This window comes from Quercus robur, chromosome 10 (assembly GCF_932294415.1).
Source record: "Quercus robur chromosome 10, dhQueRobu3.1, whole genome shotgun sequence".
Taxonomy (NCBI): Eukaryota; Viridiplantae; Streptophyta; class Magnoliopsida; order Fagales; family Fagaceae; genus Quercus; species Quercus robur.
This window is the reverse complement of record NC_065543.1, coordinates 28,037,544-28,109,632: the sequence shown is the minus strand read 5'-3', so window position 1 is coordinate 28,109,632 and position 72,089 is coordinate 28,037,544. Positions and strand designations below refer to the sequence as shown.

The window sequence follows — 72,089 nt, the reverse complement described above, 5'->3', positions numbered from 1 at the left end:
TATAGGATATACAAGGCCAACTATGAATGCTACCATTTACTTGGCAGCCATCTTCAAAAAGTCCATTCACACACTGCATAGTAACAGGTTGGGATTTTTGAGAGAGTTTGGGTCTTAGGGTTTCTTTCTCCTTTTTTTTCTAAGCTGAATGCCTTAAAACTCAACTAGGAGGTAAAATTCTTATTACTTTACTAGGACTTGAGCTATGAATTTCTGTTTTACCAAGGAGACGCTTTTTCTCTCTTTCTTAGAAATTGGGTCATTCAAATTAACTAATGTGTTAGTGTTTTTTTTTTTTTTTTTTTTTTTTTTTTTTTTTTTTTTTTAACAGGATATAGTGTTAATTTTCGTAATAGAGTTATCATTTGAAGAAAAATAGAAACTGAGTTGGTTAATGACTTAGCTCATAATGTTCAAAATAAAATTAAGCAATTAATCTATAACTTTTAATACTTGGTTTTGGTTTGGTTCATTTCGTTTACGAGCCTATCTCAATCACTATAAAGGAGAAGCAAATGCATGTGCTTCAACTATGACGCCATGAAGGATTGGGAACGGATTGCTCCACAAATTTAGGATATACTCATAACTGCTAAATAGTAAGGCTGTTAAAAAATTCATTTCAGTCTTGATTTTTTCCACCCTTGGTTTTCGTGCACAAATTCACAAATTAAGCCTGAAAAATCTATTTAAAAAAACACATTATTAACTCCAAGATCAAGGAAATTATAAGGATTGAATTTACCAATTTCATGAATTGGGAGCCAAATTACCCTCTTTGACAAAACTTTAACAAATAGTCAAACAAGACCAAAAATTTATCTAACACTGAATTCCATTTTATCACACACTCAAATACATCTCCTGCTACAAATTGACCAAGTTTGGCAAGGTTTGACCATAGTTGAACAAAAATTCAATTGTTTGAGAGAGACAAATTCAAGTTCTTACGAAAGAGAATCAAATCCCCTTTAAAATGATTGATCATGGACCTATTTCAGATTTAAAACAAGCTAGATATTGCGAAAACATTGTAAAACTAGCCAAACAAATTGTCATTTTATATGGCCAAAAATTTAAAAACCTTGATCATGATTAAACGACGGCAAATTGGTACAAATGAAAATAGAATAATGGAAAAGATATGTCAATTAAGAAATATCTGATAAACATGATGTCCATTAAAATGGAATGATGAAGGAGAATGATATGACTAACCCAAACTAGTCTATTGAAAACCCCAACACTTTTTTTTTTTTTTTTAACGTAAAACTAATTAGTTGTTGTTGTTATTGCAGACTCTGATTTCAGTACATGCGTGTAAGGGAACTCTATTTAGCTAGCAAGCATAAGAAGAAGATTAATATTTACAGTATAATAATGAAGTTGTAATTCAAAGTATAATATTGGAGTTCTAATTCAGTTTTGTATTTTGATAGAACCCTACCAAGTTTAACAACAACCAACTTGTGGCATCCAGTAAATTCAATTAATTAAGTGATTTATAGGAATATAGGATCGAACTCCAACTTTTTTTTTTAAAAAAGCATTAAAACTATTAATGCTTTAAAAAAAATTGATAATTATAATATGAGGGAAAAGAATTGAATCATTATTGTCTTCATTAAAAAAAAAAACCAAGTATCAATTAAGTTACAAAACTCTTGACAAATTCATTAATAGATTAATAGGTTAGAGTGGTAAAAAAAAAAAAATCATAAGTAGAAGGAAGTATAAGCTTAAATCTTATTAGGTATATAAAATTATGTTCGAGCTAACATAAATAGGTTAAAATGGTGATAGGTTCATATCTCATTAATAATTATAAAATATAATAGTAACAGTAATAATAATAAAAATAACAGTATTCCAATGGAATAGCCTCGTTTGCAAGCAATGTAACTCAATTTTGGCAAGTCTTAACGACAAAGAGAGAGCCACCTACTCTCAGTCTCTCACATGGTGAGTTGATCTAAAGTCAACAAGCCAATGAAGACATCTTCCCCCATATATGCTAGAGTGGACATCTTTCCAAACTACTGCATCATGAAGAAATTAAGCACTTTAAGGCATTCCTCCAAGAAAGTGCAATTTGTATTATTTCTGTTGCAGTTGAAGCGAAGGATTCTATGTATGGAGGAGGATGAAAAGTGAAGGTGCATGTGGGGAACGTAGTCTGGCTCGAGGCCACTATATAATAAACTGACTGATCATGAGTTTGAGAGAGTTTCTCGGACCAGGCTTCATTCCCCTCACTACCTTCTCTATCTCTACCATATTATTCTATGAATGATTTTGTCTTCATATAAGATTCAATTTCAGGTAAAACTCTCTCTCTCTCTCTCTCTCTCTCTCTCTCTCTCTCTCTCTCTCTCTCTCACACACATTTGAGGCCCTATGGGAGTGAGATAATTAGAACTTATGAATCTAGTTTCTATTTGGGAAAATAAGCTTTATGGTGCAACTGATTACCCTTTTTCGTTCTATAGCTCTGCTTGAAATGACATAATCTCGCAAGTAAGGATAAATGCCAATAATCTCCTCACAAAAAATTCTTGCTTCCTCGCTCTATTTGAAGAGAGCCTCATGCCTAGGTGTGTGCCAAGAACTACTTTTATATTTTGTATTCCTTATCTCATATATTTGGCTGGATACAAACCCTCCATACCACTTTTTGTTTTTTCATTTATATTACACCAATTACAACTTGTCACTTGTTTGATTCTTTTCTTTTCATTTTAAACTTTGGTTAGAAAAAAAACATGACAAGTTATGATTAATGGAATATAAAGTAGAACACAAAAAGTTGTACAAATAATTTGTGCATTCCTATACAAAGGTCGTCCTTACCTTTGAGGTCATCATTTTATTGGGCTCAAGCATAGATCACTACTCAGTCTAGTTTTCCACTTACAAAGTTCATCTATATATAGAGAATCAGCATATGAGGATCATGGACGAATCCACCATTTATTGGTTGTCCCACACATGAACGATGGGTGATCACATCATAATATATATGTTGTATCGTCATATATAAAATAACCCTACTTGGTGACTAGTGTTACTTCACAAAAAACAAAATTGTTCAAGTAGGGAAAAACTAGTGTTTGGGTAAGGTTGTAACTCTTGGTGTTGATCTATTTGTTCATAAATAGATTTGTCTATTCCTAAGGGGTGCAAGTTTGTCTATAAAGACCAGGACATTTATTTAAGACACAATTTTTATTCTCTCTTCATAACAAGTTTGAATGTGATCAGCACCCTAACAGGATTTGCATTCACCTTAAATACCAATACATCCCACATGGGAAGATAAGAACGACTCTTAGAAGAACATGGAGTAAGTTTTTTCGAAAAATAGTTTGTGTGTTTGTCCATTGTTTAGTGAGAGTTGTGTATTTAGGCTTTGGGATTATGACTTTCTGTGTGTGTGTATTTGACTGGCATTGCCCATCGACATAGGCTAGAGTTGGTTGAACCATGTTAAACATTTTTTTTTCTTGGTTGTATGAGTATGATCATTCCGCTAACCTTAAAACCACTGCAAATAAAAATATTATCAGTTGAACTGTCAATTTGAAAACATTAATACATGGCTTAGCCCATTCAATTTCTCATAATAATATTCAAAGTTATCGAGTAGTAGTTTGATAAGAGTGATTAGTTAAACTCTTCCTATAAATTTAAACATTTTAAATTACAAATAAAAGAAAACCCTTAAAATTCACACATTTTAAAGAAGATGGTTACTTGTATCTGATTATCTTAGTATTTCATTAGAATTGATGATATGTGAAGATGTGTAATCTAAAGTTTAATTTGTCAAAAATTGTATCCTAGAAAAAGTTAGTAAATGCCACATTAATAAGAATAACATCAACTTTAGATTCAAGACACTCATATCAACACAAGTCGAAGGTAATAATCTAGTTTTAAGTTAATCCAAAGCTTGCTTATGGTGTGTTTCTCCAAAGAAGCTATTAACCATTAAATAACTTGAATGGTTATCCCAGATATTTGTGATAACTGCTGTTATAAAGAAGACTGGCCAACTCCAGATGGACAACAGTTGTATCAGTTTCATAATTCTACTGTCATCCACAACATACATCCTTTTGGATAGCTTCATTTATCAGTCTCTACTAAAGCCTAAAAAGTTTTTATTTTTTGATCAGAAAGCCTAAAAAGTTATTAATACTATAAAAAACAAAAAAGTTTGAGTCTAGCTTGAAGAAGTTTAAATGATTCTGATGAGATTTTCGAATTATGCTACTCTTAGGAGTAAAAGAATAGACAATTATGTTCTATGAGATTTATAAAACGAAAATAATCCTTCTTTGAACTTTATATAATATTGATATCCTATAACTCTTATGATTGACTATGGGATCATAAAAAATACTCCATTTTGAAAGAGTTCTGAGACTCTTAGAGAGAAATTCTAGAAGAAGAAAGAATAGAGAAACTGATTTTCATTATATGAAATAGATTACATCAGATGCCTAATATATAGGGTCAGTAACCATAACAGATTTGTAACTAACCATAACAGATTTGGAACTAACTATTCTAACAGAATACATACACGTGGACTGTATTACAGCTAATCTTATACTTAACCTTGTGGTGCTAAACTACATACAGTATTACAATAGTATTGCTAAACTACAGGTCGTTTGTGCTCTGTTTTATATCTCTGTTGACAGAGTCACCATCATCCTTTACATCCCCCCTCAAACGAAGGGGAGGAGTCCCTATGAGTTTGTAGGACAAAGCATGAAACCGAGGAGATGGCAATCCTTTAGTGAATAAATCAGCCAGCTGATCCAAGGTAGAGATGTACTTGAGAACCATATCCCTATTCAACACCTTTTCTCGAACAAAATGATAATCAACCTCTATATGTTTGGTGCGAGCATGAAAGATAGGATTTGAGGCCAAGGCAAGAGCTGAAACGTTATCACACCATAAAATAGGAGGATGATGCAAATAAACCCCTAAGTCCTTGAGAAGCATACGCAACCAATATAACTCAGCTGTTGTATGAGCAAGAGACCTGTACTCAGCTTCAGTGGAAGACCGAGACACAACAGTTTGCTTCTTAGCTGACCAAGTGATGGGAGAATTGCCTAAGAAGACAACCATACCCGTAATGGACCTCCTATCAATAGGATCACCTGCCCAATCAGCATCACAATAAGCTGAAAGGGTGAGAGAACCAGGCCTAAAGTAAATCCCTTTGTGCAAAGTACCCATCAAGTATCTCAATATCCGTTTAGCAGCAACAAGATGAAGTTGAGAAGGCTTGCTCATGAATTGACAGACCTTCTGGACAGCATAGCACAAGTCAGGCCTAGTGAATGTCAAGTATTGTAGAGCACCAACAAGACTCCTATAGGCTGTTGGATCAGAGAGAAGAGGACTAACAGCAAGAGTAGAAGACTGAGAAGAAGCACACGGATTAGAACAAGGCTTACAATCCATCATATGAAATCTAGACAGCAAATCTTTGGCATATTTGGATTGATGTACAAAAATACCATCACCAGTATATTCAATCTGCAGCCCCAAGAAGTAGTGCAAAGGACCTAAATCCTTGAGAGCAAATGAAACCCCAAGCTGAGTAATAATATCAGCAACAAGCACCTTATCACTGCCAGTAATGATGATGTCATCTACATACAAAAGCAAGTAAACAACCTGCTGTGAATGGATGAGAATGAACAAGTTACTGTCTGCACAAGAAGCATGAAAACCCAAATGGAAGAGCTGAGTTGTAAAGCTGTCAAACCAAGCTCTAGGGGCCTGCTTCAGACCATAGATTGCTTTGTGCAAGAGACAAACATGATGAGGCTTGGAGATATCCTTGTAATTAGGGGGCTGACTCATATAAACCTCCTCTTGCAACACCCCATGAAGAAAAGCATTAGAGACATCTAATTGCCTTAGAGACCAACCAAATTGAACAGCCAAGGCAAGTATAATCCTCACAGTTGTAGGCTTAACCACTGGACTAAAAGTTTCTGCATAATCTAGACCATATTGTTGTAAGTAACCCTTAGCAACAAGCCTAGCCTTGAACCTAGCAATAGAACCATCACTATTCCTCTTAACTTTGTACACCCACTTACACCCCACAACATTTTTATCAGGTGGTAAAGCAACCAAGGACCATGTATGCTGCTGTTGCAAACTAGTAAACTCAGAGTCCATAGCTTTAACCCAATGAGGATACTTAGAAGCAATAGAATAGGAAGGGGGCTCAGTGCAACTGTAATCAGTCTGAACAGCAAACACCTTAGGCTTAGAAATACCATTTTTGGACCTGGTAAGCATAGGATGGGCATTTGTATGCACAGGGACAAGTGTAGGGACAGAAATAGGAAGACTAGGAGCAGTAGGGGAAACAGGTAGACTAGACTCAAGAGAAACAGCAGAGGAAGACAAAGGTAATACAGAAACTGGACAAGGATTTGGAGATGGAATAGAAGACGAAGACTCAGAACAAGAAGTAGACTCAGCTAAAACAGAAGCAGCAGAAGAAATGGGACTGGACTGAGTAATACTCAAAGAAGAAAGTGGAATGAAAGAAAACCACACATCAGAGGAAAAAGAAGTAGGTGAAGAGGCAGGGGAATCAGCACTAGAGGTAGGAAAACTAGGAAAAACAGATTCATCAAAGACACAATGACAGGAAATGTAAATTTTACTAGTGATAACATCCAAGCAGATATAACCTTTGTACTGAGGAGGATAACCAAGAAAAATACATTGCTTAGATTTAGGATCAAACTTATGAGAGGCATAGGGTCTCAACAAAGGGTAACATGCACAACCAAAGGTTCTTAAAGCATGAAGAGAAGGTGTGTGACCAAACAATTTTTCCCAAGGAGAGACAAATTGCAAAACAGGAGTTGGAAGTCTATTAATTAGGTACACAGCAGTACTAAATGCATAAGACCAATAGGAAGTAGATAGATTGGAATGGTGAAGCATGGATAAAGCACTTTCCACAATGTGTCTGTGCTTCCTCTCAGCAACACCATTCTGTTGAGGAGAGTAAGGACAGGAAAATTGATGGAGAATACCATGTTCTAAGCAAAAGGATTTAAATTTGGCATTAACAAACTCACCCCCACCATCTGATCTTAGTGTTTTGATTTTGGCAGAAAATTGAGTCTCAACCAATGAATAGAAATGTAGGAAAACTTGAAACACATCAGACTTCCTTTCCAACAAGAAAAGCCAAGTGAAACGAGTAAAATCATCAACAAAAATCACATAAAATCTATGATTAAGAACAGAAGTCACAGGGGCAGGACCCCATACATCAGAATGCACTAATTGAAAAGGATAGTCAGTATTTGATACATGAGTAGGAAAAGGAGTCTTGTGCATTTTAGCACTTATACAAGAAGTACACTTAGAACAAATGTCACTAACACAGGACACTTTGACTGAAGGAAAAGAAGACATAGCAGAATTTAAAACCTTAGCACATGGGTGACCAAGTCTATTATGCCAGAGTAAAGACTGTGGAGATTGTGCAGCAAAACCACTAGAAGTTGAATGAGAAGGAGATGAGGAAGGCAGAGTGGAAGAGGGTATAGGATAAACTCCATCCTTACTCAGCCCTCTGTAAAGAACCTTCCCCGTAGGTAAATCCTGAATTGAGAACTGATATGCATCAAAATAACAAAATGCATTATTTTGAAGACATAGTTTGTGAACAGATAGTAAGTTGGAAGCAATTCTAGGAACTCTAAGAATATTATGTAAGTAGAAATTATGAGAGGAAGTGATGAGCTTACCATTGCCAATGTGTGTTACTGGTAAATCTTGCCCATTGCCAACTGTTACAGACTCACCAGTTGCAGGTTGCTGAGCAAGGGAAAGTTGAGATAGATCTGGTGTGATGTGATCAGAGGCACCAGTGTCAGTCAACCAATTTTGATTCTGAGTAGCACCTGAAGTAGCAGCCATTGATCTTGCAGCCATGGAAGCAAGCTTAGCTGGAGCATGCCTACCTTGATAAGCAAAATTCATTCTGTGATAACAGTCCAAAGCAGAATGGCCATTCTTGCCACAAATCTGACAAGCAACTTTCTGACCTTGAAAAGAAGACTTGTTCTGTGTAAATAATTGAGATTCCACTGGATTATTAGTGTTCTGAAATTGACCACTACCACTACCAGGAAACTGAAACTGATTGTGATAGAATTGACCACCACCAGAAAAGTGATTTCCACCACCTCTTCCATTTCCACGGCCTCTGTTATTCCCAACCTTGCCTCTTCCTCTTGCAAAGTTTTGATTAAATTGATTGACTGCCATAGCAAATGATGCAGAATCTCTAAAAACCGAATGATTAGACCTTTTCTTAATTGACCTCTCTTCAGCATTTAAGAGTGTATTCAACTCTTCAATAGTGAGAACATCATTTCTGGTTCTGATTGCAGAACAAAATGCATCATACTCTGGAGGTAGAGCTTCAAGAGCTAGATGAATTAACTCTTCCTCATCAACACAGACTGCTACAGCTCCAAGTTTATCTCTAACCTCCTTGATTCTTTGAAAGAAAGAATCCATTGACTCTGAACCCTTCTTGATACTCATTAGCTCATCCCTCAAACTGAGCACATGAGATCGTGATACTGATGCAAACCTTTTCTCAAGCACCTTCCAGACACCTCTTCCAGACTTTTGACCCACAGTAAGAGCCAAAACTGACGGAGAAAGAGTTGAATTAAGAAAGGTGAACAAAGCTTGCTCACGACTCCTCCATTGGAAGTACTCTGGATTAGCCACAGTTGTAAAATTACCTGAGCTATCCTTGAGAAATGGATCCGGAGCTTGATCATCATCATTGATGAAATTGATCATTGAATATGCTACCAAGATCACTTCAATCTGATGTCTCCACACCATGTAGTTGTTGTAATCAAGCTTCACAGTAGCCATACTTGCCATATTTGACAGTAGCAGCAACGAAGGATTGACACCATGAGTGATCGAAGAACTTGTGGTTGATCCTGTTGTTGCAGAGGATGAAGACGATGAAGAATTTGCAGAAGACGCCATTGTTGGCTCTGATACCATGAAAGAGTTCTGAGACTCTTAGAGAGAAATTCTAGAAGAAGAAAGAATAGAGAAACTGATTTTCATTATATGAAATAGATTACATCAGATGCCCAATATATAGGGTCAGTAACCATAACAGATTTGTAACTAACCATAACAGATTTGGAACTAACTATTCTAACAGAATACATACACGTGGACTGTATTACAGCTAATCTTATACTTAACCTTGTGGTGCTAAACTACATACAGTATTACAATAGTATTGCTAAACTACAGGTCGTTTGTGCTCTGTTTTATATCTCTGTTGACAGAGTCACCATCATCCTTTACACATTTGTCCCACTTTTTTTGTCTTGTTTGAAAAGTCAAACTTTTTAAGGAAATATTATTTATTGTCTTGTCTATCTTTTAAAAATGTATAAGTTTCCAAAACTACCCTTAAAAAAATTTATCAAAAAATTGAATTAGTAAATTAATAGGGGTATAATAGAAACATTAGTAAAGTAATGACTTTTATTTTTAGAAACAGGACAATATTTTGGGACATCTCAAAATGAAATAGAGGACAAAAAAAGTGAGTAGGAGGGAATATCAAATATCGAATTTCCAATTTAATTTCTCAAAAAATAAAAAAGAATTTCCAATTTCCGTGCTTAATATCCACATTAATTACAAGCGTTGTATTGATCAAACTCAAAATGCTTACTCGGCCGCAAAAAGGTTCTAGAAAATCAAATAAAAAGAAAAATCTTGGCGTGGTTCCTTGTAAGTAATTATAGTTTATAGACACATCACAAGTTTGTATTCATGAAAATTAATTAGAGACACATTTGAAAAAAAAAAAAAAAAAATTCTCTCTTTTGTTTGCCTTTTGATTTGGTCCAAAGGCTTTGCACGTAAATGGATTTGAAACATGCTTGTGTTGTTTCATTACATATGGTGACACTTTCTGGTAAAAATAATAAAATTAAAATGCAAAAAAGAGATTATATATATATATATATATATATCTTGTTGCACACTTGTCAATACAAACAATATATATAAAACATGATTTCAAAGGAGTGTGCAATGATAAGTGTGTACTAATCATTTATCCAATTGCATGCCTTAATTATGTGAGAATATATGGTTATGGTGGGAAGTTAAATTTTTTCTACTTTTCATTTAAAAAAAAAATTGAATTAATGGGTATTTTATTTTCAAAATACTATATGCTTAAGATATGTTTAAGGGTATGGTAGATTTAAAAAAAAAAAAAAAGGGGGCTATAAAAGCGAAAATATAATACGAAAAGTCTGAGCTTAAAGTGAAAATATAATATGATATTATCTATATATATATATATATATATATATAAAACCGAAGCCTTTGCTGGCACCACAATTTTCCACGTCAGCATAAAAAATAAAAAATAAATAAAAATTATAACTCCTCAAAACCCTAGCAACCTTACCCCTCTTTCAAGTTAAGAAATATAAAGCCACGGTTTCTGCAAACTCTCTCTTTCTCCAGACGTAGGAAGCCCTAAAGCATTCAAGATCTACAAAACCCTAGCAACCTTACCCCTCTCTCAAGTTAAGAAATATAAAGCCACGGTTTTTACAAACTCTCTCTCTCCAGACGTAGGAAGCCCTAAAGCATTCAAGATCTACAATGCACGGTATAGATTTTAGCTTATAAAGTTCAGCTTTTGTAAGGTTAGTTTGTTTATATATTTAGTATTTATGTTTAGGTTTAGGTTTTAAGAGATTTATATATTACTACTATGTGGCTGAATTTCCCGTGACATCAATTTTATGTTTTTTTTTTTTTTTTTAATTTGTTTTATGTAAGGTTAGTTTGTTTACATTAGTTCTTTATCTCAAAGATAAGACTTTTATTTCTACCGCAAGAACTATTTAAGTATGTATCCCTTGAAAGCACACATGAACTTAAATTGTCTTTTAATATATGCATGCTTTATTATTTTCTAATAGTTTTCCCGTGCATCGCACGGGTTAACGACTAGTTAATATTATTATTATGACCTATTAGACTCATTAAACTTACTAGTAGCTTACAAAGCATTTGCTAATAATATTAAAATTCTGAGGCAAAAAGTGAAGGTATAATATGAATTTTTAATATATTATTATTGTTTTTTTTATGTTTTTTTTATGACCTATCAGCTTCACTAACCTTAGCACCCACACTAGATGTGGGATATGTGCCAAATGCTAAATATTTGGCACATATCCCACACCAAACCCAATTTTAGCCCATTTAGTAGATGTGGTATATTATTTTTTTTTTTGCAACATTGAACAGAACCGTGGCAAATTTGCCACGGTACAAAAGATATGTGGTATATTATTTGTTGTTTGTTTATTGTGTTGATGAGTAGTAAATATTATTTTAATGTGTAGTAAATATTATTTTAATGTATAGAATTGAATTATAAAACATCTGATAAATGAGATGTTGTAAAATGATGTGGTAAAATAATAAAGTAGGCATTTGATGTGGTAAAATGGCATAATTTTTGGAACATCTGCTACGGATGCTCTTAGCATTGGTTAATGCTTTGATTTATAAGCTTAGTGAGTCTGATCCTGTCTTTTAATCTATTTTTGACTTGTATCATACCCAAATAATAATAATAATAATATTTATAAAGCATTTGCCGCTAGCCATCTTTTGTTCAAAACAGCTAGATGCATCGATCCAATGGTTGAAGTTATGACAGCATGCTACAGAGTTTCCTCCAATCTAGCACTAGCAGCTGGGTGGCCAAAAAAGTTTTATTTTACAACCTCAAAAGTTATTTTATCTATTATACCAACTCACTTTATAATACACCAAACTTATCAGTTTTTATATTTATACTATCTCATTTAAATATTCTTTCTTTATTTATACCATCTCATTTAAATATTCTTTTTATTCTTTCTTTATTATTTGTTTTCAACGGTCATATTTTCAAATAAGTAACGGTCATATTTTTTAAAACTCGACTCAACTTTTCTTAATGGAATTTTTTTTATCGAACAATCATATTTTTAGAAATCCATATTTCTATGAGAATTATTTGTTTGGAAAAAAATGTGTTCAAATTCATTTACGCAAAACATACTATATATTGAACCTGTCAAAATCCATTTACATAAAACATACACTATATAATAAACTTGTCAAATTCCATTTACACCCTATATAATGTACATCCCTATCAAAATTCATTTACGCAAAGCACACTATATAATGAACCTGTCAAAATCCACTTACATAAAACATACACTATATAATAAACTTGTCAAATTCCATTTACACATTACATAATATACCTGTCAAAATTCATTTACGCAAAACACACTATATAATGAACCTGTCAAAATCCATTTACATAAAACATACACTATATAATGAACCTGTCAAATTCCATTTACACACTACATAATGTACTCGTCAAATTTCATTTACACAAAACACACTATATAATGAACTTGTCAAATTCCCCATATACAAAACACAAATTATGAACCTGTCAAATTCCATTTATGCAAAACGCAAGCAAAACATAAAAATTATACAATGAACATTTCAAAACTCATATCAAAAGCCGAATACATATCGATATAAAAATCAACCTGTCAAGAAGTAGTTTCAGTTGAACATTACTACCAATGTAGTTTATAGAATACTCACATATATATTATATCAAATTACAATAATAAGTCACATACATAACGTCATACATTCGAGTTCCTACGAATCGCCTTGTCTTTGCCATAAATGGGCAATGATATTGGATTGGAGTTGAGAGTGAATTTCTTGGTCTCAAATGCGTTGATAATTTTGGATGAAGGTAGTAAATTCATTTGTCTGCTCACGTGACACTTGTATTTGAGGAGTTTCATCGAGTTGTTCATAATCGAAGTCAACTATTTCATTTTCATCTCGCTCATCTTCAATGGTCATATTATGGAGAATTATGCATGCTTTCATTATGACTTGGAGTGTTTTAGGGAAGAAAAATCTTGCAGGTCTACGTACAATTGCGAATCTTGCTTGAAACACTCCAAATGCATGCTTTACATCCTTCCTATACGCCTCTTGGGCTTTTGCAAATAATTTTCTTTTTTCTCATTGTGGAGCTAAAATTGTTTTTACAAGTGTTGACCACTTTCAATATATGCCATTGGCTAGATAGTATCCCATTGTGTAGTCATTGCCATTGATTGAGTAATTAACTACTAGCTCAAAAAATATATTAGACCTTTCTAACACATTAATGTTATTATTTGACCCAGATAACCCAAAAAATGTGTGTCATATCTAAAGATCATATGATGCCATTGTTTTCAAAATAATCGTTGGCTCACGAATATGACCACTAAATTGACATTTATATGCAGTTGGACAATTTATTCTATTTCCAATGCATACAATCAATGCTTCCTAGCATCCCTAAAAATCCTTGGCTTTCACCATGAGCTAACAATTTATCAATGTCTTCATTGTTTGGCGACCTCAAGTATTCCTCAAAGAAAATATCAACCACTGCTGCAACAATTTTTTTCAAACTCTCCATTGCAGTGATTTCTCTAATCCACACATATTCATCCATAAAATCAGCTGTTACCCCATATGCAAGCATCCAAATTGCAGCGGTCATCTTTTGAAGTGAAGATAAACCAAGCCTTCAGGCATTATCTCTTTTTTGGATAAAGTAAGTTTCATGTGCTTCTACCTTAAATTGAACACGTAGAAAAAGAGAACGACCCATCCTAAATCTCCTCCGAAATAAATTAGAAGGATATACTGGATATTCAGCAAAGTAATCGAGATAAAGTCTTTTATTACCTGCCAAATGATTACGTCTAATATATCGACGATGTTTACGTTGTGATGTTGAACTCTTAAGATGTCTATTTATTATCTCATTCTCATTTGAGTCATCAAAAAGCAATTTTCGAAACAAAGAGCGACCCATGGACACAACCTTCAAGACAACATTGTTAAAAAATTATCATTATAAATGAAAGGAAGATAAGCAAAACAAGTTCTATAATATTCATTTGGGGGCATTGAAACTACTTAGTTTATGAAATATAATATAACAACAAAACTCCTAGAAGCATTTACCAAAACAAGGTCAAAACAAGACATAAGTATAAGATTGAACATAGACTTAAGCATAGAAGATATGACATCAATCATAAAAAATACATAAACATTTCATATAACAAAAAAAATGTTCTGATTACATAAATGGTATAATAGAAAATACCAAGGAATCACATAAGAGTCCAGACCTTTTTTGGTACATAACAAAATACAAAAAAAAGCTAGTACCAAAAATGAGGTTGGAATAAAACATCATTTACATGTGCCAAAACCTAGGCCTAAAATAAGTTAATACAAAAATTTGGTTGGAACAAAGACTTCATCAATATGTACCAAAACTAGGCCTAAATAAGCTAGTACAAAAAACAAGCACAAGACATCATCTACATGTCAAACTCAACTATTTACCACCAGTTAGTCTTGCAATGATTTCCTCTTGGCGTTTTTCAAAAAAATTCTTTGAATTTCGGTCATGCCACTTGTATACATTATCATTATTTTTTGTCCTCCTTTTCCATTTCAATACGAAGCCTTTCCTTTTCAATCCCAATTCTTTCATTCCCTTTAAGCATTTGAATCCCAAGCCTTTCCTTTTCAAAACTAATTCTTTCTTCATCTACTCGAACCCTTTCCTTTTCAAAACCAATTCTTTGTTCGTCTACTCGAACCCTTTCCACATTGATTCGAAGAGCCTCTTTTTCTTGTTCATATACTTCTTCAATGTAGTGCAATTTCTTTGCCAAAAATTCCCCAAAATCTTTATCACCATCCTTTCTCTTTCAATTAGCCTTTTTGACTTTTCTACCAATCGGTCTCTCAAACTCCATTGTGTTACCACCCCCCCCCCCCCCCAACTTCAGGTATTGAACTCGAAGTTTGAGGTAACCCTTTTGATCTTTCCTTAGGCATACTCCACTTTGGTTGGTGCTTCAACAAAAGCCAACAATGTTCAAATTGGAAACATGTATTGTTGGGTGATGTAGCTTTATTCAAAGCCTTTGCTTGATCAAGCTAAATTACCACAAAAAAAAAAAAAAAAAATTAACATAATTAGTATGTCTATTGCTAAAAGTTAATATTTTGACATTGCAATATAATTTATACCTTGTTTTTGTCAGTCATACCACTTTGATTCTTGCTTTTGCTCATTACCACGCACGGGATCCACATTAGTGTTAAAGCCACGCCGAGACAAGGAGGATATCTTCCTCCACACTAAAGTTGCCACCTCGTGTTGCTGTTTTGGGGGTGATAATTTCAAGTTCTGGGGGAGAATCTTCAATAGACATTGGGGGATTTTGATATTTTTCCAAAAATTATGCCTCAAAGTTGGAATCAGATTGTAAGATATTAGCATATAGGGATATGTTATGTTGTGAATTCATCCCCTTTAAAATAGGTAATGTAAAAAAATTAGTACCTATTCCCAAAATTGAACCCAAAAATTTGACGTAAACACTGTGATTACATCTTCAATTGGACCCTATACTATATGACAAACATAAAGTTGATATTATGCAGAAACTTTTAATTTTCTTTACATATGCAATGATTTGTCCTAACTGCATGATTAGTATCCCTATAGATCATCAAGGGGATTCCAACTTACAAGGGGTGTAGAAACAAGCTTAGGAAGAAAACAGGTCCATAAATATCCAAGCTAGCTAATTACAGAGCTATTGAAAAGAAAACAAGCTTGCTAATTATAGAGTTATTGAAAAGAAAACTATTGAAAAGAGAGGAAGAAGAAAATAATAGATGGAGCTACTCAAAATTCATTTGAGGCGTATAACAAACGGTTAGAGAAAGAACCCACAGATTCTTCACCGATTCAAACGGCCACCGATTCAGCACCGATTTAAACAAACAGATAGTCACCGATTCAAACAAACAAACACAGCCACCGATTCAAACAAACACCAACAGCAACCTTTACCAATCTAGCCACCGATTCAAACAAACACCAACAACAACCATCACCGATCTAGCCACCGAGAAACCATAAACCCAAAAACGACCAAATGCACGCTCCACAAAGAAACCCAAAAATTCCAAACGAAACCCAAAATTAAACCAACCAACAAACCCTTGAATCTTCAGTGTGGGGATAGAGCAATACAGTGAAGAGGAAAAAAAACACCAACTTGTTCCATCACCAATCCAGCCACCGAGAAACTACAAACCCAGAAACGAGAGGAAGCGCGCTCCACCAAGAAACCCAAAAATTCCAAATGAAACCCAAAATTAAACCAAAAACCCTTGAATCTTTAGTTTAGGGATAGAGCAATACAATGAAGAGGAAAAAAAAGGTAGAGGGAAAGAGAGTGATTGGAGCGGCATGGGCAATGGAGCTTCTGCAATTGGGAGAGAGAGTGAGACGAGTGACCAAAGAGAATGAGTGAGAAGAGGAGAGTGGTCTATACCATGTTATGAGGAGAGTGAGTGTAAAAATTTTTACAACCAAGTGAACAGTAGGTTCTATATATACGAACCCACTGTTCACAGGTTGTAAAAATTTTTAAGAACCCATACTCGGATGTTGGGCAGTTTTTGAGGTTTTGGATGCAAAATAGCAACTGGGTGTTTCATAAAATTGTGCTATGCACTAATGTTATATACACCCTAGTTGTCATCTTTTCGGAAGACAAGCCAGAAAAAAACATGGGTAATACTACTAAATATGTTTTCTTCTTTGCCTACGTTACTTTCATCCTCTTCTTTATGGCAGGTAAGCATTAAGCAATTGTAGACCTTTATTATAATTACCATACTTTTGCAATCCAACTTATCTTATAACCTTTAGAGAATTTATCATATATTGTTACTTGTTAGGTATAATTATTTGAGCAGTGTTATGGGCATAATATTTCACAACAAAGTTTTATTGATTTTTATTTGGGTTCACAACTATAATTACTTTTTTATCTACTATTAACAACTTGTCATTTAAGATTTGTTTTGAAAATGTTATGCTGAGGCTTTATTCTAATTATTTTGTTTTAGGCAATACTGGATTCTTACTAAAAATCGAAGGAAATTGATGTTTCTCAATTTTCTACAACTTGATTTCATTTTGTTTATTTTCAACAATTAATTCATGTTTTCACATGTGAAATCAGCTGTAAAGAAGGAGGTGCTCGGTTATCAAATGTTTAAAGGCGAAAAACACATTTTAGTCCCTACATTTTCAGGCGATTCCCATTTTAGTCCCTAAATTTTATTTTTACCGTTTTTAGTCCCTATCCTGAAAAACGCTTTTTATTTTGGTCCCTGCCGTTACATCAGAAACGGAAATTGCAGAGCTGGCAAACGGCATGCACTGTTAGCCTGACGTGGCCATTAAAATAATAATAAAAAATGCCACGTCAGCATTTAAATTAAAAAAATTAATTTATTAATTTTAACTAAATAAAAAAATTAAAAACAGAATTAAAAACTAAAAATCATATGAATTGAGATCTAAGTGTGTCTTGAACAAGAACAACAAGAACACAAACTCAAATCCAAGAACACAAACCCATAAATTAAAAAAACAAACAAAAAAAAAACCATCAAAGCATTAGTTCAAACCCACTCCGATCTCCGCTGATCCAAACCTACGCACACAAGCTCAAATCCAAGAACACAAACCCAGAAATTAAAAAAAAAAAAAAAAAAAAAAAAAAAAACCCATCAAAGCATTAGTTCAAACCCACTCCGATCTCCGCCGATCCAAACCCACGCACACATCACAGCACACACCTAGTTTCGATCACACCCAGATCAACCTAGAAACCCACTGAGAAACCCACCGATCCAAACCCACGCACACATCACAGCACACACCCAGCTCCAATCACACTCAGATCAACCCAGAAATCCACCACCCAACAAATACCAAATCAGAACAATCACTTACCCCAACCACAACTTACTGATTTGTTTTTCGTTTCACTCAATGGAGATATCTCACAATCCACACTGATCTAAGCTCCATGCCGATCTGAGAGTGAGGACTGTTTGGTTCTCCACAAAAAAAAAAAATATATATATATATATATATATATATCTAAGCTCCGATCTGAGAATGAGGAAGGATAGAGAGACTAAGATCTACGGATTCGACGATCCAAACCCAGAAATTGATGCGTTAGCTATGGGTTCAAAAGGGTTTTTCAGTTTGGGTTTTTCTTTTACGCTAATGATTGTTTTTTCAATAGTGTTAGGGGAGATGGTTTTTGGGGACTTAACGTTTTTGAGAGATGAGTTTTTGGGGAAGGAGAGTTTTTTTATTATCCAGTTCTAGTTTTAGTTAATAGAAGAAGTGTCAGGTGGATAAATAGTGAAAAATACCTTCTTCTTTTTTTTGTTTGTTTTTTTAATTTCTGGGTTTGTGTTCTTGGATTTGAGTTTGTGTTCTTGTTGTTCTTGTTCAAGACACACTTAGATCTCAATTCATATGATTTTTAGTTTTTAATTCTGTTTTTAATTTTTTTTATTTAGTTAAAATTAATAAATTAATTTTTTTTAATTTAAATGCTGACGTGGCATTTTTTATTATTATTTTAATGGCCACGTCAGGCCAACAGTGCATGCCGTTTGCCAGCTATGCAATTTCCGTTTCTGATGTAACGGTAGGGACCAAAATAAAAAGCGTTTTTCAGGATAGGGACTAAAAACGGTAAAAATAAAATTTAGGGACTAAAATGGGAATCGCCTGAAAATGTAGGGACTAAAATGTGTTTTTCGCCATGTTTAAAAGTCACACATGGGCTGGGCCATGCTTCAATCAGTACAAATGCGACATGCAATGCAAGAACTTGGAGAATGCTAGTTGGGGAGAGTGTCGTAATCGTTGGTTTTCATGCTACTGCTTGCTTCAGAGTAATACCACAAACTGATGAACATACCTCATTAATATGCATCAAACCATGAAGCAATTACAAGAAGAATAACAATTTCATTTTATGATGTTTTTCAGTTTCTTTTTTTTTTTTTTTTTTTTGGGTGGTATCATTGCTATCAAATGTCCATGGCAATCGAACCCCATAGACTCCTCATATGTCGTTGCTTACATGTGTGAAGTTCTAATTAGGAAAAAAAAAATTATCTTTATACTTTATGACGCTAGTTACCTCCTCGTGTGATACAAAGATCCAGCAATAAGCAATAGCTTCAAGTTACATTTTTTTTAAGGGTTCAAGTTACATTCTTATGCTAATTCAAAGTAGTCACTTATAATTTATTTTTAAAAAAACCAAATACTAAAAATTTTAATTGTAAGTTCATAATGTTTCTTGAAGAACATAATCATAAAATTAGTAAATTACTCAATTTTTTAATTAATTGTAAATTCCAAATTCCTTTTTGAAGAAACAAAATCATTGTCTTGGCAAATGGCATTTTGTAAAAATTTTGTGGACTATGTAGTTCAGTATGTATAATCTTATTCAAATTTTTTTTTTTTTTTGGAAGTACTTGCAAAACTTGAAAGAATCATGTAGTGATGTTTTTGTTCAAAAGTGGATAAATTAAGGCATTTTGAGTCTCGAAGTCCATATAGCAAACGGCAAACCTCATTTCTATACTATAGTCAAACAATGGCCCTTGAAGGAAATCTTGTAGAATAGCATTGCCTTCACACATGACACATTCACTATAACCTCCCTAACGTAAGTAACAGCCACTATAATGAGAAATCCTAGCCTCCTAATTAATATATATTTTTATTAGGTATATACGTGTGAGTAAAGTCTCACATTATATAATTATAAGAAGAATGAATGGTTAATATAACATAGTTGAGCTTATATCCATTGGGCTTAAGTCTTTTGAATTAAACACTATATGTTATATATTAACTGTTCAAATCTTTCTTTAATGTGTTTATCTCTCCAACAATCTCTTAATTGTGGAGTTCGTGGGGGGTATGTGAGAAAAAAAAAAAAAAAAAAAAAAGGTATTGAGTATTGACTAATGCCTTTTATATTTCGAGATACCTTATTGCTTATCTACATTGGTATCTATGCTATAGGCTCGTTTTCACGCTCCCATGACCAGAGAAAATCATAGGAGATCAAAGCAAAGCTTTTAAACAAGCTTTAAGTAAAACAACATTCGGATTACATTTTTTTGACAAGTTTCTAGTAACACCGCTGGCAGTCTAGCACCGATAGATTTCTTTCATCGCTAGGATTCAAAGGAGACTGACCATACGTGATTTGGTGTACGTGCAATGAGAGGTCATGTCTTTACGTTTGGATTGAAGAGTTGCATGATTTTCACGTTCAAACTTTTTTTTTTTTTTGGTGATTTTGAATAAAATTGTAGCATATCGTACAGGGATTTAATAATAGACAACAATCTCACACGAATGGAGCAATGTAAAGAGATAATGAGTCTTGAAAATTGAGGTGACAACTAGGCCTAGGGCTTCATCATTGGAGGTTGAAGATGAACCAAGGTTCAACAACCTTCACGTGCACCTGGCTGATTGACCAGCACCCATGGTGAACCAATTGCGCTCTATTTCCTCTCTTGATACAGAGTTAATTCGTTAATATTTTGGAGTTGATAAGTAATTAACTAATTACTATTTTTTTTTTTTTTTAAAGAAAAGACAAAATGGAAAGGCACACGAGTCCATGGGGGCCTTTGAGCTCGGCTTTTGGCCACCCTCCTATGATAGTTAATGAGAGCCTAATGGTACCCTTTGTTTGTTATACTTATGTGCCATAAAATAATTTCTATTAATTTTTTAGGGTAAACCATGTCTTTGCTCCATTAAATTTATTTATAACTTCGTTTCTTGTCTCTTGAATTTAAAATGTTTGAATTTTGTCTCTTAAATTTAAAAAAGACATGACATTTTTAAATTTTTTTTTTTTTAATCTTGCATGGTACTAGTTGCATAATTTTTTCCCCCTTCTATCCTCTATCTCTTCTCTTTCTTCTATTGTTTTTCACTTTTTCTTTCTTTTCTGCTCTAACTCACCAAATTTCTCATCTCCCACTCTCTCATTGTGCAACGGTTAGAGATGTCGGCTATAGACCCCAAAAACGCGGCTATAGGATAGAGCCGTGTTTACAAACACGACCTAAACAGTGCAGTAAGACAATAGCACAAATTCAAGTTTTTGTAACCGCGGCTAAAGGTCAGACCTATAGCCGCATTTTTTAACAACGGCTATAAATTGCGGGCCTATAGCTGCGTTTCTGAAAACACGGCTATAGGTTGAGACCTATAGCTACATTTTTAAAAAACGCGGCTATAGACCCACTTTATAATTATGGTATAGGCTACGGACCTATAGTTGTGTTTTTAAAAATGTGGCTATAGGCTTAGACCTTGTTATAGGTTTTTTTAAAACCAAAAAAAAATATTAAAAAAAAAAATTCCTGGGTTTTTTTTCCCTAAAAAATTCAAAATTCAAACCAGAAAAATTAAAAACTAAACACAGACCCAAAGAATTCAAAATCAAACACAAACCCAGAAAATTAAAAATTAAACATAACATACACACAATACAAACACACCTAGAAAATTCAAAATCAAACACAACATACTGATAATCCAACACAACGTGCTCCAAAATATAAGAACACAAATCCATGAATCTCCTCTCAGTCAACAAAACCAACCCAAATTTAACACTAAATCCATTCAAGGAACACAAAAGCACAAGCTCAGAAACACAAAAGAACAAGCTCAAGCTAATCGAGGACTCCCGGCCCTTATCGCCTGGCCCACGTCCACAAATGTATGGGATAGAGGCTCGTAGTCCAAAATGAGGTGAGTGGCCCGTAGCTGCCCGCCCTCACTCACAAAGATCTCCGACCTTAAGAGATAGTTGAGAGCTTGGACGTTGACCAGGCTGATCCTCAGAATGGTGTGTACTTTGTCTGCAAAACATCCAAATGAAAGGTTATGTTAGTCCGAGAAGACAAGCGACCAAAACCAAGACCAAAACAAATAAAAGGAAAGCTCAAAAGACTAAGATCCCCACCGAGGGACCTGATCCTAGAGTGTCCCACCTGGTGTTCCTACCCTAACTAGGCAGCGAAGACCGTCGTGCCATTCCCCGAAGACGACCAGATAATCGTCCTTCAAGCCTTTATTGGACTTGGGAAGGTAAGATATCAGTCTCACCTCGTTGGACCTGGATTTCAGGTAATACGTCTCGGAAAGGCAGTGGCACTCGTACAAGTGAACAACATTGTGCCATGAGAGGCCGAGGTTCATCTGGTCATTCAAAGCATCTACGCACCCTAAAATCCGGAACATATTAGCGACACATTGGTGGGGGGCCACCCTATGGCCGCGCAAGTAATCCCTAGTTATCCTACCCATAGGAATCGTCATCCCTCCTTCTATGAAAGCGATCATAGGAATGACAACCTGCCCCGTTTCTCTTTTGGTTAGAATTTTGTCCGAGGGGCAATACTCCAAACCCACTCCTTGCGGCATATGGTACTTGGCCTTAAAATCCTCCATACCGGCCGAAGAATCTACTAGGCTCTTAAACTTACCCATCCAAGTAGCCCTAAAGGGCACAGAGAAAGGTTTACAAATGAAAGAAGGCCGAGGAGAACAACAAAAAAAAAGGGGGCAAAGGAATATGGGGAAATGAAAACTTACGGGAGTACGAGTTCTAAATCTCTCAAACTTTCAAAGGATCCATAGGGAATCCTCACAGGAACAGCTATAGAACTCAGGCACTTGGAGTATTTCGCGAGAGAAGATGCTGAAATGCTTTGGAACGCTTGAATGTCTTTTCTAAAAAAGAGAAAGTAATCTCCCTCAAAAGCCTTATATAGCAAGGAAAAATGAACAGGATTACTCCTGCCCAAAGTTTAGAAGAAAATATGTCGCTGATTAAGCACCCCACCATTGGATGCAAGGGGACATAGAGCCGCCTGGTGCAATTAATGGTGCCTTGTGGCTACGAAACATCAGTAGCAGTAATGAGGCAAGTGAGACGGTGCTCCCACGCGTGTGAATCAAGGAATTATGGTGACTTATCCATTAAATATCAAAATTCCACCATTTTCTCCTCGGATAAGAGGGAAAAACCAGAATTTGAGGGGCTATTGTAAGGGCACAGACCCCAAATCATGTAATGGGCCTTAGACCCCATCCGGGACGATTAGCAATGTTCGAGGAGAGGAAATGAATACTAAAGGGATTTCCAACCTAGCTCTCGTAGACAACGGGACGTTTGGAGGACGGTCCGAGGAGGGATGCCCCCTCGAACGTGATGAGTATGGCTCAAACATGCACTTTGTCTATTAGAAGGACCCCCCTAATAAACATTACCAGTAGAGATGCGTCCCACAGACCTGCAGGAAAGAAGGAAATATAAAATATTCAATGAGAAGCTGCTGCTACCGCATTAAATGCGTTGTAACTACTTTTCTGGCTGCATTAATGTGGAGAGGACCTGTGAACAGTGCTGCCTTGGCCACCATAACTCATAGAAGGCTGAAAGGGGGTGTCCGATGGAATAAGCACTCAAGTAAGGGTCCAGATGATCAACAAGTGTAAGACCATGATGGCTTCAAAAAGACTATATAAGATGGGGAGTCCCCATGAGGAAGGGGAAGGAGAAAAAAGAAGAGAGAATACTATAGCAGTATAAGCTACCATAATCTTCAAACAATGATCGACATATATTCATCTTATCTCCTTAGACTGAAGATCTATGGATGTTAACGTGTTTTACGCATTTAACTGTTGTATAGCCCAATACCAATCGCTGTCCAACTCGCTAAGACCTAGGTCTATAGCCCACTCTCTACAAATTCATTGTTTCTGGGCTCCTTGGACCAAGACCCCGCACCTTTTAGGCTTGGGCCCCAAATTGTGACCCTACAATGCTAATCATTTAATCATAGCCAGTGAAGAAACTAGGAAGCTCTTTGAATAACTTTAATATCTACCTTGTTGTCTATCAATAGTGCCATCAAAACAACCCCCTTCCCTCTAGACTGTTTTGGACAACCCCCTAAAGACAAACTTTCAAAGTAGAGTGTTGTTTAAATCCTAACCATACAATCCTCTAAGTCTAATTCCTCCCCAATTCAGGAAAGAAGCATAACCCATATAAATATCATCATGTAAAATTCAACAGTCTAATTCTAATAACCAAAATAAAAAAATGACTATGCCCTTATAACACTCAAAGTGTAATGCTATTAAATTTACAATTTCAAGAGCTTAAAAACCAATATAATCATCAACTAAACATCTCCTTCATTTGCGGGTTCTAGTTAGCTCAACTGATAAAATCTTTGATGGCTGAATAAGAGATTTGGGGTTCAATCCCTGCCTATACCAAAAATTAATTGGTGTCTTGGTCTAATGATAAAGAGCTATTATTAGGAGTGGACGTCATAGGTTAGAACTCTCTCTCAAAAAAAAAAAAAAAAAAAAAATCTCCTTCATCCAAAGCATCTACCAAAGGTTTGGATTGGTAGATCTTGTGGACCAACGTGAACAGATGAATATGAAAGGGGTCAAGCTTGGGCGTGATACTTTTTCATAATTACTCACATAGCCTATTATGATTAGAGTAATATCTTTTTTTTTTGGTTGTAAGGAAAAATAATATGATGTAAAAGAGGTCTAATTATCATGCCGAAATTCATTAACCTTTGAATGAGATAATTCCTCTCCTGGTTTTTCCCTTAACAAATACAAAATGCATTCTTATGTCTTTCTCTTTCCTTGTTTTTAGAGACTTATGTCTCAAAAACTATAAAATGCATAAAAGGCAACTAGTGTCTTGGTCAAATGATAAAAAACAATCATCAGAAGAAAAAACTATAAGTTGAAAGTTGAAACTATCTCTTAAAAAAAAGACTATAAAATGCATTTTAAGTTACTTCCACAAGCCAAGGGCTTTGTAGCAGAATTGACACATTTTCATGCATAAAGTACTAGGAGGTCTAGGGAGAAAGGGTTTGAATTGCAAGGTTAACATCGTATTGTAACTATCTCAAAAATAAATAACTTCTATCATATGTGCCTCTCGACCCTCACATGTTCATTTTACAATATTATCTTAGTTTTGATAGGTATTATCACATCTATTTTGTTTGTTTGTTTTTTTTTTTTTTTTGGAGGAACATTTATTTTGTGTTTATTCCTATACTTACATGTAAATATGAGAATTTGTAAGTTTTTTCTAAAATATACTCATTACGTGTATTTTTATTTTATAGGAAATTAATACTAATCAACTAAGCATGCAAACATTAAGTAGCTAATGGCCTATTTGGAAGTTTAGAGAGGGAGTAGAGTAGAGGGGAGAAGAGTAGTGGGGAGGAGAGCAGAGGGGAATAGTTATCTTTTACCTTATTTGAATGTTTTTAAAATTAGTTAGGGGGAAGGGAGTAATTAGCCCTTCCTCTTGTTTGGATGTTTTAAAAATTAGGATGGAAAGGAGAGGAAATGATTTAAATAGACAAATTTACCCCTATTTACACAATGTCCATTATGTAATTACATATATAGGTTTTGGTGGAAATGTTGAAATTGAATCAATGGTCAATACGCCACTCTGCTTCAAAATGTCACTCTCTACACTTGCAATCTTCTTCACTCCCCTCCCATTCAAAACAACCCAATTCCAAGTCCTTCCTCACTCGCCACCTCGACTTGGCCCCGACTCAGACTCAGGTTCTACTCCTTTGAGAACGACTCGTCCTCGTCCTCATCCACTGAAAACCCTAGCTCTGCTCTAGATCTAGAGACTAGCTTGGCACAACCCCAGAAGAAAGATGTCTCCATTGACGTCGAGGATGTTAGTAACAAAGGTAAATAGTATGGCTACATATTACTCTGTTTTGTAGCCCAGAAGGTTGGAGCAATAAAATTCAAAAATTTCAAGTTATTAGTTGATTTTTTATTATTTATTTTTTCATTTTTGTGGTGTTTCAATGGTTTTTAGCGAAAATGACATTGTTAAGTGTGTAAAAAAAGGGGGGGTTGTTTAGCTTCAATGTCAGTGAAATAGTGAGATTCAATTTTTTTTTTCATTAAACTTAAATTTTCTTAGGAAACAAACAAAAATTATTTATATAATCAGTTTGTAATTTTGTTAATTTAGAAAGGGTAAATTGGGAAATTCATTTGGTCAGTAATTTATCTACTCTACTCTCCCTTCAAATCTCTCCAATTTGGGGGAATTAAAAATGGGGGTTAGAGGTAATTGAAACCCCTCTAAACCCCTCCAAACCCCTCCCCCTCATTTCTTAAAAAACCTTCAAATTAAGTAATTGAATTACTCTCCTTCCCTTTACTCTACTCCTCCTCTTTTTTTAAACATCCAAACAGAGCATAAAAGTATCCAAGGGTCAAGATCAATGGAGAAATGGTTTTTGAAGCATTTAACAGGTCAAAAGATATGTGAAAATATAAAAGGCAAGAGATAATTTCATTAAAGGCGAAGTTGGAAAAAATCCTGATATAAAAATATTATGTGCAATCACGATATTTTGGCCGTATATTTTACTCAGATGATTCTTGTGGCCTTGGAAAGAAGACTTGAAGATCTACAGCATTATAGTTTACCAAAACTTTATAATCAAACGTTTTGTAGGTAAAAAGTGACCTAGAATTTGACACGATGCTGAAAAATGGGAATTGACATATTTTATTTTCCTTTTTCTATGAGCATGTGTTTTAGGGTTTTGGAGGTTATAAATATGGAGAGAATAGAAATGCAGCCAAATTTTGGGCTGCTAAAAAATTTATATATTAATTTCAAAGTTTTTCTTTCTATGGAAGCTTAAGAACTTAAGTTGGCATTAAGGGTGAAACCTCAATATTGTAAGCTATCTACTTATTGATCTAAGAATGTTTTTAATATTTTGATTATTGAAATTAACTGCTTTATTTTCATAATTTTTTTGGTTAGATTGATGTTTAGTTCTTAATTCTTTCATAAGTCTATTCTTACATCTTCTTATTGTTAGAATAAAGATTTATAGTCTCTCTTGCGAAACACAATAATTTTGTTAGATACTACCTTTGTCATAGCATTATTTCTAGGGTATGTGATGTTCTTGAGTTTTTCTAACAAAGTTATTCTTTTCTAACTAAATTGTTGGAACAATTGATGAATAGAATCAACCAAAGAGAGTTTTACTAACCAAACTTATTTCTAAATCTTCCAATCAAATAATTTATGAGTTGACTTACCCGATTGTGTACTAAAATTGGATTGGTAGTGGATTAATGCTATTGGTGGACAAACCCTGACATGTTAGTGATTTTAATTATTGAATTTTACCAAGTTTTCTTTATGCTAATTTCAATTATATTTTTCTATATAGTATTGATGCTTTTGATGTGTTCCACCATACATTAGTTGTCTTGTATTGGCTAACAAGCCTATTTTCTAATCAATGAATCTTTGAATTGTTTCTCCAAAAAAAAAAATTGTGGAATGCCAACCTTATCTATACTACAATTTTTGTCTCAAAATTGGACAATATCAACACCCTATGGTCTAAATTGGGGTTAACTTTGAAAGAAAAGTGATACACATGCATTGCTTGTGAGTTGTGACCCCACATAACCAACTAGAGTCCACCGCAAAAAAAAAAAAAAAATAATAATAATAATAATAATAAATAAAAAGAGACTAAATTGTCCCTAAAGATTATGCTGGTGCCACATAAAATGGCATAACTTATACCATAACTCACCCATGTGGCCAGTTGTGACTGGTAGAGGGGTGTCTCCATATGGACCCACAATCACCCCTCTAGTACTCATGACTTGCCACATAAGCGAGTTGTAGCACAAATTGTGCCACTTTATGTGGCACCAACATAACTTGTCCCTAAATGGTTTAGTAAGACAAATAAAAAAACCAAGCACAAAAGTTTCCCTAGGGTATTATGTTTATTATAGAATTTCTTCCTTTTGTTTTTACCTAGTATATTATGTTTTATTCTTAAAACTCTAAATATTTTTTTTTTGGGTGATTTTTCACTTTATTTTGTGTTTAATATTTGATAGATGTAATAGTTGTGTTCTTTATTCTTTTTCTTTTTTTAATTATTAAATCAGTAGGGTTTAGGGATGTGCAACCAACACATTGATCCGTCAAAACTGATCAAATCCAACCCAACCTGCTAGATTTGTTCATTTTTTAGGGGTTGTGGGTTGGGTTAGGTTGCTATTTTTAATTTTTATTTATTTATTTATTTAGTTTACATTGGGTTGTGTGCAGTGCTGGTTAGCTGATCCATAAATTCACCCAACTCAACCTGACTTACTTATATTTAAAATATATATTATGTAGCTTTATTATTTACTCTTTTGGCCATAAAATTTATAATATCTAAATATGCTTTTATTTGTGTTGGTTTGATATACTAATTAAATAGCTTGTGTTAGTTTGGTGTTATGCTCAAGTTTATTTAGTAAATATGTTGTTATATGTGTTGGTCATCTTATAAATTTGTTGTTCTAATACTCATCTTTTTTTATAAAAAAAAAAAAAAAATGCTTAACCCATGCATCCAATCTGATCCACCTGGGTTGGGTTAAGCTCTTGTAATGGGTTGGATTGGATTGAGTGTTTTATTAGCCCAACCATCTTGGGTTGGATTAAAAAACCCCTCTACCCAACCCAACCTTACCCATGCACACTTAGGAGTGACAACTGGGTGGGTTGGGTCATAAATGCGTTGGATACACAATCACCCATTTATCTATTTATAACTCATATAAATATAAATTAAATATCCATTACCCACCCAACTAATTAGATTGGGGCAGGATCCAACTGCCCATATAACTCATTATTAGATTTATATATACTAGCTTTATTACACGCACTTCGCACATGCGATGAGACTCTTTTTATTTTTATTTTATGTTAAATGTCATAGTTTTCAATTTGAATTTGTCTATTGTTAATGAGGTTATATATGATAGGAATGGATTTTAAAGAACCTAAAATTTAGGATTTTGAAAATAAGTAAATGGCTAGGTTTAGTGTGTGCTAATTTTTAAGAAAAATATATATATAAAATGTGTATAAGATATATTTAAATAGAGAGTTTGTGCTAATTTTTAGGAAAAAAAAAATCTAGTAGTTTTTTGTTTTGGAATTTTGTCCAGTTACAATTTTAACCCTATTTTTTATTTTTTAAGAATAAGGATTATCTATTTAGATTAGGGGTATTTTGACATTTTTTAAAGTCATAACTAACTTTCTGAATCCTCTTAATACATAAAGATACATACAAATACCAAAAAGTTTTAAATTACCAAAATGTATTCACTAGAAAGGAATTATTACCAAAACACCCACTGATTTTTTATTTTTTTTTAAAAGAAAACTAATATATGTTTTTGAAAAATTAAGAAAAACAAAAGAAAAATTACCAAAATACCAATAGTTTTTCACCCACTGTTTGGTTTCTGAGAAAAACAATGGTGAAACTACATTATTGGTCCCTGAAGTTTACCCTGCGTGCGCAATTAGTCCCTCAAGTTTAAAACGAGTACAATTAGTCCCTTAAGTTTTAAAACTGAGTTGTATTGGTCCTTTTACTAACTTCTGTTAACGGTGTTACTTACGTGGCTAATGGGACAATGACTTAGCATTTTTTAAAATGATGTGGCATCTTTTTAATTAAAAAAATAAAATAAAATAAAATAAAAAGCTTCCACGTTAGATGATATTGACCAGATTAAAAACAAATCTGATATTTTAAATTCCTAACAACGATCAATCCACCATCATCAAGCATAGCCACTGTAGACCGTGCACCATCATCAGCCACAAATAAAAATATATCAGAATTTAGTATACACACTCATTTCCTCTCCACTGTTTCTCTCTGTGTGTGCAATGTAGTTCGGCTCACACGTCATCAGACTGAATGGCGAAGTGTCACAGAAACGACGTCGAATCTCTAGTCCTCGACGGCCCCACCACTGCCGGCCACTCTCGCATATGGACCTCGTTCTCCGGCTCCGCATTCCGTCGCAAACTCTTCAACGCCATGAGCTGCGGCGGCGGCGGTTCCCGCCACCGCCCCAAGAGCGATTTTGTCGCAGAAACCAGATCGGTCTCAAAGCCACCGAAGAAGCCGAAGAAGGCCAAGTCGGAGAAGCTCTCCGATCTTCTTAACATGCCGGAGTGCTCCTCGTCGGAGACAGACACCGACGGGGAGACAAAGAAGAAAGTGGAGGCCCTGGAGGAGCTGAAGCTCGTAGCTAAGGAACTGCAAGGCGAGGATTCAGCGAAACGAAAAGTCATCAAACTCTCCCTTAACCCACTGATCAAACAAAGAATAAAAACCATCAAAACCCCCAAAATCATCAAAACCATCAAAGAAGGCGGCGGGTTTGAAGTTGAGGGAATTGAGGATGTAGGAGACCATGAGGCCGACGGTTAGGGTGGTGAGCACGGCGGTTCTGCTGAGGTCGAGGAGGAAGGCGGCGTAAGGGATGAGGGCGATGGCGAAGGATGTTGCTCCAGCACAGGGGTCGAAGGATGTTGCTCCGGCGGTTCCGCTGAGTTTTTGAGCATTGTAGGCGAAGGATTTGCTCCGGCGACGTCATTTTGGCTAGCTGGAATATCAGATTGAAGAAAAGGATCTGAGATTGAAGAGAAGGATCTGAGAGCAACAAAGACAAGGAGAAGGACTGAGATAGAACAAGAAAATAAATCTTTGTTTTCTTTTTCTTAAAAATCTCTTTGGGTTTTGGTGGTGTAGCTCTGTGATTCAACGTTAGGATTCTCCTTCTTGTAATGAAAGTTGCGAAAAAAAAGAGTAAAATCACTTAAGAGTAAGTCTTGGCTAAAATGATAACACACAAGCCCAACGAATTTGTGGTGGGGGAGATGGACAATTAGTCAGTGGAGTGGTTTTCCAGATTTTATTATTATTATTATTATTATTATTTTAATTATAAAAAAAGAGCTTGTGATGGAAATTCCATTTGAGTTCTTTTGCAACTGTCAATCTCTCGCTTCCTCCATTTTTCTGTCGTGTCTTTGTTAAACAAATATCAAATTTGTTTTTAATCCAGGCAATATGATTTTTTAATTTTGTGGAAATTTTTTTTTTAAATTTTTAATTAAAAACATGTCATATCATTTAAAAAAATGTCTAGTCATTTTTCCGTTAGTCACGTAAGTAACACCGTTAACAGCAGTTAGTAAAAGGACCAATACAACTTAATTTTAAAACTTAAGGGACTAATTGTGCTCGCTTTAAACTTGAGGGACTAATTGCGCACGCAGGGTAAACTTTAGGGACCAATAATGTAGTTTTGCCAAAAACAAAAGAATATTACCAAAATATCCACTATTTTTCTTGAGAAAACTGATATATCCAATGTTTGGTTATGAAAAAACTAAGAAAACAAAAGGAAAATTCGCCCACTGTTTGGTTTATGAGAAAATTAAGAAAAAACAAAGGAAAATTCACTTTTTGGCTCTTAATCTTACATACGGTTCCAATTTAAGAGTGAAAATCACTCAAATAAGCAAAATAAATTTAGAGTAGGCTTTATTTTAACATTTTTTTTTTCTTATATCTGACTAAGTTTCACAATTTTCTCATTGTTTCCTACATTTTCCCTAAAACCAAACAAGCCACTAAAAAAAATTTAAAAATGAAATTCAGAACCTCTTGAAAAGATTGAGAAGGCTTCAACCACGTTGAGTGATCTGTGCTCTTCTTCTAGAAAACCCTCTATCTCTTAACTTCACATAATTTTTCTCTTTTTCCCAACTGAATCGAAAGATAATCAAAAAATTTTGGAGAAATTGAGACATGGAACCCAAGGGCTTGGAGATTCTGAAAGTCTCTTGGTCGGAAAAATGAGAGAGAGAGAGAGAGAGAGAGAGAGAGAGAATTTACATTTGGTAGCTAAGAAAATGTGAAGAAACCCCAAGAAAATCAATGAGAAAGAAGGGCAGAGGTGTCTGACAGCTAGGTTAGTGGCTAGATTTTTTTTTTTTTTTTTTTTTTAGAAACAACCTTAAGTGGCATTTTATTTAATAGCTAGATAGTCAGAAACATAAACCTTAAAAATATCAGGAGGAATATACTTCAGCCAAACTAATACAGGAAACGAAATGCTCGCTCTCTTGGCTAAAACATAAGATAAAGCACTGTCTTGCCGGAGTGTATGAGAGAAAGAGAAGTTTTGAAGAGAACTATCTGAAGATAGTATGTCTTTAACAAGATGACCAAACAATGGATGAGATAAATTATGATTTTTTATAGCAGAGATAGAAACTTCTGAATCACCTTCGAAAACTAAACTGTGCATATCTAATTCTTGGACAAAATGAATTACTCTTCGTGCTGCAAGAGTTTCAAGGACAGGTTCTGAGGAAGGCAAAGGAATAATCTCGGCCAAGGCTGCCAATACTTCTCCATGAGAATTGCGAACCACGACGCCGATACCCGCTGCATTCAGATCTTCAAACACAGCCCCATCCAAATTTGTTTTCACAGTGCCAGCATCAGGGGGTTTCCATACAGCTTTCTATGGGCCTTTTTGTGCATGATGCTTGCTGTGTTGCTGCTGAAAATCTTGAAGGTATTGACCTGCCAGACTCATGATTTCCTCCATGGGGGCAACTGGTTCATTATTTCGGCAATTATTCCTTCTGTTCCATAGAGACCAACAAACCATGGCAAAAAGCTTCTAGCCACGAGTACTTGAAGCTATCAAACCAAATAGATTAGAAGAAGAAATTAGTTTTAAATTTTCAGAATTTAAACCACCAAATTCTTTAACCCAAACCAGCCTAACATTGCTGCATCCCCACAGAGCATGAAGCACGGTTTCTTCCTCCATTTAGCAGCAGCTGCATAGGGATGAGTTACCACTTTCCTCTTCACCAAGTTGTTCAAGGTTGGAAGTGAATCTGTGCATGCTCACCAAATGAAAGTTTTCACTTTATTTGGCACTTTCACTTTATTTGGGTAAAGTTAGGGTTTTATCTTTTTTTTTTTTTTAATGTATTAAACTTTAAATTTTACATGGATTAGTGGGTACCCAATGGATTTAACCATTAAGGCCCATTTAATTATATTACCTAATGGGTCTTTACCCATTTAACCTAAATGTTTAATTGGGTTGGATCAAGATTTATCCAAATTAAATGGGTAATGGTCAATGGGTGTGTTAATAAATTTAGGTAGAATTTGTCACCCCAATACACACTCCTAGTAGGATTTCAAAATTAATTATTAGACAATAAATTTAAGTATTTATACATTATTCAACTTTTATAAATTTATTCACTCCACAAGTATAAATGCTTGTGGGATGTAAGAATTAAGGACCGGGATTCAAGTCTCTAGGAGGGAGTTTTACACACATATATACTTCAATTAGGTTATAGTAGAATTTCTATCTTGTATAAAAAAAATTAAAAAAAAAAACTTTTATAAATTTATCTATTTTATTTGTTTTCTTTATTTAAAGTATGTATTTATACTAAGAGATTTGCAACTTATCTGGTAGCTTTAGGTAATTTAAGTAGTGAAATTTATAATTCAAATCTCTTCTTCCTCGTTGTAATTATTGAATTATAACAAAAATTAAAAATTAAAAAAAGAAGTATATACATTTTTTTGACATGAAAAAATACAGGTTTTATTAGATTGGTCCAACTTATTAAAGCACTCACATCCATCAATATATAATAGCATAAATGGTAAATTTTTACACATTCAACTCTAAAAATCATCCACATTAATCTATATAAACTTATGAAAATTTAAATTGTTACTATAATAACTGTGTAAATATATACGATTCCTATCACGTCCAAATCTATATTTTAATATTTCTTTACTCATGTACACAAACAGACAAATGATTTGAAAGGGTAATAAAAAAATTGATAAAAAAATAATATGTTATTAAAATGTAGTATAAAACAAATAATTTGATGCAAGTATTTTTGAAAAATAGTTGTGTAAAATATAAAAAAATAAAATTGTAGGGACACAAAATCTTCAACGGCCCAGCGACGATGTTGGGCTCGCACGCAGAAAGTCCCTCACAATAGTATTTGTAGAGAGTGGGCTTGAAAGGCCAGCGTTGGATCACAGGGCGACGTTTTGAGACGGACTGTAGGTGAGCCAATATGAGAAAGAGCTTTGGGCTGGATACTCAGGCCCTTCAATCTTGTATCTAGGAGGATTTGGCTCCTCGGATCATGTTCAAGGAGCGGTGGTGTTGTCCCTGGTTACCCGTCGGCGGGTTTTTATGTGGTGTCCGGTGTACATTATCCTGGCATTTTCTTTCATCAATGTCTTTCTCAAGAAGCTAGATGGGAAGAGAGCCCCCCCCCCCCCCCTCTCTTTGGTCACATAACATTCTCTTTTATACTAGCCTACATTCGTTGTCCTTCGTCCACGTGTAGGGTCGATCTTTCCAGGACAGATATCTGTCCCATCAGTCTAATCCCAAAATTACTGGAGATGATCCATAAAACCTGAGATCCCGGCTCTGTTAGGGGCAGTGTCATGTCAGGGAAGGGCATTAAAGACAACTTCCCCAGGATATTTTCTGATCTTTCCAACTTACTCGTATTCCATTTCTATCCATGAGGTTTTGGACCTGCCGAGGACGAAACCGTCCTCGGCTATGTCTTCGGGCTACTTTTTATGTATCCTAGTTTCGAGCTTGGGCCCTGGCCTCCTTCCGTTTAAGACCGGTGGGCTTCCCCTAAGCGTGTGGGCCGGACCCATAAACTATTGGACCCCACATTAGCCCCTCAAAATCCTGTTGTCCAACATCATGGTAGGACAGGTGGATTTTGATGATGTCAAGCCCTTATTGCCGTTCACTTTCTTCGGATCTTGATCAACACTAGCGACTCTTCCCCTCCCCAAGGAACGCACCGGTTTACGAGCCGTTTTTCCTGGATTTGCGCACGTTGCCGTTATGCCGCGTGGTTATCTGCAGCGTGTCTTTAATGTCTTCCCATTTACGAGGCCTCCCAGATATAACGGTTACTGATGGTGTAGGAGAACGAAGCGGCGCGTTATACTCTGGATTTCCCTAGGGATCTGAGTGCGTTACATACCCTCTTCTTCGTCCCCTATATATAAAGAGAGAAGACAGAGGGTGGCTCTCTCATATATGAATCCCTCACGTTCTTCTCAGAATCCACTTCCTCCATCCGGTTACTCCCTATTCAATAATACTTTTCTCATAGTAATCCACCATGAACAAATCCTTCCTTTCCCAGAAATGCCATGTTCTGACAAAACTTGAGATGGCTCGGTCAAGGCAAGGGTGGCGGAGGCTTAAGATTTGCCTCCCCATTCTTTTAGCCAAAATCCGAAGCAGGGACTCGTCACACCCCATTTCTGGTGTGACTGAGTCGAAAACCTCCCTTGTCATCTCCATCCGCTCTCTCATGAGCATACCTAATATGGCTCCCCTTCTCCCTCTTTTGCTCCTTTTACTTTCTTTTCATTGCTTCCCTCTTCTTCTCCTCCTTCCCACTCATGTCCTCCATCTTCTTTTTCCCTTGCATTCTTCAGTGACAAGAGCTTGCTGAAGTGCTTCCATGTCTTCTAATTCTTCTTCCTTCTCCTTCATTATTTTTGTATAAGGATCTTCTCCTGATATGAGCAGTACTGAGGCATAGATTTCAGAAAGATTTTGAAGGCGAATTCAGAAGACACCTGATGGTTTACTTACTTGTGTTACAGATGTTGTTACTGTTTTAGCAGTTCATTTTTTGTATAGGCTCGTTTAAGCCCTTCCTTGTACGTTGTAACAATTTTTCATATTAATAAAAGTTATTGTTACTCTATTTCGTATGTCTTGTTTATATATTTTAACAAATGTGAAAGCGCTGCTCGGCATAATAGTATAGCATTTCAATCGATAATAAATAAGGCCAAAGTAATCGTTGATAAAAAGATGCCACGATGACTTTAACAAAATTATTATTCAACATAGCAATCCGACCAGTGAGGAATGAGACTTATCTTAAAATTAGCCGTGATGGGTATTAAATGCTTCAATAAGATGTAAGAAGTAGCTATCCGAGGACGTGTTACCCACCGGATGAATGGCCTCTTTAGGTTGACGGTCATTAGGTTGTTCTGCCATTTCCATGATACGCGAGACTTAACCCTTTCCAGTATTTAAGCCGAGAAATTTCTTCATTCGGGCAGTTGATTTCCCAAGAAGCCTGAGTCCGAGGACTTTGCAAAACCTGGATTTTGTTCAGGATTTACGCGTTTTACCTTATGTACTTGATTTTTCCCTTAGGCTTGAGTCCGAGAATTGTGTCTTTATCGGTACTTGGTTTTCCCTTTTAGCTTGAGTCCGAGGACTATGCAAGCCTTAGGTTCTGTCCGGGACCAATGTCTGAATCAGTACTTGGTTTTCGCTTTTAGCTTGAGTCCGAGGACCATGCAAGCCTTAGGTTCTGTCCAAGACCAATGTCTGCATTAGTACTTGGTTTTCCCTTTTAGCTTGAGTCCGAGGACCATGCAAGCCTTAGGTTCTGTCCAAGACCAATGTCTGCATCAGTACTTGGTTTTCCCTTTTAGCTTGAGTCCGAGGATCATGCAAGCCTTAGGTTCTGTCCAAGACTTTGAGTTCAGATTTTCCCTTTCATTGAGCATTTCCCGAGGTGCCAAACAGGGTGTCCCTGGGCCTTCACGCAAAGCGGGCCTGGGCCGCGAATTTAAATGAATCCGCGGATTAAGAGATATTTCTGCAACCTCTGGCCATGCAGTACTTCTCTGACGCCCCAAAGATCGAGGCGCGCCTTTACGAGGCTCCTTCAGTCTCTTGGCTGCAGTTGACGTTGGAAGTTGAGCCAAGACCACTTTGTCTGTAGTGCTCCTTGGGACGCCGCTTGAGTTGACTGCCACTATCTTGTCCTTTCAAATAAATAGGAGGGAGAGAGGGTTGCTTTATATATACACCCATCCTTTTAGTTTTCTCCCACATCACGCTTCCCATACCCGGAGTTCTCCTTTCTTGGCATAACATGTTGAAAGCGAGGGCTGGGAAGAAAGAACTTCCTCCGCCGCAGAAGCGCCGTGTCTTCATGAGGCTTATAACAGTAAGGTATGGGCACAGGAAGCACAAGTTCAGGAGAGTACCCCATCTCCACCGAGGGGGAAAGGAATCTTCCCCTCTTTTAGTCAAAATCCGAAGCAGGTTCTGTCCATGCCAGAGTTTTGGTGTGGCAGAAGGAAGATTTTCCTCCATCAGCGCCTCTGCTTTGCGGCAGGCGTATATTTAGAGAAAGCCCCACCACCTCCAACTCCCTGCACCTTTTCTTCAACGGTGTCAGGTTCAAGTTGGGTCTCTTGAGCTGCCTGAGTTATGGGCAGGTAAGGGTGCGGGGGAAGAATAAGGTCTCGGAGCTGTAGCCAACCTTTCCTCCGACATACCTCCTCGACTTTCTCCAGCTTTCTTGTATTTTTCTTTTTCTTGCTTATGTAGTAAGCTTTGACGTAGGCTGATTCCAGCTTTTCGTTTGTACACTGTACTATCTCTTCATCGTAGTAAAAATGGAAATTGATTTACATGTTTTAAGCGTTGATCTAATGGGCAACACAACTTTGTGAACGAATGTGCTCTATGTATGTGTTGCTTTGAAAATATTTGTGATAAAGCTACTTTGAAGCATAATTTAATCAACTCTCATCTGTCAGCACTATCAGGCATTATATCGATAACTTGTAATAAATCAAACTTAAGAAACTAACCGGGATATCAGTTGGATATTCTGTGATAAGCGCGTGAATATCGTCCAAGGCTGATGATTTATAAATATTCCATCCGAGCAATCGACTGGGAGTTAGGGAACTCCGATGACGCTTTCGTGTACTTGGTTTCCCCATAGGCTTGAGTCCGAGGACCATGCAATGCCTTGGTTCTGTCCAAAACTTGTTTGTACTTGGTTTCCCCACAGGCTTGGGTCCGAGGACCATGTAAGGCCTTGGTTCTGTCCATTACTTGTAAGATCTCTTTTTTGTACTTGGTTTCCCCACAGGCTTGGGTCCGAGGATCATGCAAGGCCTTGGTTCTGTCCATTACTTGTAAGATTTCTTTTTTGTACTTGGTTTCCCCACAGGCTTGGGTCCGAGGACCATGCAAGGCCTTGGTTCTGTCCATTACTTGTAAGATCTCTTTTTTGTACTTGGTTTCCCCACAGGCTTGGGTCCGAGGACCATGCAAGGCCTTGGTTCTGTCCATTACTTGTAAGATTTCTTTTTTGTACTTGGTTTCCCCACAGGCTTGGGTCCGAGGACCATGCAAGGCCTTGGTTCTGTCCATTACTTGTAAGATCTCTTTTTTGTACTTGGTTTCCCCACAGGCTTGGGTCCGAGGACCATGCAAGGCCTTGGTTCTGTCCATTACTTGTAAGATTTCTTTTTTGTACTTGGTTTCCCCACAGGCTTGGGTCCGAGGACCATGCAAGGCCTTGGTTCTGTCCATTACTTGTAAGATCTCTTTTTTGTACTTGGTTTCCCCACAGGCTTGGGTCCGAGGACCATGCAAGGCCTTGGTTCTGTCCATTACTTGTAAGATTTCTTTTTTGTACTTGGTTTCCCCACAGGCTTGGGTCCGAGGACCATGCAAGGCCTTGGTTCTGTCCATTACTTGTAAGATCTCTTTTTTGTACTTGGTTTCCCCACAGGCTTGGGTCCGAGGACCATGCAAGGCCTTGGTTCTGTCCATTACTTGTAAGATTTCTTTTTTGTACTTGGTTTCCCCACAGGCTTGGGTCCGAGGACCATGCAAGGCCTTGGTTCTGTCCATTACTTGTAAGATCTCTTTTTTGTACTTGGTTTCCCCACAGGCTTGGGTCCGAGGACCATGCAAGGCCTTGGTTCTGTCCATTACTTGTAAGATCTCTTTTTTGTACTTGGTTTCCCCACAGGCTTGGGTCCGAGGACCATGCAAGGTCTTGGTTCTGTCCATTACTTGTAAGATCTCTTTTTTGTACTTGGTTTCCCCACAGGCTTGGGTCCGAGGACCATGCAAGGCCTTGGTTCTGTCCATTACTTGTAAGATCTCTTTTTTGTACTTGGTTTCCCCACAGGCTTGGGTCCGAGGACCATGCAAGGCCTTGGTTCTGTCCATTACTTGTAAGATCTCTTTTTTGTACTTGGTTTCCCCACAGGCTTGGGTCCGAGGACCATGCAAGGCCTTGGTTCTGTCCATGACTTGTAAGATCTCTTTTTTGTACTTGGTTTCCCCACAGGCTTGGGTCCGAGGACCATGCAAGGCCTTGGTTCTGTCCATTACTTGTAAGATCTCTTTTTTGTACTTGGTTTCCCCACAGGCTTGGGTCCGAGGACCATGCAAGGCCTTGGTTCTGTCCATTACTTGTAAGATCTCTTTTTTGTACTTGGTTTCCCCACAGGCTTGGGTCCGAGGACCATGCAAGGCCTTGGTTCTGTCCATTACTTGTAAGATTTCTTTTTTGTACTTGGTTTCCCCACAGGCTTGGGTCCGAGGACCATGCAAGGCCTTGGTTCTGTCCATTACTTGTAAGATCTCTTTTTTGTACTTGGTTTCCCCACAGGCTTGGGTCCGAGGACCATGCAAGACCTTGGTTCTGTCCATTACTTGTAAGATTTCTTTTTAAGTAGTCGGTTTCCCCAGAGGCTTGGGTCCGAGGACCATGCAAGGCCTTGGTTCTGTCCAAAACTTGTATGCTTCTTTTTAAGTAGTTGGTTTCCCCAGAGGCTCGGGTCCGAGGACCATGCAAGGCCTTGGTTCTGTCCAAAACTTGTTGGAGATCAGCCCCTAGACCATGGCGGGGGGATTTGGCCTGAAGCCGGAAGCCCCTAGAGCTGTCCGCGCTGTTGACACTGCAGGGCGTAGCCCCTAGCAAAAATTCGGGTCGGAGCAACGACGGCATGTCGCCGGAGATGGAGGGAATCCCACAAACCTCAGCTGGCTAGAGCGTTGACTCAAACACCTCCTACGCCAACGCGCAAGCCTTTCCCACAGACGGCGCCAATTGTAGGGACACAAAATCTTCAACGGCCCAGCGACGATGTTGGGCTCGCACGCGGAAAGTCCCTCACAATAGTATTTGTAGAGAGTGGGCTTGAAAGGCCAGCGTTGGATCACAGGGCGACGTTTCGAGACGGACTGTAGGTGAGCCAATATGAGAAAGAGCTTTGGGCTGGATACTCAGGCCCTTCAATCTTGTATCTAGGAGGATTTGGCTCCTCGGATCATGTTCAAGGAGCGGTGGTGTTGTCCCTAGTTACCCGTCGGCGGGTTTTTATGTGGTGTCCGGTGTACATTATCCTGGCATTTTCTTTCATCAATGTCTTTCTCAAGAAGCTAGATGGGAAGAGAGGCCCCCCCCCTTCTCTTTGGTCACATAACATTCTCTTTTATACTAGCCTACATTCGTTGTCCTTCGTCCACGTGTAGGGTCGATCTTTCCAGGACAGATATCTGTCCCATCAGTCTAATCCCAAAATTACTGGAGATGATCCATAAAGCCTGAGATCCCGGCTCTGTTAGGGGCAGTGTCATGTCAGGGAAGGGCATTAAAGACAACTTCCCCAGGATATTTTCTGATATTTCCAACTTACTCGTATTCCATTTCTATCCATGAGGTTTTGGACCTGCCGAGGACGAAACCGTCCTCGGCTATGTCTTCGGGCTACTTTTTATGTATCCTAGTTTCGAGCTTGGGCCCTGGCCTCCTTCCGTTTAAGACCGGTGGGCTTCCCCTAAGCGTGTGGGCCGGACCCATAAACTATTGGACCCCACAATAAATTTTTATACTAAAATAAACATAAATTTTATGAAAAATAGTTGTGTAAAAAAAAGAAAAAAAAATTTATACTAAAATAGACGTAACGAGCATAAATGCTTAAAAAGATGGAAAATGACTCTGTTCTAACCCGGGACGATATCAAACCCGGCCCAACCGGTTTGGTGGAAAGTATAACTCTAGCAACACGGGACACGGCAGCACCCACACGTACACGGGCCACAGTGTTACACTCTTGGTCATTAAGGAAAGCATCAAGAAGAAGAACAAAACCAAATCAAACCCAAAAGAAATCTCACGCAAAAAGAGTCTTCAGAATATAGGAAGAAGAAGAGAAAAATGGCGTTGCAGTGGATGATACTGACGTACGTGGTGGCAGCGGAGGCGGTCATAGCTCTACTCTTGACTCTGCCATCACCAAAGGCGATAAAGTCTACAATCGTCTCTTTCGTTTCCCTCATTCTCCAACCTGCTCTCTTCATTGTTCCCTTCGCTGGCTTCCAGCTCCTAGGTCTCTCCTCTTGCTTTCTTTCCCCTTTTTGATTTTTTTTTTCTGTGATTTTGACTTTTAGAGATGGTAATGGTTTTGTGATTTTGTTTGTAGATATTTATTGGAAGAAAGAGCATCGCTTGATGTGCACCTCTGAGATCTGCACTGCATCTGAGAGAGATCGCTTTGAGAAATCCGTAATCTTTTTCTTCTTTTCTCTTACTTTTTTGTGGATTTGGAAATTGAATTTTATGATTTTTTTTTTTAATGAATTCTATGTTTTCCATATATATATAGCAATAACTATGCTGAAAGTTTGTGAAATTTATATAATATAATTATTTTTAATTAAGTTTTGATTCTTTTCGAAAGTGTAATTGATTAATGGAGAGTTGTAATTACTAAGTTTAAGATGAATACTTATAAATAATAATAAAATAAAACTATGTTAAAGATGAATTTGAGCTTCGAATTTTAGATGGGAGTTCAGAAATATGGTTTTCCTTTTGTGTGTATTTTTCCCCTTGGGCAACTAGGAGAAGATTGCAATTTTTTATTTTATTTGTTTAAGCTTACAAATGTTTAGGACTTAATTTTAGAGTGTCTGTGATAACTGAAATTGCAAATTGGGGATTCCAAGCAGAGTACAAAAATATTTGACTAGAACATTTTAAGTGAGTTCATGATAAAATTTTGAACAAAAGTTTCATTGAAAGTAGGTATGTGGGCTACTTGAGGGAGAATGGATGCCATATATATGGGTCATTTTGAGCCGAATTGTTTTATGAATTCAAGAAGAGGAACTCAGGTTTCACTCACTCAATTATTAAACAGATTTCGGTTTCCTTATTTTGCTCCATGATATGTCCTACTGCCAATGAGTTACCCTTCAAATTGCACCTCCTTGCACCATATGAACAGGGTGGTGGTTGAGGTTCTGCATTCAAGACTGAATGAATGTGTAAATGACTGTGTGTAACCTACCAATAAAAAAATTTAAAAAAAAAAAAAAAAATTTGAATGGGAAAAGGTTTTGTAGATCCTGATCAAATCGAGGTCCTACTTAATTAATTTTACTATGAACAATAATGCAGTATAATTTAAGGGGCAGCAATTGTACCCAGAAAAAGGCTGCTACTCAACCAGATTGGAGGAAAAAATAGTCATTCAGATGGTAATGTTTGGTATCCTAATATAAATTAAGTAGGTTTGGGCAAGCTTGCCCAATACTAGTTATTATCCAAACCAACCAATTTCTAATTATGCTTTCAGTTTATTTCTTCATTGATAAATGTATATTTTCCTTTTTCTAAGTTTGGGAAGATTTGGCCTGATACCAACTTTTCACCAGATTCAGAATGTTTAGTTTGCACTGAAGTTTATTAATTGCTTAACTGCAGATTTGCTATTTGGATTTTGTATGTTTTGGTTATGCATAATAATGAATCAGTGCTAAATTTTCTTTGTCTGCTAGGGATGAAATTTACATGGCATTTATTATACTCTGTTATCATTTGGCATATTTTTTTAAATAATCGGTTAGTTATGATTTATGAGGACCTAGCAGAAAGTTGTATGTATGTGTTATATGTGTAGTGTGTACCTTCTCTGTTGAAGCTCTACTAGGGAATGTGATGTAGGATAGATAAGGTGGCTGTTTACATTTGCCTGTGGTGGGTTAACCTTAGAATTTTAGAAGGTTAGGGTTCAAAGATTCACCAAGGTTTTGAAATGATGGGGAATAGGGGCAAGAGTATTGTTTCTTGAAGCAAACAGGTTATCAAAAATTTCTGGACGGAAGCTGTATTTGTGAATTTATAGCTTATTTTGTAGGTTATGTTAGGGGAAATATGTGGGGTTTTAGGTTTTTGATAGTCAAGGAGAAGGGCTTAATTTGGGTTGCTAAGAGACAAGAAAAGATGGACTTTTATTGCCATTCATGGGCTTTGTGGATGGTGTTGCGAACAGTAATAGTACATCAATGAAGAGATTGGGGGGATGGGGAGGAGAGAAAGAGAGGGAAGAGTAGAACTCTCTATAATGCAGTACAAAAGCTGTTGCCAATGAGCTCTAGCTCAGCTGGCACATCCTCCCCTTACAAGTGCTTGCCAAATGAAGGGCAAGTTCGTGGGTTCAGGACCCACTTGGTGTGTGTATAACTTACCAATATTAAAAAAAAATCCACTACAATAGCTTTAGTGGGCTCTGATACCATATGGATACAGGACATAATCCTTAATGATTTTTATAGCAATTTTGATGTTGGATTTTTAGGACTTTAGTACTAAATTAGGGTTCTTGATGAGATCTTGTAAGGTAAGACCATGAATAGAACAAGAAACAATAAGATAAACCCTAGGCATAACGCCAAAATTTCCCAAGTACTCACCCTTAAGTAGGAGAAGGCAATCACTACTAGAAGGATTAGGACTCCAAAATTAATTTATTCTTAGAAAGACTAGAATTCCTAGTAACAAAGAAAAGTAATTAAGGACTACTAACTCAAATAAAAAAACAACTCAAAACATAAAATAGTACTCATGGGCCTCTAGTACAGCCTATTCCAGAAAATCTAGAACTTACCAAACTACCCCTACTTTTAGAACTTTATTAAATTGAACCAGAAACACCTAAACTTACTGAATACTAAGATTCACTAGTAAATAAAGTAGTCTATGAAAGGTGCCAAGAAGGCCCCACATCAAAACTAGACCACAATTTTTGAATCTTTCATTATTATTATTTTTTTAGTATTTAATCTTGTTCTTCCTTGAACTCTTTACTATCCGCATTACTCTAGGAACTCTTGCCTCTCATGTCACTCAATATTCCATTAATCAAGTTTAAATCTATGAAGCATATGTTTATACTTTATAAGCACTCAATGGATTCTTCCATTAATCAATTTTAGTTTCAAAGCCTTGACCTGTGGACAGAGGGAGATGCATCTTGGACAAGTTGGAGGAGTCCCAGAAATTGTGAGTATTCCCCATGTCAGTGAGGATCACCACCCATTGGCCTTTAATTTGACCCAAGATTCTCATTGCTTGCGGGCTAGGGTTCCCAATTAGGGCATGGAGAGAAATCTCTGATATTTCTGCTCCTTGCTCTTCTTGAGGGGCAACAACTATTTCCTAAATGTATTCTTCTGAAAAACTCTCCGCTTGCTCCATTGGAATGGATAGAACTCCTTTTTTTTTGATAAGTAAGAATGTTATATATACGAATGGCTACTCTATGCATAAAAAAAACATAGAGCAAACCTAGAAAGTACAAGGAGGAAACAACGAAAAAGCAAAAAAGAAAACCAAACCACAAATTAATTACAAAGAGAGAGAGAGATAATGAAAGAAGAGAGAGAATCACTAGTCGTGAGTCCCCAAGCCCGAGACCAATCAAAAAGAGTCCCACTGAAAGAAGCCAGCATCTGATCACCGGAGCTAATCAAATCCTCAAAAGTCCGCTGATTCCGTTCCTTCCAAATACACCAAAAGATGCACAACGGAACTAAATTCCATATCTGAGACGAGTGTTTCCCCAACCAATTCCACCAGCCAAAAAGCAAGTCTGGTATGGAACTAGGTACAACCCAAGACAAACCAAAAGTTATAAAGACAAAGCTCCATAACCGATAAGCCATCTCACAATGAAGAAGTAAATGATCTACCGACTCTCCACAATGTCTACACATAATGCACCAGTCCACAAAATGCACCAGTCTCCTCAATCTTAGGTTATCACCTGTTAGGATCTTATTCCAAGCTACACACCAAACAAAGAAGGAAACTCGCCTAGGGGCCTTTACTTTCCAAATAGCTTTCCACGGAAAAACAATTGAAGGAGAATTCCTTAATTTGTTATAATATGACCGGATATCAAAATCCCCATTAACCTTCAACTTCCACCTCATCCGGTCTCCCACATCCATAGGAGGAGTATTAGCTCCCAACATACAAAGAAAATGTAGCCCTTCCTCCATCAACAGCTTTTGTGTTTTGCAATTGTGCCATTTGTTGGTGCAATTAAAGCACAATTCCTTCTTTTTTCCTTCCCCCATTTGCACTAGAGAGATTCTTTATAAGGGAACCTTAGGTTTTGAGTCAACCTTGACATCATACTTGGACTGGTATCTAGATTTTATTGATCTCTCATCAAAGGTAAAAGTATCATCATGTGAGCCCATTAGTAAACTTTTGAGCTATCTGGGAGTACCTCCTATTTGCTTTAACACCACTTTTGGAGCCCCACTATTTATTGTAGCCAAGAATCCTTGTATTTCTTAGATTAGGAACCAGTCTATATGGTTGAAGCCTCTCAAATCTAAAAACCAAAAGTTGATAGCCTGGATTATATGTTTTTCCAAAAAAGAATTTATAGGTCAAAAGGCAACCTTGAAAATACTCAGGTATGGAAGCTACTCCTTTGTAAAGGCTTCTAGAAATAGGTTCAATTTTCATTCTAGAGTTCCTTTTCCAATTTTGACAATGTGAAGAGTCTGACGAGATTTTATAGCAGTCTCTTGGTGTACACCTCTTATTCGCTTGAATTTGGATGAAAGATCTTTCTTGAAGATGTGGAGTGGAGCCTTAGTAGTCATTGAACTGCATCTTGCTCATCCCCTTAATTTGGGTTCTTTTGTTTTTGTTTTTGTTTGTATATGTGTGTGTGTGTGTGTGTGTGTGTGTGTGTTTTCTCTAATTTTTTGTTTTTTGATTTTTGTTTTGTTTTTGGTTTTATTTATTTTTGTTTTTCTTGGTTTTTTTACCAAGAGTTTGTTAGCTCAATTGGCATCTCCTAATGTTTCCAATGGAGCCATCCAAGTTTCAAATCCTCCCACCCCCATTGTAACTATCGAATTATCAAAGAATAAATATAAAGCTGCATTCAAGGATGTTTTAACCTTGCTTAAGCTTCTGAAATCTTTTGGGGTACTGGGACATGAGAAATATATGGTAGTTTTACATATTCTGTTGATATCAGTTTTGATGTCCTCAGTTGGATTGATGTCAAAGGCTCAGGTTGCATTGAAAAAGTGAGGACACTTACGGGGGGAAGTGAGAAATTAATTCTAGCAGGAATTGATTGATTAATGTATGGAGTAGAATGTACTAAGAACTATAAAAAGCATGCACATGCATGTGCACACATACTCTCTCATTCTTGAATTGTGCATAATATTTCTAGGAGAGAGATATTCATATTCACTAGACCCATTGGTAAGTTCAAGATATAAAAATGCTAGAGTTTCCAAATATGGACATGTTTATAAGGGGGCTTTGTGCATAAGGGAGTAGCCCATAGTCGTATGCTACCTCCACCACTAGTTGCCTAGATCCTAGGCACGATTGAGTGAATAAAAAAACACATTCCAGAGTAATAACTGTAGTTGCACATAGAAATTAAAAATATTTTATAACCATGAGAAACGATGCAATCAACTTAAATTATTAACATAATTGGATTTCAACACTCAAAAACAGTCATTTAGCATACCAGCTGAGAGAGCATGAATTGTATAAGACATAATGAAGTGAAGGATACCCCAATTGTTCCAGCCCTTCTTGTGGTGCTTGGGTATTGGGGTTCAAACCCACCAGCAGGTAATTCATGAAGACGTTGATTAATATCATAGTTCAACATATTTCATACCTTGCAAGACAGTGTGCACCATTGCACTTCAAGCTGTGCCTGATTTTAGGCTTTCTGCCTAGTACATACTTAAGTGCTTCATGTGTTCCCTCAACAAAAAATTGTGCTTCATGAGAGCTTTGCTGCACTATGAATTTTTAGTAACAATGACACACACACAACATGGTGGCATTTATCTTGGATATCTTGTTAGTTGCATACGTGGGTGTTTATTATAATGGGGATGATGGAGACAACTATGCTTCCATTATAGACCTTGAGATTGATGTTTGTATTTCTCATTTAATGCTAAGTAAGAGCATTCGCATCAGTTAGTCTGTCTAAAATTTTCAGTCTATTTTACCATAAAAACCTACTTTTTCTATTTTACACAGTTACTAAACACCCACATCAGATTATCTATTATTCACTCTATTTTATTTAAATAATATTATTTATTAATATCTATCTATTTCATTTATATATCTTTCTCTCTCTCATCTGAACTGTCTCTCTCTCAAATCTCCATTCCAAGTCTCCAGTCCTCCCTCAACTCTCTTCCTCTCTCATATTCCAAACCCAAACACACACACGGCGGCAGATTCGGCGGCTGCAGCAGCAGTGGAAGATCCAGCGGCAGCAAATCCAGCAGCTTATCCGGATCCGTGAAAGTTGGGTTTTTCACATGGGTCTTTTGTTGGGTTTGGGATGGATTTTCCGGTGGGTTTGAATTGATTTTGAGTTGGGTTTCCTGGTGGGTTTGGACTGTTTTTGAGTTGGGTTTCCGATGAGTTTGGATTGATTTTGAGTTGGGCTTTCCGGTGGGGTTGGCTTGATTTTGAGTTGGGTTTTCTAATTGCTTGTGTTGATTTTGGTTTAATTTTCCTTTAATTTTGGGTTGATTTTGTGGTGGAGCAAATGGGTTGTGTTGGTGGTGGTTGGGTGGTGCTAGGTTGTGGTGGTGGTGGGTTGGTGGTTGGGTGGTTCTCCTCCTCTTCTTCTTCTTCTTATGTTCTGCTGCTGCTGTGCTGTTGTGGACGTTGGGGAAGAGAAGTAGTCAAGTATTATTATACACAGCTACAGTAAATATACACATTTTTACACCCACTGATGTGGGTAGTTTTGAGGAAAAATTGTGTAAATTTTATCACTTTTTGTATTTTAGATGCACTGGTACCCAATTTTGTAAATGTGAAACCTGCTAATTAGCTGATCAACTGTGACTATTATTCTTTCCACAAGTGCGGTTCATATCATACCTTAATACTATAAAACAGTTCGTCTTTTTGAGTTCTCTGTGCACTAATTAGTAGGGTTGTCTCCAAACCTGTGGTGTCAAATTTCTTTACATAATGTAGGATTTTATGCCTTCTATTATTATTCTTTTTTGGACATGCTCAGTGTTTTTGTTTTTGGGTATGGGGTGCAGAGGGGTCTGGTATTGCAATAATATGTTTAGAAAGAGAGGTATTCGGCATTTTGAGAATATTCTTGTCACTATATATATTTTTGAAGAGACAACAAAGAAATCTATTATCAATCTAAAATAGAATAGGAAGAAAGGAGTTATCACAGTGGTATACTGCACTTTCTGTTGGCTTATTTCCCCAACTTGGATAGGAAAATGTATTTTAGATGCATGCAATAGAGAATGCACTATGATACAACCTCCTATGTCTAGGAAAATTAAGAATACTGTTGATTTCCTACTGATAGGGAATTTGAAACGAACAGAACCTAATTGGGTCTTTCTTTTTCCCCTTAAAATAAACTCAAAGAATGAAAATTTCAAAACAATTTGACTACAATAAGCGGCGAGTAGATTATGGTTTAGCAATTATGGGATTGCATCTGCCAATGCACAAACGCCTTCACTATGGCCAGGTTTTAAATGGTATACCCAATTATTGGTTCAAGTAAGCACATGGATCTAATTAATGAGCTTTTACTCAACTGGCACTTCCTAAATCCTCCCCTTATAAGTTCCAAAAGGTGAGGTCATGGGTTCAAGACCCATTGGGTGCATATGTAACTTACCAATTAAAATAAAAATTAAGGACATGGATCTACATAGTAGTCAAGTTCTGTGAAGAATGAGCATGCTCAGGGGCAAGGTGTCAAGTGTTTGGAATGTGTTAGACATCTCTTGAACCCAAGGCCTAGGGTTTATTCAACCAGTAAGCTTATTACTTAGCCATTGGAGTACAAGGTACATGGTACATAGCCCATGGGCCTTGGACACACACATGACGTGTTGGCCTACTTCGTAATATCTAATTTTAAAGGGTTTTTCTTCTGTAATTTTAGAAAGTATGGTGGTTTTTGTATTCTTTGGGATTTATAAAAGACAAGGATATCTGATTTTCAGAATGTTGTTTTTCATGTGATTTTAAAAGAATAGCATCTTTTCAAGGAAAAAAACATTGATAACAAAAATATCTGTTTAATTCTGTCCCTGTTGTTTTGGTTCCATCTTTTCAAGATTTGGCAGTCTCCCATGTCAACATTATTTCCTGTGTATGGATGTGCATTCGTACTTTGTAAGTTAAGTTGACTGGGCTAGATTGACTCTGTATTATTTCGATAAGCTTACCTTGAAGTTGTCTTATGCAGATATACAAAGCTCAAAGGAATGTCATTCTGTGTGCTGCAGCAATTCTTCTGTATTGGTAATTGTCAATCAATGATATCCTTGTCATCAGATCCTTTATTAGGAGTCTGCAATTCATTGTCATCTGTGGTTCTTATGTCTTTGAATGTGGGTACAGGTCTGTGTACCGCATTTGTAGGTATTACAAGGAGATTCAGAGCTTGGAGGCAGTGGAGAAGAGGTTTAAGGAGCAGTAACTTTCTTATCTGTGCTTTTATATGAAATTAGTTGGAGATGAATGAGTTTATACTTGTCCACATTGTATGAAAAACTGACATTGCCTCTAAATCATGTCATGAACTCACCTATCAAAAAAAAAAAAAAAATCATGTCATGAACTTAATGTATTTTCAATTGTGGCCATGTACTATGTGCTTGTGGCATGCTCTTTTGTAGTTGTAAGCTTCTTGCTATGCATTATTAATTGATACTAAGTAATTCAGTTTCTGTTTTGTTCTTTTTGTTCTGGCTACTTGTTGCCTGGCATAGAAAACTATTTGTTCACCTTGAGCTTTTGGGGACTTTGTTTACCTCAAGTTCTCTGGTGTTAGATCAGTGATCTGTCTTGGATGAGGTTCATGTCATAGAAAATTTGTTTAAAGTGTTAGAGAGGAAGGTGCAAAGCGGTTTGACACATGGGAGTTCTCAATTCTCTTCCGTGGTCATGATAGGATTTGTAGGTCAAGGATTTAGAATGGCATTGGGGTTGGTTTAGCACTGGCAAGATAATTGGGGAAATTATAGTAAATTCACCTGTGGTGAGGCCTATTTTAATATGGGTTGATATGGCTTTATTTGGTAAAGTGAGGTGGGGTAGGCGTTGGTCAATGGTCATTAGAATTTGCCTACCCAAATTTAATAATTTCTTATTTTTGTTCAATCCCAGGTGCGATTTCATTTTTGATTTTATGTTTACTTTCAAAGCAAGATGTTAATTTCATTTTGATTCATTATCTTAAAAATAATCTTTTGGTGGCTTCCGTGGACAGACCTTCGGTGGGAAATTGGTATACAAATAAGGTCTATTGTAGAACAGACCATTAAAATTTGTATCTGAATTTTGACTTGGCATGATGACTGCATAAAATTTATAACACTGATTTCTTGGAACCTTGAATGATTCTCTTGTTTCTCCTCGCTACACTTTTTCTTTGGGTTTTTGTGATCTGCAGTTTGAGTTTGGAATTGGGGTTATCAATTTTTATCAAACCCTAACTTTTAGATCTTTTATTATTATTATTATTATTATTATTATTATTATTATTATTTATAAACGGTGAAATGATAAGGTGGGTTCCCTCAAGTGGGTTAAGTGACAAAGTTCAAACAACGATAAACACTATTAAAATAAGCCTAACCACACATAGGTTTACTTTAATTACCACTAAGATAATTCAATTATTGATTTGTTGGGAAGATCCTAGATCTGTGACCAATTTTATAATGGTTATTGAACTTCCAAAATTGGGAAGCAATTTAGAAGGAAACAAACACTTGGGTTTGGTACAAACTTTATTACAATTCATTTACACTTCGATTAAGCGGCCAAGCTTTATGAAATCTTGAACAGAAACAAACACTTGGTCTCTTTACTGTATGCTAGTCTCATCATATGCGTCAGACTTTTTTTTTTTTTTTTTTTTGGGTTTAGTGTCATAATGTTTAAAAGTGAAATAGAGAGTTTTTTTTTTTTTTTTTTTTTTTTTTCATCAACTCTCATGCAAAAAAATTGGAATTCAAATAGAAGAAGTTATGTGTCTAAAAATATATATAAAATAACTATGAGTATTTTTAATTTAAAAAAGAAGTAAGGTAACATGGAATAATATTTAAAAGTGAGATATAGATAGTATCCCAATTTTTAGAATTTTTCTATATGTGAGAATTGATAAAAGTTTGAAAATTTGAGTTTAAAATAAAAAGTGGTAATTCAAATTGGAGAAGAGAAAAGAAAAAGTTTAAAACTTAAGAAAAATAAATTACTCTTTTAATTAGTTTGTATTTTTAAATTTAAAATTATTTAACTAAAATATAGGAATATTTTAGAGAGTTTAAAAATTTATATGAGGATATTTTAGTACGCAAAATGATGAAACCCAAATAGAGAATTCTATTATTAATAGTGTGGGGCTTGAAATTTGGAATCCCGGCCCACTTCACATTAATGGCCCAAAGCCCAAGCCGAGGAGCCCTACTGCCGAGGAGGTATGAGGAGAACCCCTTGATAGCCCAATAATATAGCCGAGGACAACCTCACGCTCAACGCCTCACAAAACGCCTGAAGGAAAAGACAAACTCAGTACAAGAGCAGTACAAGCTAGAAAGCTGCCAACACCATAACGTAGAGCCCAGCACCTGACAAACCCATACCTCATACCATGCTATCCAGCTTTTCCCAACCACTCTGACGTGAAAATTGATAGGACGAGTAACTGCCCCAAACAAGGAGAAACTGACACGTAGATGAAGAAGGGAAATCGAATACTAGTATAAAAGGGAAAAAAATGAGAAAGAAAGAGGGGAGGAGGCCTCGGGAAAAGGAGGAAGAAAAAGGAGGAGTGGTGAGAGCGTAATGCTCCTCGGACTAATTCCGAGGAGTCAAACCTTTCAAACTATATGAATGCAAGGCTTAGCTATGCAGTCCAAACTCATCTTTGTATGATCGCTTATGAAACCGGGACCAGACCGAAACCTAGTGCCCAAAGGCAGGCCTTTCCAAACCCACTCTCTACAAATCATATTGTTCGGGCCCTTTACACATGAGCCCAACGTCAACCTTGAGTCGTTAAAAATCGTGTCCCTACAATTGGCGCTGTCTGTGGGAAGGCTTGCGCATTGGCCCAGGTGGCGGTGGAGTCAACTCTCTAGCAAGAAGAGGTTCGCGGGGTTTCCTCCATCTCCGGCGACATGCAGTTGTTGCTCCAACATAAACTTCTGCTAGGGGCTACGCCTTGCAGCGCCAACGACGCGGGCAACTCTAGGGGCTTCCGGCCTCAAGCCAACTCTCCCCGCCATGGTCTAGGGGCTGACCTTCGAAAAACAAATAAATACAGAGAAAAAACTACTCAAAAGAAAAATTATAAGTTTTGGACAGAACCAAGGCCTTGCATGGTCCTCGAACTCAAGCCTATGGGGAAACCAAGTACTCAAAAGAAAAACGACAAGTTTTGGACAGAACCAAGGCCTTGCATTAGCCCAGGTGGCGGTGGAGTCAACTCTCTAGCAAGTAGAGGTTCGCGGGGTTTCCTCCATCTCCGGCGACATGCAGTTGTTGCTCCGACATAAACTTCTGCTAGGGGCTACGCCTTGCAGCGCCAACGACGCGGGCAACTCTAGGGGCTTCCAGCCTCAAGCCAACTCTCTCTGCCATGGTCTAGGGGCTGACCTTCGAAAAACAAATAAATACAGAGAAAAAACTACTCAAAAGAAAAACTATAAGTTTTGGACAGAACCAAGGCCTTGCATGGCCCTCGGACTCAAGCCTATGGGGAAACCAAGTACTCAAAAGAAAATCTAAGTTTTTGACAGAACCAAGGCCTTGCATGGTCCTCAGACTCAAGCCTATAGGGAAACCAAGTACTCAAAAGAAAAACGACAAGTTTTGGACAGAACCAAGGCCTTGCATGGTCCTCGGACTCAAGCCTATGGGGAAACCAAGTACTCAAAAGAAAAACTATAAGTTTTGGACAGAACCAAGGCCTTGCATGGTCCTCGGACCCAAGCCTATGGGGAAACCAAGTACTCAAAAGAAAAATCATAAGTCTTGGACAGAACCAAGGCCTTGCATGGTCCTCGGACTCAAGCCTATGGGGAAACCAAGTACTCAAAAGAAAAACGACAAGTTTTGGACAGAACCAAGGTCTTGCATGATCCTCGGACTCAAGCCTATGGGGAAACCAAGTACTCAAAAGAAAAATCATAAGTTTTGGACAGAACCAAGGCCTTGCATGGTCCTCGGACCCAAGCCTATGGGGAAACCAAGTACTCAAAAGAAAAACCATAAGTCTTGGACAGAACCAAGGCCTTGCATGGTCCTCGGACTCAAGCCTATGGGGAAACCAAGTACTCAAAAGAAAAACGACAAGTTTTGGACAGAACCAAGGTCAAAAGAAAAATGACAAGTTTTGGACAGAACCAAGGTCTTGCATGGTCCTCGGACTCAAGCCTATGGGGAAACCAAGTACTCAAAAGAAAAATCACAAGTTTTGGACAGAACCAAGGCCTTGCATGGTCCTCGGACTCAAGCCTATGGGGAAACCAAGTACTCAAAAGAAAAATCACAAGTTTTGGACAGAACCAAAGCCTTGCATGGTCCTCGGACTCAAGCCTATGGGGAAACCAAGTACATAAAGAAAAACGACAAGTTTTGGACAGAACCAAGGTCTTGCATGGTCCTCAGACTCAAGCCTATGGGGAAACCCAAGTACTCAAAAGAAAAATCACAAGTTTTGGACAGAACCAAGGCCTTGCATGGTCCTCAGACTCAAGCCTATGGGGAAACCAAGTACTCAAAAGAAAAAATTACAAGTTTTGGACAGAACTAAGGCCTTGCATGGTCCTCGGACTTAAGCCTATGGGGAAACCAAGTACACAAAGAAAAACTACAAGTTTTGGACAGAACCAAGGCCTTGCATGGTCCTCGGACTCAAGCCTATGGGGAAACCGAGTACACAAAGAAAAACTACAAGTTTTGGACAGAACCAAGGCCTGGCATGGTCTTCGGACTCAAGCCTATGGGGAAACCAAGTACTTAGAAGAGACAATATGGGGATTGGACACAACCTGGACGTTATATAACCCTTAGAATCTACCCCGCGAAAGAGTTCCCCATTGATAAGTGGGCTAATCCAAAGGTTGCTTGGATTCCCCAGCCTACCCTCGGATCCTCGGTACCAGAGGAATTGGTGCGACTGCAATATAATGCCATACGTTGTCAAAACGCAATTAGAGTCCCTCACTGCTCGGTTACCCCCTCGGATGAATTATTTAGAGTTTATCGTTCTCGGACGGTCTCCTCGCACGTATTACGGAATATTCAGCTGTTATCTCGGTTAGTTTCCTGAGTTTAATTTACTGTGAATTATTGTTATTATGCCTGGTAATGTCGGTAAATTAGAATTAGTCGGATTATGTTTCAAGGTTTCCTGCTCTAAGTATCATTGAAGAAAAACACACATGGAGTACACTCATTCACAAAGTAGTTGTTGCAAAAAAATATATATTCAAAACAAGTAAATAAATTCCTCTTTTATTAAGACAAAGAAATAGTACAGCGTACAATGAAAAGCTGGAATAAGCTTATATTAAAACTAACTACATAAGCGAAAAGAAAGATACAAGAGAATAAAGAGAGCCGAGGAAGTAGTACAGAGGAGAGGTTGGCTACTTCTTTAAGACGTTGTTCAAGGAAAACCATTCCTCAACACTTTTACATGCCTATAACTCAGGCAGCCAAAGAGCCCAACTCGGGGCCTGCACCGTTGAAGAAAAGGCGTAGAGAGCCCGACTTCGGGCTAGCGGAGCTGAAAAGAAGGTGCAGGGAACCCAACTTGAGGCCAGCACCGTTGAAGAAAAGGTGCAGAGAGCCGGAAGTTGATGGGCCTCCACGGAACCACGCCTGCGGTATCGCAGACGGCGCTGATGGCGGAAAACCTTTCTTCTGACACACCAAAAATCTGGTGTGACCAGAACCTGCTTCGGATTTTGACTGAAACAGGGGAGGGTGCCGTTCCCACCATATCCAAGCGGGAGGACACCTTAAATCTGTGCCTCCCCTGCCCAGACCACATCACTTTAAGTCTTGGAAGGGTCTGGTGCCTCTGTGGCGGGTGAAGTTCCTCCACCTCCACCCAAGCTTCAAACATATGGCACTAAGGGAAGATGACACTGGAGGTGGGAACTAGTTATGGACAAAGGGTTATGATTCTGAAGAGAGCAGAAGGGTTTATATGTCAGGAGAACAACCACCTGTCCTACTTATATAAAGGGTAAGGAGGTGTCATTTAATTTAATTTGAGCAGATTCCCAAGACACGCTGCAGACAAGGCAGCTCTGGCACAATTTCCAACGCTATCCACCACCACAAGATTTAAAGGTCCTCGTGAAGGCGCGCCTCGAATACTGAAATGACAAATGGCACTGCGCGGATGAAGAATAAAGTAATGCCTCTTAATTCGGCACATCTCCCATGCAAATGGAAGAACACAAGCAGCAGTAAGGCACGGAACTTGAACAAGTCACGAGGTGGGCTCAACATCACCAAAACCCTCCTTCCCAACTAAAAAGTCGGGAAGCAGGATTTCGAGGGGCTATTGTGGGGCCTGAAATTTGGAATCCCGGCCCACTTCACATTAATGGCCCAAAACCCAAGCCGAGGAGCCCTACTGCCGAGGAGGTATAAGGAGAACCCCTTGATGGCCCAATAATATAGCCGAGGACAACCTCATGCTCAACGCCTCACAAAACCCCTAAAGGAAAAGACAAACTCAGTACAAGAGCAGTACAAGCTAGAAAGCTGCCAACACCATAACGTGGTTCCCAGCACCTGACAAACCCATACCCCATACCATGCTATCCAGCTTTTCCCAACCACTCTGACGTGAAGGTTGATAGGACGAGTAACTGCCCCAAACAAGGAGAAACTGACACGTAGATGAAGAAGGGAAATCGAATACTAGTATAAAAGGGAAAAAATGAGAAAGAAAGAGGGGAGGAGGCCCCGGGAAAAGGAGGAAGAAAAAGGAGTGGTGAGAGCGTAATGCTCCTCGGACTAATTCCGAGGAGTCAAACCTTTCAAACTACATGGATGCAAGGCTTAGCTATGCAGTCCAAACTCATCTTTATATGATCGCTTATGAAACCGGGACCAGACCGAAACCTAGCGCCCAAAGGCAGGCCTTTCCAAACCCACTCTCTACAAATCATATTGTTCGGACCCTTTACACACGAGCCCAACGTCAACCTTGAGTCGTTAAAAATCGTGTCCTTACAAATAGTATATATATATATATATTATTTCTTATTTCTTAAAACAGAAATGAATATATATATATATATATATATATTTTTTTTTTTAGAAAGAAGATTGAATATCATTGAAATCGGCCATAGTCAGCGAACAATACAGAATAGAGATGTGGAGGAACATCCTCCATCCACACCTTAAAACCTATGACATGTCTTGCATGTTTTGCTAAGTTATGAACAACAACATTGCCAATTCTATGAGTATGGGAAAAAGTAATACATTTGACATCTGTTAAGGATTTGGACGAAGCAAGAATGTGGCCAACAGAAATGAATACCTGATTGGGAAAGAAGAGGGGTAAATCATTATTATTTTTTATTTGTTTCTTTTCTTTTGTGCAATAGGAGTAAATGGTTGTCAACTTGGGGATGTCCGCTGCTAACAATTAACCAACAAAATTAAACATGCTCTTTAAAATCCAGCAAGAAGTGCTTTTTTCAAAAGTAGTCTTACATGATTCGGGCCAAGGACATTAAAAAAATGGTTTTGAGGGGCAGCTTTACTTTAGTGGTTGGCTTTGGACCGGGTCAGGGTTAGCTTGTCCTTTCCTCTATGTATTATTGTCTGTTTTCTTCTCTGTGTTTTGTTAGTTTTTCTAGGTGGCACTATATAAACCTTTTTTTTTTTTTTTTTTTTTTTTTTGTGAAACCGGCACCATATAAACCTATATACAATACATGTAAATGCGTTTTATTTATAATATTTCTATTTCTATTTTCTTCCTCCCACTCCCCTCAACCAAAAGGTGTGCCAAAAAAGAAAAAGAAAGAAAAAAAAACTCTCTCTCTCTCTCTCTCTCTCCAAATGAATGGATGATTGAAAGCAACCGCCCATCTAACAAACAAGTGACATTCTGCAAACATTTGGCACACTTCCAATGTGTCAAAAGACTCAAAAGTCATCTGCCACAATTCTAAACTTTATGGCGCAGTCTATTTCATTTCGTACAAATTTAAATTTCGTTACCAACATCTTTATCATATGATAATAGACTGTAAAGCCAAATACGGTCACGTGAGAGATTGATATATTTCCTCTTATCCTACCAAAAAAAAAAACAATCTGCCGAGTTTTTCCTAGCAAGAATATTTTATTCTGAAATCAAAATACATTTAAAATTCTAAAGTCTTTAGTGGTTTTCTAATCTTTTATAAAAATAAATAAATAAAGTCTCTAGTGGTGTCTTTTAGTATTTACTGACAGATTAGTAGCATATTATTTATTTTCTTGAAGCCTCGAAACCAAGTACTTTTTTGGAAAATTCAATCATCTTTTGTAAGAACAAAGGTGATGATGAAGAAAGCCAGCGCGATGATAGAAGCAAAGATGATAGCAAGAGTGAGAAACGAAAAGATAGCAAAGGTAATCGACACAAGAGCAACAAGACTAGGAAAACTTAGGATTTTCTGCTTTTTTGAAATTTATTTGGACTTTGAAAATGTTTATTTGGGAGATTAGTAGGAAAAAAAATAATTTTAGCTTAGAAATTATTTTAAATTCTCAATTTTATTGTTTTTAGGATTCCTTTTGATGAAATAATGTAGATCGTTCTGCTAGTACTTCCATTCCAATTAAGTCTGCTAGTGTCGAGTCTGTTCAAAACTCCCTTAATCTCAATAAAAATGATTCCTGATTCTACTTATGGCTTTGAATGTTTTTATTTCTTATATTAGTAATGAAACTTTTAATGATGATATGGAATTAAAACAAGGGTATGTAAAACCCCTAAAAGAATGAACTCAATCAATTAATTTAGAAATTGATGATGATCCAAAGATAGTTCAAATTGGCAATACTTATATATAATATATATATATATATATATATATAAAAGATGATAGTGGGGGTGGGGGGTGGGGTTCGAACCACATAGATGAAACACCACAAAGGATATCATTACTATTAAGCTATCACTAAAACCAAAAAATTTATATATATTAGTTTACTTTACCTTTAAAAATATTTTTGCACACCCTACTCATAGATCAACCTAGCTCAAAACTGAACAACAACACATACTAGCCCATGCTTTCCCTTACATATGCTTTCATAGTTTTAAAGTTTCACATGTATGTAGGAATGGTAATTATGTAGCTTATTTGTTAACAAAACATGTTCAGGGTATTGAGTATTACGTTACTTGGATTGAGGAGAACCCTTATTTCTTAGAATATGCTCTCTCAAATGATGTAATTTCTTTTTGTTCTTGTTAATGAAGTTTAAGTTTATTATAATAAAATAAAAGCAAATATCAGTTCATTCTGAAACTAAACAACACAAATGACAGAGCTCTCTCTCTCTCTCTCTCTCTCTCTCTCTCTCTCTCTCTCTCTCTCTCTCTCTCTCTCGGTATCTTCGACTCTAAGGGTAAATAGTGGGTGTTTATGAGTTGTGAGTATCTCTCTTTATTATAAATTTAAATTATAAGTGTGTGTGTGTATTGTTATCATATTGTAATAACTTTTTGTTATAAAGTTTGTGAATCAAGGAAAAAAATGGTAAAGTTGGTGATTGTTTAAGCATTTGATTTGTTAAGTAGACATTTAGTGTCCCCCTCCAAAAAAAAAAAAAAAAAAAAGTAGACATTTAGTGTATTATTAATGTAAGGATGAGTGTGACTATGTGTGTCAATAATTAATACAGTGCCAGTAGGTTGAGTTTTGTCATTTAGTTTAAAATATTTTTATGAAAAACAATTACAAATAGATAATGACAACTACATAAAAATAAAAATATTATACAAACTTAACAAAAAAAATTGTCACACTTACCTATATTGACAATTGGTAATGAACTATCATGTAATGATTTTAAAATATGAAAACTCATAAAAAGAAATTGTAAAACTTCATGCATTTGTGTTTTTTTTTTTTTTTTTGGTGTTGATAACTCAATATATTCAAATTCTCCTTTTATTAAATTTTGTTTAATTTAAGTTTCTTAATCATCTTTCTAAAAAAAATTGGAGCTGACACTGACTTAAACTAAAATAACATAATAAGACATATAATTAATATAATTCAACATTGATCATTGGTAGGTCCATCCTCATTAGCCTTTTACCTTTGATGCGAAGGATGGCGTGTGATAATGGTGACTGTAAACATGATGGACGGAAAATGAAAGATCCACTACCATACCATGATAGATAAGGATAGACACATTATTGAGAAGTTGGAACTAAACTAATGTATGATCTTCCAATCAACATGTACACCTAAAAGGAGCAGCGGGGTATGAGTTTAAAACTTATGATGTTCAAGCTATCGTGCGAAAGGGCTCACATTCAATGCATCCCCCACAATTCCTCTCTAAGCCACCTTAGAAACTCAAAATCAATCAGTGCTTGATCACTTTCAAATGATAATAATAGCCATGTCAATATGGTGTGGCATTATTTTCTTAATTTGGCAAGAAAAATTACATACCTTATGAGGAAGCATGGTGGTTTACTCAAGATACACATGTAACCCAAGAGTTTTTTAAAACTATTGTTACAAGTTCTTCCATTTCCCAAAGTCTAATTGGATTTAAATAACCATTTAATTGATAATTCAACTGATATTAACAGAGATTGCTCAATCAATTAGAAATTGTGAACAACAAAATGTTTAATGACACAACAAATTTCATAATTGTTAAGATGACTGATTATGATTGGTGTACAATAAAAGTAATATCAATAGTAGTCCAGTAATAGTGTCATTCACAATTTGTCACCTTATTAAGTTATGAAATTTGTTGTGTTTATAGCATTGTTATTAGAACAAATGAGGATGTGCGGATGTGATTCTACTATATGTTCACATAATGAGAGGCTTTATGAATAGATTTTATCTCTTTGGAAATTAGGAACATAAAGGCTTCCAAATTCACCTGTTAAATGAATTAATCCTTCGCTGAGCTATTCGACGGATCAAAACATTACCATAGCGGCTAATGAGAAACAGGATTGTGCTTTGATCCAATATTGGTGAAAAATCTTTACAGTTTCATTAATTAGTTGTAGCAAAACTTGAAACCTCAAATTTGAGATTTGAAACATATGAGCTGAAAATATAAACACAAGTTTTGTGTTATGTGGAAAGAATTAAACCTAGACTCGACTTGGTTTGCACCAATTTGGTACATGGTCCACAACAAATTATTACCAATCATTATGCACTTTGAAAAAACTAGAAACTAATCAGCAAATACAACAAATAAAGAATTTTTTCTTCACAATTTCAAAATGACCGTTTGAGATTCTTGAAATCTACAGAGTCAATGCATTCCAAACCAGCCCTGTAAGGATTCAACAATTTCATAAGCACAGTTGCTTTCTCCTTTGCCTCATCACCACAACCAACCTGTAATACTAACAACAGCTTCTGAAAGGCACCAACTTGAAGAGCTTCTACCAGAACTCTCCCTTCATCCCTTCCTCCATATTTGCAGAGCTTCCAAAGAGCAGAAATTGAATACTCAGTCGCCAAGTCCGATACCCGCAAAATCTTCTTCACCAAGACTGGTACGGTCAAGGCATTACTTTGAGCCTCTTCTCTCCCCTCTTTGCAGCCACAAAGTCCATCAAAAGCACCCAAAGCCTTCTCGCATATGCTTTTGTCTGAGTCAACAAGAATCTCTAACAATAAAGAAACCAAACCGGTCCTAACAAATGTTAATTTGATCTTCTCACTAGAACAAGGAAAAGAAATCAGGTGGAAAATTATCGTGAGGGAAGCTTTTGTAATAATTGGACAAATTTGCTTTCTAATGAATTCAACTAGTATTTCAATCACCCCCTCCATGTCTGAAAGCTTTTCCACGATGTGTTGATCACAAGAAACAAGCTCTTTCAATGCTACTATGGAATTTTGCTTTGGTGAAAGATCTTTGCACCCCAAAAACCAAACCATGCAACGTAAAGAAGCTTGTGTTCCAAAGGATCTTTGGGTTTCAACATCAAGTGGAAACATCCAATTCAGTGCACACAAAATCTCTTCCAACACAGTTGCATTTCTCTCAACAGAGGCATTTGCAAATGCATCAAACGCAGCAGCAAGTCCAGCAGCCGCCCCATTCGCAACGATGCACCTCCTATTTCGTTCACTCTCCCCACCCCATTTCTCAATTTTCTGCACCAATTCCAAGCACCTGTATTGATCCAATCGCCGCGCTGAAGCTGCAACACTGAAAAGAATCTCTGAGATCTCAAATGGGGAGACTGGGATTCTCGGTGTTGGAATGCGTTCAACTCCAAAATTCTGTTTCTCCACGCACCAATCTTGGATCATTTTCCTAAGTGTGTGGTTAGGAATCTGATCAAAATTCCTCAGAATCTGATTCGTTGCCGGGCACGTAAAATTCCCGGCTTCAAGCCAGGTTTCAATGCTTTCACGATCATATGTTATCCCAGAAGACAATGTGACAGGATCCTTCATTAATTCAAGTGATATCGGGCATCGAAAATGATTCGGGACCACGAGCTCTACGTCAGGATGCTTTTTACCAGCATGGTGAGAGATTTTGCTTCTTCTCCAACCTAAAACCATTTCTACAAATCTGAGAATACCAACTAAGAGCACAAAGAAGCAAAAGAATTTACTAATTTTTCTTCCTGTTTTTTGAATTTTGGATGGAAAACTTTGTGGGTCTAAATGGGGTTTATAAATACTTTATGTGCGTGTTGTGTTTAGCTTTGAGGGCTTTTAAACACGGTGTTCAACTTGAAAGTTCGGACCTCGTAGCATAGAAAATAATTCAATAGAGAAGCATTCAAAGAAAAATAGAGAAAGAATTAGTTTTTGTTTAGTACTAATGAGGTTTTGAATATTGACCGTTGACGGTTTGAAAAATATAAATATGAATCCAACCGTCAAAGGGGGAAATGGTAAAAGTAAGCCCTTTTGAGTTCAAACCCACCAAGTAAACGAAGGACATGAGCTGAGGTTTTAGAGTTTTGACGCATTGACCAAGACTCCATCATCCTAGTCCAAATATGCACCCCCAAAGCTTAATTAATTAATATGTGTGATCAAAGTCATAGCCATCTAATTGCATCAAGGGACCTTATAACTTATGTGCTAATTTCCTTGACTGAACACGTTATATAGGTTTGAAGAATTCTATAAAATCAATGTCTATAAACAAAAAAATTTGACAAAATTTCACATCTACAATTGATGTGATAGATTGTTAGTGATAGATAAAAAAAGATATGGTCAATTATAACACCCATTTTCACAACTGTTTTACGTAATAAACTGCAATTGGTTGTTTGTCATTTTTACATGGACTCACCATTTTTTTTACCACCACTCACAATCAGCTACATCATATAGTTGAGAAAATGGGTATAAAATTGGTTGTGGTCCTAAAATTTTTCAAAATACATTAGTAATGAACTCAAATGAGAACTAATTTTCACGTCTTTCACATCATATAGTTGAGAAAATGGGTATGAAATTGGTTGTGGTCCTAAAATTTTTCAAAATACATTAGTAATGAACTCAAATGAGAACTAATTTTCACGTCTTTCACAGCAATTGAGTCTGTGAAAGATATGAAAATTTGTGTATGTAGCATTGCTTGTATACAAAATAGTGTGTGTATATATATATATATATATATATATATAACTGTAAACTATAGGTAAGAATCACGTAAATTTGGTAATAAAGAAAGGTAACCCCATGCGATAGAAATGCTGACAATGTTTAAGTTTTATCTGCTACTAGAGCAATTATCTGGAATTCAAATGTAAATATATTTATGTAAGGTCCATTTGGATACTGCTTATTTTGCTGAAAACTACAAATACTGTAATAAAATAATTTTTAAATGTGTGAATAGTGCCGTAAAACTCATTTTTAATGAAATTTTTGTTGAAAAAAGATGTTTATAGGTCTCATAAACAGTGCATAGGACCCACTAGAAAGCACTGAAACGTGCTTTTCAAAAAAAAAAAAAGCTGAAATCTGCGTTTCAGCTGTACCACAACGGGGTACTAAGAACAAATTAATGAAGGATTAATATGTTTTATTTCATAAGTTGTTTGTAATTAACTGTACGCGTATATAAATTGACATAATCTCCAACATGTTTATTACAAGATTGAAGCACAGCTGGGTCTCTAAATCCTTTCTTCGTTATTTCCTATTTCGTTTTCCTTCTCTTTTGGCATCAATATAGCTCACGAGTTTTATTTTCACGTTATGATGTTGGAGTTTTAGATCATCAAAAACAAAATTATGTTGGAGTTATAGTGGAAAAATAAAATAAAAATAAAGATACAGGGAATTCCAATTTGTTCCAAAAAGTTTTGATCATTATAGCTTGTAAATCAAACTTCATTTGAAACTTGGTTGGATAAACCTCCGCCATAGCTTTCCCAGTGTATATCCTTAAACATTCGCTTTGAATAAAAATATCTGACTATTTAAACAACACTAAAAGTAGTGAAAATTATTCCTCCAATTTCCTCTTATTTTTAGTAGAATATGCAACACATAATATTTATTTAAGTTTAAAATGTCACATATCTTATGTTTAAATAGAAATTAGAGGGAGTATGAGAATTTAACAGGAGTAAATCTTATTCCAAAGAAATACGTCTATCTATAATATCAAAGTTCTAAATCTCTCGTTCATATTATAACTATCAAATTATAAAAAGAAAAAGAAAATTGAATAAGCAATCTTATTACGCATTTAAAAATACAAACAAAATTGATGATGACTTAATTAGTTTATGTTGTGCAGATAGCACCCCAGGACTCAAATTAATAACAGTAAATATGCGGAAATTAAATAACAAGCACACACAAAAAACACAAGAATTTACGTGGTTCGGCAAACTACCTACCTCCACGGAGATGACAGAGAAATTTCACTATTAAAAAAATAGGGAGATACAATAGTGCATAAGAACACTCTCAAGAAACCCAAATCCCAATACACCTTAACTCTCTCTCACCCACAAGACAAGAAAACACTATTATTCTTCTTATGCGGCTACTGCTAGGGTTTTAGGAATTACTCTAATTCTCTCTATGTATTTTTCTCAATCAACTTTGCTGCACCTAATCACATATATATAGATACATATGTTAAGTCGGCTCATGAGATTCCTATCACAATTGGGATTCTATCAACTTACAAGAGTCCTATTACAATTGGGATTCTATCAACTTATGTTGACTTGGGCTTGGCAATTCAAGCCACACGGCCACATCAACAGTTTAAATAATCTAATGTGAGGCATTTTTAAAAATGAGTTTGTAAAATCGGAAAAATATGTTCTTATGTTAAAATTGACAAAAAAGTTTATATAAATTGATGCAATTACTCTTATGCATTTTAAAAAAATAAAAAATAAAAAATAAAAATTTGATGATGGCTTGATATAGATTTCGATTTCCATCTTTTCACACCCAAAAAAAGAATAGTTGATTTCCACATTGGGTATGGGTAGTGTGATAACGGGCGGATAAGGGCGATCGACAATGGGATGGGACAGGAAGCAAATAGGGAAATAGGGATGACTAATGAGAATGGGTTGACTAGATATTTCAACAGTGAGACCCATGGGCCGTGGCAGGAAGTTGAAACCCGAAACGCGGATTCACAAAATGACACATTCAAACTTACCTCAAGTGTTGGAGAAGATGGGGTGTCAGGGTGTCTAATGTGTGTCACGTAACTGTACATGTTCAGCAGTCACGTGATCACTTTGTAAAAGAATTTTGTTGGCATGAACCAATATTATATCAATTCTCCACGGTCTCAATCACGTCTTATATTTAATTAGGCCTATGTAGACCACGTATTGTATTACGTAGTCGTCATTGTAGAAAGGAGTTCATTGAACTATTCATACTTTTCCTTGAAAGAAAAGTAAAGCAAAAACAAAAACTTAAAAAGATGAAAAAGAATGAGTAGTTGGATCGACGTTCTATTTAAACTTTGGTGGGTAGGCCGGTGATAGAGTTGAGTAAGTATGAAAAGTTCAAAATTGATTTGGTTAATTGTATTTCAAGTATGTGTTTTTGGTAAATTCTCTTATAGTTGAATAAGAGATTTAGAATTCAAAACTTAGGTATTTATACCAATATATATATATATATATATATAAGTTTGTGCTTATCATTAAGCTAGATTAACTAATTAAATATAAACTTAGTTCATTTATTTCTTGAACTAGTTTGAAGGTAAAATTAAAGTTCTTAGATTTTTTTTTTTTTTTTTTTAATTTGGAAAAGGTTTTGCTGCATAATAGGTTATGTGGTAGTAAAAAGAGAATAACATGTATCCAAAGGTCATATGCAATATGCACATGTGGATCCTTAGACTCTTGTCACTTTCTTTTTGATGCCACATAATCCATTATACAGCAATTTCTGTATACAACCTTTTCCTTTGTTTTTAGTTTCTTGAACTTATTTATTTTCTCAATAAAATAAAAAAATAAAAGCTTCTATCATTTCCTGTTTTAAAGGAAGAATGTATAACCTGGTGTCACTAGTTGAGGATGGAGGGGGTTGGCTTTTAAAAATTAACCCTCGCAATTTTTACAAAAAATAAAAAAATAAAATGTAAGTTTATGAATTTCTCTCAAAAATTAAAATCTAGCTTTACCGGTTCATGATTTTCAACTTGCATTTGTTAGGGTCATTAGCAACCTATATCCAAAACATGTCCAACTATATTTTGAGTTGTAATTAGTTCATAGTATCTAGAAGTATGTTTGAAGACTTGAGAGATTACTTAAGGGTGTGTTTGGTTGGGGTAAAAACAGAGAGGATAGAAAATAAGGAGAGGAAAATATGGTGGAAAATGTTATTTTCCACTGTTTGATTGAGGAAAGAAAATAGGAGAGACAAAAAATAGAGGAGACAGTTTTCCCTCCGGGTTCACTTTTTTTATCCTCCCAATTTGAGAGAAAAATGGGGAGAGAAAAGTACTGAGAAATACATTTTATACAAATACTCTCTCACCTACCCCTCACTTTATTCACAATGACTTTTGCCTCTTCTCAATAATGTTGCTTTGGCTTACGTGTTTTTTTTTTTTTTTGGGCAACATTGCCTCTTCTTTTTTTCTTTTGATTTTCTAGGCAGAAACGTTGCCCTTTTCTTTTCTTTTCTTTTCTTTTTTTCAAGGCCTGCGCGTGCCTTCTTTTTTTTTTTTTTTTGTGGTTATTTGTCACTTTTTTGTTTTAATTGGACATCATTCTTTAATAAGAGTAGATGAATAAATTTATTCAAACCCATTTTTTCCATCCCTCCACTTTTCCACTCTCAACCAAGCAAATAGGAGAGAAAATAAAATCTTTTCTATCCTCCCACCATTTTTTATCCTCTCACTTTTCCACTCTTCTAACAAAACGGACCCTAAGAGTCTGCGATATATCTCAACTACAAGCTTGATTGCATCTTGACTGATCAAGGATGACTTATTTTCTATACTAGCCTCAATTAATCGAGATTCACAAATTCTTTTTTTGTTGTTTTACATTTTTTTTTTTAAGTGTGTTATATCAATGGGTTTTTGTAACCCTACTAGAGAGCCTTAGAAATGTCCATTATGCATGACTTTCGAAAATGTTGTAGAAGTAGAATCCCCTATAGAGTCGTAGAGAAAACCCTAGCTTCCAACTACTGAACCCATGAGTTAGAAACACAAGAGAATGAGATTTTGTTGTAGCTATTGTGCACCAAGAATTTCATACCAAGCATCATCTTCGACACCAACTATTGATGATTCTATTGCTGTATTATGTGAAGTTATTGCACAAACCTACATCAATCAAACTATTGTTGTATTGTTAGACACAGATTGGGTGTTCTTGCATTGCATAGATTCATGAGATTGAATAGATTTATGATGTAAAAAGTCCAACTGGGTTAGTATTGCTTGTGCTCACTTGAGTAAGTTCAATGAGTAGCAATGATGGAATCAGGTTATGTTTTGTATTGTAAACTTTAATTCAATTCTATTTTAGTGAATTCTTTAGTTGGCAATAAGCTACTAACCACATTTTGTGTATTTCTCGTTAGGGTTTTCCTATCGTAACCATATCACTATGTACATATTTATTTTTTTTCTACTATACTTTATTATTGTGATATGGTCGTACTTATCACATGCTAAATTGAACTTTTGCACAATTTGCTTGATTAATCAACTTGTTTGATTTCTAAAACCAAGTGGGGTCTAATACTAATATTCATGAATTTTTTGATTGATTTATTATTCACAAAAAAAAAAAAAAAAAAAAAAAAAAAAAAAAAAAAAACCTTGCCTAAAAGATTGGTATCCTCCTCAATAAGTCCATGCTAGTAGTTGTTTACTTAAATTATTCTCATCTCACAATAGATCATAACCTTAATTATAGCATCCATGAGTTGGTTGACCTAAGTATTTGATTTTTTGCATCCAAATTAGCACCTCTCTCTCTCTCTCTCTCTCTCTCTCTCTCTCTCTCTCTCTCTCTCTCTCTCTCCATAGATTTAGCTCCACATGATGAAGGTATTCCTACCAAGATCCATTATATACTAAGATATCATAAAATAATAGTGATTATTAAATATAAAATAAAATAAAATAAAAAAACTAGAACAAACTTACTGAACAATGTATAGAAGATCACATTCATCAAGGCTTGAAAAGTTAAAGGTGCATTAGTGAGGCTAAAAGGCATCACTAAAAAATAAAAGTGTTCGTATAAGTGTGGAATGACAAATTTGGAAAATTATCGACCAGGTTTCACCTAATAGTAGCTTAAGGAAAGGTCCAACTCCGAAAAAAAATTTGCTTGATATAGTTCATCTATCAACTCATCAATGGCTAGCTTTGGAGATTTGTCTTTAATGGTGATCTTGTTTAAGAGTATGTTTGGCCTAGTGGATTATAAGGGGAAAATGCGCAATTTTAGATGAAATCACCAAAAAAAAAAAAAAAAAAATCATTTGGCTTTGCGATTTCTTCAAACCCGAATTCTAAGAAATAAAATTAAACCACGATTTGAAGTTGTAGTATAGAGGTTGCTTTTTAAGAAAATTTCCTTGGATGCCAAGAAATTATACAGTAACCTGTGACTACAGAGCCAACATTTTGACCTTGTACTACATCCCTTTAAAAGGATGTCACATTAATAAAATTGATTGCATAAGCCTTCGATGCCATGTAATTGAAATCACAAATTTGCTGCTAACCCCATAAATCTAAGTTTTCTTTCTTCGGAAATTTTATGGTGGATTCAAATTTGAAATCTCAAAATTATTTTGATGCAATATTTGCATTTGGCTCTCTCTCTCTCTCTCCAGTTGAAAGGGACTTTGGATCAACAAGAGTGGAAGAGGGTGACTATGGTTTAGCTTCTTCTTCTCTGCAAATAAACCTACCTTTACTGTAATCGATTTAAAGCCTCATCTATGTTCTCAGATTTTCAATTTGAAAGTCTAATTTTGTAAATGCTATTGACACCTGGCTTCGATCGGAGCAGAAAACCGCCATCATCAAGCCTTCGTTCAACCACCCACCGTGGTGATGCTCACGCACACGCGTGGGCCCGTTGGAGGCCCCTCTCGATTGGTTGGTGCGCTTGGTATGGTTCGCATAGAGCTTTGGGTGCTCTCTCACTCAATGGAGGAAGGTAGGTCTACCTTTGACAGTGTGGTAGGAATCTTGGTCAAATTTTAGGTGATTACCAAAGGTAAGTGAAGTCGCCACCAATCATTGGGTTTTTCTAAGATGTGATTGGTCACTTGTTTCTAGTTGATTTTATTACCAATTCTAGGCTAAGAAAAATGACATTTTTCCTAATCTAATGTGGATGGCAAAAAAAATCTTGATTCTTGAGTTCAGAAGTTTGGTTACGTGTGGGAAAGGTGTTAGAAACCCCACAACGCCTGTCCAAGGACAGTCCTTTGTTTTGATAAAACCTTAATTTTCAGAGATTAACAGTAAAAAACATGATTTTAACATTGGCTTTCGAGGCTTTGCATGCATGGGGACTTTGAGGTTTGGCTTTTGAATGGGTGTGGTCCCAATCTATGCTCTCCTCAGGCATTCGGGCAAAGTACTAGATTTCCACGGTGAAAATCCAGCAACATGTCACGTTACTTTCGCAATAGAAATTAGGCATCGCTTTGCCTTAGGTGACATGGACTGTGACAATCACATAGAAAGGGGGCAGCAGGTATATATATACATACATCATGCACAATGCAAGCACACAGAGTAGGAAAGTAAATGCCTACATCCCTAGAGCATGGCCCAAAATATAGGTGCAGAAAAGTAAACAGGGGTTGTCATACTCTAGAGATAAGGACGAATGGTATATGGCATGATATACCTAATACAAACCATCTAAGAGAGAAGGAAAGGAGGAAGGAAGGGGTTTTAAAAGAGTACATAATCAAATGGGAGAGGCTAGACCCCTAAAATTACCGAACATTGTCGTTTGGCTTATATCTACATGCTTGCGTCTTTGCCCTTTTTGCTTATGCTTGGGAGACCGTGCCCCAGCTCTATGTGTCCTCGCTCCATATGTGCACATGCAAAGGTAAAGACAAGAAACTAGCAGATAAGTAATGGAAGGAAAAGATGCAAAGAGCGTATGAAAGAGGCATAAAGCAAATCAGCATGGTAGACATGGCAAGCAAAGAAACAAGAAAGCAAGCAAACAAACGAGAAGACAAACAAACAAGAAAGCAAACAAAAGGTGGCGTCCGCGAGGGAAAAATGTAGGTTTGGATCAAATGTCCATAACTTCATTGTGTTGAAGCATGGACAACACACTAGCAAGCAAGACTTATGCATGAACATGTAAGCAAGCGTGTAAAAATACATAGAAAGCTAACGGGTGGCACAAACAAGCATGATAAGCATATCATTGCACAAAATGGAAAGGGAGAAAGGTATGCATGAAGCAACCAACATCATGGTGATGCATCCCAAATGGTTACATCCAAACAAGGCCTCATGGGCGTCGGATGTAACCACACAACCACAAACCCATTAAGGGCGTCAAGCATGGCAAAGCCTAGAACTAGAGAGGCTAACACAAGCATAAAGCATAGAAGCAAGCAAGCATATACATGCAAATAGAGGTGATCCAAACCCTTTTATGTGGGCCTTGGTGTATGGATGATGACAAAGACCATAGGGTCTAGATCAAGTCCTAACCATTAGGCCGCAACACAAGAAAAAAAGACAAAGCGACAAAAGGGCTACAATAGCACATGGCATGACAAACACGGCCTAGGTCTAGGCACACAAATATGGCGTAGAGCGCACAAGCACATAGATGATGGCATAAAGCATGTAGAGAACAAAGATCCAAGCACATAGGCATGTGTAAACATAGATCTAGACATATAGGCATAGAAACATGCATGTAAACATGTAAAAGCCTAGCATATAGATGTGGAAGAACATGGATCCAAGCATATAAGCATGTGAAGACAAGAATCTAACCCTATAGCATGGAAATAAACACATAGATACATAGATCCAAGCAAGGCATAACCAACAACATCATACAAGCATGTAAGCATGTAATGCTAACATCATCCTAGAACAAAAAGAGGAACAAAGCATAGAAAAACACGGCATATATCATAAAGCATATAGATCTAAACATATAAGCATGTAAGGATGTAGATCTAAGCATGAAACATGACATAAGGCATAAAAAGCAAGGAGATTTAGGCTAGAAGCACAAATAAAGCAAGCAACATGCTAAAGAAAGCAATAAATCATGTAATTCAAGCAAAAAGAGCAAGATAAATGCTAAAAAAATTTAGAAAGTTAGAGGTGCGGATAGTAGCTAAAAAGCTACATCCACACCCCTAAACCCCAAATCCAAAGTGAAGAACCAAGAAAAAGAAGATTGGGTATAAGAACAATACCTTGTATTTTGGGTGAAGAGAAAAGAATCAAGAGGATTTGACGTGTTTTTCTACAACGTTTTGTAAAATGCTGATATTAAAATTTTCAAATTGCAATAATAAAAAGCAATATTTCTCTTATAAACCAATATTTAATTACGTCTTGCAATTACTAATCCATCATCAAGTAATTGAATTTCGAATGCAATTTTTTTTTTTTTTTTTTTGAGGAAAATTTTCAAATGCAATTGATATAAACTATTCACATTTGTTCATATAACTTGATTACACCAACAAGTTTCACCAATACTAAATACAAATAACAATGTTACAAAATTGAACAATTTTTTCATTTTAAATCCCAGATATTTTCTTACTTTCACCAAGCATGTACATATGCATAATTTTAACACACACACAATACATTTATACACAATAGATAAATACAAAA

At 36.4% G+C, this 72,089-nt stretch overlaps 2 protein-coding genes and 1 long non-coding RNA gene across 3 annotated transcripts; 1 reads left to right on the top strand and 2 right to left on the bottom strand.

Annotated features, from left to right (window-relative positions):
* Positions 1-14,281: 14,281 nt before the first annotated feature.
* LOC126703070 (uncharacterized) lies at positions 14,282-17,347 on the bottom strand. Its single transcript, XR_007647925.1, has 2 exons — positions 15,301-17,347; positions 14,282-15,207 (listed from the first exon to the last, which is right to left on the bottom strand). It is a non-coding gene; the product is annotated as an uncharacterized LOC126703070 (long non-coding RNA).
* Positions 17,348-41,165: 23,818 nt separating this feature from the next.
* Positions 41,166-50,182, top strand: LOC126701853 (uncharacterized). Its single transcript, XM_050400276.1, has 4 exons — positions 41,166-41,478; positions 41,572-41,654; positions 49,699-49,754; positions 49,854-50,182. The coding sequence occupies exons 1-4, from the start codon at positions 41,307-41,309 to the stop codon at positions 49,930-49,932; spliced, it is 390 nt and encodes a 129-aa protein (XP_050256233.1). The 5' UTR covers positions 41,166-41,306; the 3' UTR covers positions 49,933-50,182.
* Positions 50,183-60,732: 10,550 nt separating this feature from the next.
* On the bottom strand, positions 60,733-62,463 carry LOC126703237 (U-box domain-containing protein 21-like). Its single transcript, XM_050402192.1, has one exon. It carries the CDS (start codon positions 62,294-62,296, stop codon positions 60,989-60,991), a length of 1,308 nt encoding a protein of 435 aa, XP_050258149.1. The 5' UTR covers positions 62,297-62,463; the 3' UTR covers positions 60,733-60,988.
* Positions 62,464-72,089: the final 9,626 nt, after the last annotated feature.

Bases quoted from the DNA above. Each gene is read 5' to 3' on its own strand.
- LOC126701853 (XM_050400276.1), top strand. From the start codon at position 41,307: ATGGCGTTGCAGTGGATGATACTGACGTACGTGGTGGCAGCGGAGGCG. The intron at 41,479-41,571 runs GTCTCTCCTCTT...TTTTGTTTGTAG, and splicing joins CGCTGGCTTCCAGCTCCTAG to ATATTTATTGGAAGAAAGAG. The intron at 49,755-49,853 runs GTAATTGTCAAT...ATGTGGGTACAG, and splicing joins GCAGCAATTCTTCTGTATTG to GTCTGTGTACCGCATTTGTA.
- LOC126703237 (XM_050402192.1), bottom strand. From the start codon at position 62,296: ATGGTTTTAGGTTGGAGAAGAAGCAAAATCTCTCACCATGCTGGTAAA.